The 72089-nt window shown below is 42.7% G+C and overlaps 1 protein-coding gene across 5 annotated transcripts; it reads left to right on the top strand.

Annotated features, from left to right (window-relative positions):
* Positions 1–13841: 13841 nt before the first annotated feature.
* Positions 13842–68686, top strand: LOC117877626 (lactosylceramide alpha-2,3-sialyltransferase-like). Of its 5 annotated transcripts, none has more exons than XM_034770875.1 (7): positions 13842–13945; positions 33910–34034; positions 43753–43867; positions 45610–45953; positions 50581–50767; positions 55870–56028; positions 60885–68686. In XM_034770875.1, the coding sequence occupies exons 2-7, from the start codon at positions 33991–33993 to the stop codon at positions 61146–61148; spliced, it is 1113 nt and encodes a 370-aa protein (XP_034626766.1). In that variant the 5' UTR covers positions 13842–13945; positions 33910–33990; the 3' UTR covers positions 61149–68686. The 5 variants fall into 5 exon arrangements, with proteins under 5 accessions (XP_034626766.1, XP_034626764.1, XP_034626765.1 ...); XM_034770873.1 differs by having other exon boundaries at positions 13888–13945; positions 33910–34024; XM_034770874.1 differs by lacking the exon at positions 13842–13945 and adding an exon at positions 27560–27816 and having other exon boundaries at positions 33910–34024.
* The last annotated feature ends 3403 nt before the right edge of the window (positions 68687–72089 follow it).

Below are 72089 nucleotides of genomic sequence, written 5' to 3'. Positions count from 1 at the left end.
AGGCCAATATGGTTCCATCAGGAGTTCTTTAATGACCTGCAAATAAAAAAAGGAATCCTACAAAAATTGAAAACACTGACTGCTGAGGATGAGTACAAAAGAATAGTACAAGCTTGTAGAGACAAAATCAGAAAGACTAAGGCACAAAATGAATGACACCTATCAAAGGGCATAAAATGCAATAAGAAGTTCTATAAACTACCTAAGGAGCAAGAGAAAGACAGAGGAAAGTGTAGGTCCTCTACTTAGCGAGGAAGGAGAGCTACTAATGGACAACATCAAAAAGGCTGAGGTCATGTCTACACTACAAACTTTGATTGATGCAAGTTATGATGGCATACAGCTATCAAAGTTTTTGCATTGTTTGTGCATGTGCATATTTGGCTGCATGTGTCTATGCCACATATACATATATGTCAATGAAGAGGGCAGTGCATCACAGGTAGGTTTCCCAGTGTGCCATGCAGTGCTGCCCAGCGTGATGCCTTTTGGGAATTTTTTGCAACGTCTTGTGGGACAGAAATGATTTACCCATGAATCTATGAGAGCTACGGGGTCAACTTCTCAGTATGCAACTTTCTCCATCCCATAATACCATCCATATTCCATAATTTTTGCACCTCTTCTTTAAATCCTACAAATCTGTGAGGCACTTTTTGGTGTCCACCATTTCTGACAGAAGCATGGAGCCCACAGAACTCTGCACTATGAAAGTTAGGATGCTATGATCCTCCTGTATTAGCAGACCTGCAGGAAGTACTGTAGCAATGGGTAACATGACAATTTCTTTGAGGCCAGTTTGCTGAGGAACATAGTGAAAAACAAGCCCAGGTTGTTAGTGACATTCACAGAGCAGCTGCAGATGGTTGAGACCATTCTGGGCTTAAGAAATGAGCATTGCCTGTTGGGATTGCATTGTAATGAAGGTTTGGGTTGATGAGCAGTGGCTGCAGAATTTTTGGATGTGAAAACCCACATTTTTGGATCTGTGTGCAGAGCTCACCTCAGCCTGGCAGTGGAGGGACACCAGAATGAAAGCAGCATTGACAGTGGAAAAGCAAGTGTCAATCACATTCTGGAAGCTTGCAACACTGGCTTGCTACTGGTTAGTAGAAATCATTTTGGAGTTGGAAAATCCACATTGGGGACCATTGTCATCCAAGTGTGTTGGTTTAACATTCCCAACAGTACACTCTGGACAACTGAACAATTGTGTCCTCTTCAACCTGGGGTACCTTTCACCCTTCTTTCCTGTGAGAGCACCCACTCCTGGTCTGTTCACATACAGTCGCAAGCATGCAAAATAACTCCTAGCTGAATGACGAGTCGGCGTTCTCAAACTTTATTGCACCGCAACCCCTTTCTGACAACAAAAATTACTACATGACCCCGGGATGGGGGACCAAAACCTGAACATGCCCAATCCCTGCCATCCTGGGTGCAGAGGGAGGGAGGAGGATTAAAGCCAACGCCCAAGGGCTTCAACCCCAGGCAGGGGGCCTATTACCTGAGCCACGCCACCCAGGGCTGAAGCCCTCAGGCTTCAGCTTCAGCACTGGGTGGTGTGGCTGGGGCTTGATCTTTTGCCCCAGGTGCTGAGGCTCAGGCCTTGGCCTTGGCCCTAGCCAATCTAATGCCAGCCTTGGTGACCCCATTAAAATGTGACCCATACTGACCCACAGTTTGAGAACCACTGATATGAGTGAGTCTAGCCAGCCACTGTTGAATTATGTTGCAGAGTGACACCAGCAAATTCTCAGTCCCAGACTTGCCCCCAGAAACGTGCAACGTGTACTGCCCAGCTCATTCCATCTGTGCAATACAAACTCATAGAAAGTCTGTCATTTCATTAATAGAAAATGATATGCAGAAACTCCGTTATCTCCAGTGGAGGTTCCAGATACTTTAAGCTAAACACACACTGGTTTATATAAAACAACAAACCAAGTGTATTAACTACAGAAAGGTTACTTGTAATCACCTAAAAGCTATGAGGCATAAAAGTCGCAATTGATAACAAAGAAATAAAAAGAAAAATGAAAAATATATTTTCCTGAACTTATGAGTTATACAGCGTTTGCTGTACATTTACCAGTACTGTGAGCTTTAAGTACCACTATGCATTTTGCAATATGTGTTGTGAACTAATAAAGATAACTTTATTCTCCAAATATAGAAATTAATTTAGTGTCAAAAGCAGTGCAAAAATATATGCAAAAATCAACAGGCAATCCAATACAAACTTTTTACTTATATTAATGGAATGGAACTGTAAGATTGGAAAGGCAGCAAACATTTTTGTCCATTTCAGGGCAGTGTAGTCAGTCACTAGTCCATTGTGTCTACACATACGCCAACTGTGGTTCTCACAAGTGTGTGTATGTGAAGCTGTAGTTTTCCTGGATGTCCCTTGGCGTGAAGTGGGTAGGGGTAAGGATATGGTCTGTGATGCCACACAGAATGTTGACAGAGGGTTCTTATGCCATGGAGTTCTCCAACAACTGTACAGGATAGGGAGTCTGGGATTTTGGGACCTGTAGGTCAACCAAGGTCTGCAGCATTTGGGTTTGCTACCATTATATCCTGGTGCATCTCACTGTACTTTTCATGCTGGAATTCCTGGCCCTTTCTCCTGTCCACTCTTTCCTTCTTCACGCTATCTGCCACATTGCCCCCCCCCCCCGACTCTTTGTTTGCAGTCCGATGCAGCACTGACTTGTAAGTTCTTGCTGACCATTTCCTCCCTAGTCCTTTTCTTTCTCTTCCCCATCAGGGTCAGGCACTCTGCGTGTGTGGAGGAGGCAACCCTCAAACCCCAATGGCAGCAGATGCTTATAAGAAAAGATAGAAGTATCACTGGATTTACAGCCACAATGGAAAGGAAAAGACAAGTTTCAAAACTTCCTTCCCTTATTTCCATGAATGTCTTATTAAAAGTTTTCTTATTGATACTTCAGCTTTGGAGCAGCTCTGCAGAGCACGTCTCCCCAGTCCCAGCCATGGTGAATATGGCCTGCAAGGGGTGAGGGAGGAATTTTGGTTGTGCGAAACAATGAAAATTCAGTCCATATTCCATGGGTACAAGTACAGGGCAAGGGCACTGAATATTGCCACTATTTTCCACAGGTGGTGGTGGTTTTAGTTGATATCTCACTCCTGAGGTAAACAAAGGCACAGAGAGCACAGCTGCTATTGGCATTCCAAAGTCACCTGTGTCTGTATGCTGCTAACCTGTTTACTGCAATGGTGCCAACTGAATTCACTGTGTAGTGACATGGAAAAGTGTCTTACCATGGAGGAAGAAATAAGGCAGCCATCCCTAGAAACCTTCAGTAGAGGATTGCAGAGTATCTCCAGGAAAGTTTAATCAATATCTCTCAGGAGGATACAAGGGACATCCCTACGTATACAAGCAAACTGCTCCGCATGCTCTGTCCCATCCCCCCTGCCCTAACCCAACAGGGGAAAGAAAAGCACATGCCAATTCTACCTCTGTTTGTCGTACAGCTATTTCTTCTTGTACAAGTAAAACAATGAAAAGTTGATACATTTGTCTTGTTAACTTGGGGATGGGCTGGGTTCCATCTTTACATTTAAACATAGTAAGGAAAGATGCATGCACACACCAACAACAGGTGCTGACTTGTATTTTTACCTGTGGGTGCTCCATCCCCGTTCTGCCCTGAGACTCCTTCCCCTGAGGCCCTGCCCTCGCTCTGCCTTTTCCCTCACCCGCTCCTCCCTCCTCCCTCTTCACCGCCCTCAAGTGCCTACCGCCTGCTGAACAGCTGATTGATGGCCAGCCCCAGGCCGCTGACCAGCTGCTGGACGGCAAGCCCCAAGCAGGAACCATTGTGGCTGGTAGGTGCTGAGCAAGCCCTATTTTTTTCCCATGGCTGCTTGAGCCCTGGACCCTCCACGGGGTTGGCACCTTTGTACACACTTACCTGAGGTCATTTCCCCTTCCCTGTGCTCATCTGTCCTTGCCTGGTGGGACTGGCTAGACGCTGGTGGAGTCTCGAACAGGTCATGGTGCATGAACTGATTAAAGCCCCCTACCACATCTCTTCCCTCCTCCTCCTCTTCTTCCTCCTCCTCCTCCTCATTGTTCTCACAGGGTTCTCTCTCTTGGGCTCCTCCGAGGTATCCACAGTGGTCTGCAGCAGTAGCGTAGCTAGGGCGGTTCAGAGGAAGCAGCCGCTTCCCCTCAGCCCCAACATCGCCGCCGCGGCCGCCTCCTGTGGCAGCTCAGGGCTTGGCGGCCGAGCGCTCCGCAGTTGGCGGGCAGATCCCCTCTCCCCGGCAGCTTACTGCTTCCGGGCCGAGGGAACTAAGCAATTTTTAACTTGTTCTTTTTTTATTTTATCTGCTAAACCTACCCCCTTTCCATTAGCATTCACTATGTTAGGCATTCCTTCAGACTTCTCGGTGAAGACCAAAACAAAGAAGTCATTAAGCATCTCTGCCATTTCCAAGTTTCCTGTTACTGTTTCTCCCTCTTCACTAAGCAGCGGGCCTACCCTGTCTTTGGTCTTTCTCTTGCTTCTAATGTATTGATAAAAAGTCATCGTTTCCCTTTATTCCCGTAGCTAGTTTGAGCTCATTTTGTGCATTTGCCTTTCTAATCTTGCCCCTGCATTCCTGTGTTGTTTGCCTATATTCATCCTTTGTAATCCGTCCAAGTTTCCATTTTTTATATGACTCCTTTTTATTTTTTAGATCATGCAAGATCTCGTGGTTAAGCCAAGATGGTCTTTTGCCACATTTTCTATCTTTCCTAACCAGCGGAATAGCTTGCTTTTGGGCCCTTAATAGTGTCCCTTTTGAAAAACTGCCAACTCTCCTCAGTTGTTTTTCCCCTCAGGGTACATCTACACTACAGGGGGGAGTCGATTTAAGATACGCAAATTCAGCTACGTGAATAGCGTAGCTGAATTCGACGTATCGCAGCCGACTTACCCCGCTGTGAGGACAGCGGCAAAATCGACTTCTGCGGCTTTCTGTCGGCGGCGCTTACTCCCACCTCCGCTGGTGGAGTAAGAGCGCCGATTCGGGGATTGATTGTGGGACGCGATAAATCGATCCCTGAGAGGTCGATTTCTACCCGCCGATTCAGGCGGGTAGTGTAGACCTAGCCTCAGTCTTGATTCCCATGGGACCTTACCTATCAGCTCTCTGAGCTTACCAAAATCCGCCTTCCTGAAATCCATTGTCTCTAATTTCCCATTCTCCCTTCTACCCTTCCTTAGAATTGCAAACTCTGATTTCATCATCATTTTCACCCAAGCTGCCTTCTACTTTCAAATTCTCAACGAGTTCCTCCCTATTTGTTAAAATCAAGTCTAGAACAGCTTCCCCCCAGTAGCTTTTTCAACCTTCTGAAATAAAAAGTTGTTTGCAATGCAGTCCAAGAATTTGTTGGATAGTCTGTGCCCCGTTGTGTTATTTTCCCAACGTATAGTTGGATAGTTGAAGTCCCCCATCTTGCACATCTACTTCTCCCCACAGGGCCGGGAGACCCAGTACATCCAATACTCCAGGCAGGAGTACATCTAGCGCTTGTAGCTGACATAGTCGGCTGGTCAGTTGCATACAACAAAGGAGCACAGCTAGGTGTGCTTGCCACGCTGGGCAATCAGGAAAAGGCATTTGAAAAATACAGGGAGGGTTTTTAAGGAGTGGGAGGGTGACTTCCAGTCTGTGACCCATGAGCAGTGGAGTTCACAATTGTCACCAGAGCGGTAATGGTCACAGAGAATGAGACGTTGTGGGACAGCTGCTGGAAAACTGTTACGATCGATACAGGTCCCACTGTGTTAACAATGGCACTGTGTCAACCTCATTAGGTGGCCATAGCTTCACATTGTTGTGTCAAAGACACCCACGCAATGATTTTAGTTCAAAGACTCAAGCCTGAGGCCAGTTTATTGACATACATACCAGTGCACTGGGGTGCAGTCCGAAGACTGACACCCCGAGGGCCGCTCGCAGGCGGGTTTTTATTTCATTAAACCGCAAGCAAAGTACAAACAATACATCATGAGTTAAGAAACTGGGGTTGGGGTCAGCTCCTCCCCCAAACCGTGAGTTAAGAAAGTAGGGTCGGGGTCAGCTCCTCCCCCAAACCGCGAGTTAAGAAAGTAGGGTCGGGGTCAGCTCCTCCCCCAAACCGCGAGTCAAGAAAGTAGGGTCGGGGTCAGTCCCCCCTCCCCCTTCTCCCCTGGTACCTTCCTCATTAATTTGCGAGAATTGGGTGTTTATTTGGGTAGAGGGGCGCTTGGTGGTTTTCCCCAGGGGTTGTACTTGGCACCAGTTTGGGTACATTTCTCAAGACACATGTTATTTTCCGGGGTCTTTTGGTTAAAGATTGGGGGGGGGGGGTTTCCATGGGACGCCTAAAGAGGATCTAAGATTGGCTATTTTTGCAGATAGCTGGAATCATGGAGTGGGTCACAGATCACCCAAAGGAGAAGCTGCATGAGTTAAGAAATTGCATCTAGCTAAAGTTACCTATTGCTTCACACAAGCGGTTATTATATTTCCTCAGCCATGAACATATTTAATTAGTGATGCTGCTGTTGGGGCTTTTTATTTTTATTCTTTCCCTCCTCCTTGCTCCCCCTCCCCCCCGGTCATGACCCTTGACCGAGTTTGGCAGGGAATTGTGCAGTCTAGTCTAGCTCAGGCTTTAGGCCTGCCCTACTCTGTGTAAAGGCCATCAGCATAACAGATCTCTGTTGGAGGGTTTATTTCAGGGCCCACAGATTCAAAGCTCTGGCTATCAAAAAGAAGGCCCCCCTGCTCTATTTCCCCACAACATCATTCAGGAAGCTGGTTTTACTACACTACTGTAATGGAGCGCTTATGTCGGCCGGAGACAAATTTGAGTGTAGACAAGCACAAATAGGCTGACACAAGGTGACTTACATCGACCTAATTTTGTAGTGTAGACTAGACCTGAAGTGTTTAATGCCTATTTTGCTTCAGTCTTCACCGAAAAGATAAATTGTGACCATAATTTACGCAATTAATCTTAACAACAAGGAGGAAGGTATGCAAGCCAAAATAGGGAAAGGGTAGGTTAAAGCAGATTGTAGATAAATTAGATGTATTCAAGTCAGCAGGGCCTGATGAAATTCACCCTAGGGTACTTAAAGCATTAGCTGAAGCAATCTCAGAACTGTTAACTATTATCTTTGAAAACTCATGGAGGATGGGTGGGGTCTCAGAGGACCGGAAAAGGGCAAATATAGGACCTGTCTTTAAAAAGAGGAAAAAAGACGACCTTGGGAATCATACATCAGTCAAAAACAACAAGGAGTCTGGTGGCACCTTAAAGACTAACAGATTTATTTGGGCATAAGCTTTCGTGAGTAAAAACCTCACTTCTTACCCCCTGATACTATACATCAGTCAGTCTAACTTCAATACCTGGAAAGATACTACAACAACTTATTAAACAATCAATTGGTAAGCACATAGAGGATAATAGGATGATAAGTAAGAGCCAACATGGATTTGTGAAGCACAAATCATGCCAAACCAAACTAATTTCCTTCTTTGACAGGATATCTTGATTTTAGCATGTTTTTTGACAAAAGTCCCACATGATGTTCTCATAAGCAAACTAGAGAAATGTGGTCTAGATGAAATTATCATTAGGTGGGTGCACAACTGGTTGAAAGATTATACTCAAAGAGTAGTTATCAATGGTTTATGGTCAAACTGGGGAGATGTACATACTGTGATCCCGCAGGGGTCTCTCCTGAATCCGATACTATTCAATATTTTCATTAATGATTTGGATAATGGAGTGGCAAGTATGCTTATAAAATTTGCGGATGACTCCAAGTTGGAATTGGTCTGAAATCAAGATGAAATTCAATAAAGACAAGCACAAGTATTACACGTTAGGAAGAATAACTCAAGTGCACACCTTCAAAATAGATAATAGTGAGTTAGATGGTAGTACTGCTGAAAAGGAATGGAAATCGTATATGAGTCAACAATGTGAAGCAGTTACTAAAAACTCTAATATCATTCTGGGATGTATTAACATGAGTGTCGTATGTAAGACACGGGAGGTAACTGTCTCATTTTACTTAGCACTGATGAGACCTCAGCTGGAGGATTGTGTCCAGTTTTGGGCACCACACTTTAAGAAAAATGTGGACAAACTGAACAGAGTTCAGAGGAGAACAACAAAAATGATAAAAGGTTTAGAAAACCTGATCTCTGAGGAAAGATTAAAAAACCTGGGCATGTTTAATTGAGAAAAGAAGACTGAAGGGGGACCTGATAAGTCTTTAGATATGTGAAGGGCTGTTTTATAAAGGATTGTGATCAACTGTTCTCCATGCCCACTGAAAGTAGGACGAGAAGCCATGTATATATTCATAGATCCCAAGGCCAGAAGAGACCATTATGACCATCTAGTCCAGGGGTCGGCAGCCTTTCAGAAGTGGTGTGCCAAGTCTTCATTTATTCACTTTAATTTAAGGTTTCGCGTGCCAGTAATACATTTAAACGTTTTTAAGAAGGTCTCTCTCTAGAAGTCTATATTATATAACTAAACTATTGTTGTCTGTAAAGAAACAAGGTTTTCAAAATGTTTAAGAAGCTTCATTTAAAATTAAATTAAAATGCTGATCTTACGCCACCAGACTGCTCAGCCCGCTGCCAGCTTGGGGCTCTGTTCACCTAGGCCGGCAGCAGGCTGAGCAGGGCCTGCGGCAGGGATGCTGGCTGGCAAGGGGCTGGCAGCTGGGACCCCAGACCTGGGGGGGGTCAGGGCAGAGGGATGGGAGTGTGGGGGTGCAGGGCAGAAGGCTGTGTGTGGGGAGGTTCAGGGCAGAGGGCTAGGGTGCTCGGCTTGTGGAGGTGCTCCCAGCCCCCTGCCCTGAGCGGCTCATGGCAGGGGACTGGAAGGGATATGCCTGTTCCACCCCCTTCCCCCAGGCCCCATCCCTACCTCTCCTCTGGCTCCTCTACCGAGCAGTGAGCACACTGCCACTTCTCCCCCTCCCCCTCGCAAGGGCCATCAGCTGATCAGCGCAGGGAAGGGGAGGAGGAGAGGCAGGAAAGCAGCAAGTTGTGGGAAGAAGCGGGGAAGGGGGGAAGCTTGGCTGCTGCAGGACCAAGCTTCTGCCTCCTGCCCCCCACAGGGGAGAGCGGTGGGGCTGAGTGGGACTGGGGGCTGGGACCGCAGCAGGCAGCAGCATGCCACTCAAAATCGGCTTGCGTGCCATCTTTGGCACGCATGCCATAGGTTGCCAACCCTGATCTAGTCTGACCTCCTGTAAAACACAGGACATAGAACTTCTCCAAAATAATTCCTAGAGTAAACAGTTTAATCTGCAGCAAGGGAGATTTAGGTTAGCTATTAGGAAAATCTTTCTAAGTATATCGATCGTTAAGCAATGAATAGACTTGCCAAGAAGATTGTGGAATTCCCATCACTGATGATTTTTAAGGACGGGTTAGACAAACACATGTCAGGGATGGTCTAGGCATACTTGGTCCTGCCTCAGTGCAGATGGCTGGACTATATGACCTCTTGAGGTTCCTTACAGCCCTCTATTTCTACAATTCTATTAAGGGAAATATCTTAGTAACATTTTAAAAAATGGATTAGACATTTAGATGGATAATAAGAGTATATCTACAATTACATAAGAAAAGATAAAAACCTATAAGGGATATAAACCCTCATGCTTCAGGACATAAACTAATCAGTAACTGCTTTTGGTTATAAAACAACGTTCTTTATATTCATGTTAGTGTATGATTGTACATTCCAGAGTATATTCAAGGGTTTTTACACCTTCCTCTGAAGTATCTATTGTTCCCTCAGAGACAGGATACTAGACCAAAGGGTGTGTGTGTGTGTGTGTGTGATCGATCTCATACTCTATCGCTTTTCCTGCATGCTTAGCAACCATGTCAATGGCGTTAAAACACCATTTCCTGAGACAGTAAAAAAGTGGTTCTGCCTTGTAGATAGGACCTAATAATGTTTGAACCATGCTACTAACCCGCTTCTGTCCACGCAACTTTCAGGGAATAGTTTGAAAATAGTTCAGTCCCATCTACATTAAAAGAAAGAACCATGTTTTAAATATATCTGGGAGGAAGTTTATTGTAACCAGATCCCTTGTCATGGTTATTATAGTGCATGCAGTTCCTAGTGCTGGTTACAAGCTCTATACTTGGTTAGGAGCTGCCTATGTCTGGAATTATTTTTACTGTTTGCATTAATCAGTTATGATAGAATATGATTTCTATTTATAAATCAGTGCTTAGCTACCATAGTGATAGCCACTATATATAAAAAAACTTAGCAAGATCTGGAGCAATCTAATTGGTTTTGTTGTTTAATCTGCTCTCTCCCATAGCTGATATGTGGGCTCTCTGCTCCCGTGTGTTCAGCATGACCTGCTCATGGGTCAAGTTGCTTGTTATTCATGCTCTTTCTCTATCTCCTAGTGCAATTTACTGATTTGTCCATGGGCCTAATTTTCACTCCCTTGCAACTTGCAGTCATTTGCACCTGTGCAAACTGCTACCGAATCAGAAGGGTGACATTCTACACCTACTGTGCCAATGCTGCCAACTCTTGCAGTCTTTTTACAAGTCTAATATTTGGAGTTATTCTATAAGCCACTGTCATAACTATAAAGGGAAGGGTAACAGCTGTCCTGTGTACAGTACTATAAAATCCCCCCTGGCCAGAGATTCCAAAATCCTTTTCCCTGTAAAGGGTTATGAAGCTCAGGTAACCTGGCTGACACCTGACCCAAAGGACCAATAAGGGGACAAGATACTTTCAAATCTTGGGGGCGGGGGGGGGGGGGGGGAAGGTTTTTGTTTGTGCTCTTTGTTTGGGAGTTCGTTCGCTCTTGGGACTGAGAGGGACCAGACATCAATCCACGTTCTCCATATCTTTCTAAACAAGTCTCTCCTATTTCAAACTTGTAAGTAAATAGCCAGGCAAGGCGTCTTAGTTTTACTTTGTTTTCTCAACTCGTAAATGTACCTTTTACTAGAGTGTTTATCTTTGTTTGCTGTACTTTGAACCTAAGACTAGAGGGGAGTCCTCTGAGCTCTAAGTTTGATTACCCTGTAAAGTTATTTTCCATGCTGATTTTACAGAGATGATGTTTACCTTTTTCTTTAATTAAAAGCCTTCTTTTTACGAACCTGATTGATTTTTCCTTGTTTTTAGATCCAAGGGGTTTGGATCTGTATTCACCAGGGAATTGGTGAAGGTCTCTCAAGACTACCCAGGAAAGGGAATTAGCTTTGGGATGGTGGCAGCAGACCAGAACTAAGCTGGTAGTTAAGCTTAGAAGTCTTCATGCAGGCCCCCACATCTGTACCCTAAAGTTCAAAGTGGGGATACAGCCTTGACAGCCACAGTTGCTGAATTCAGAAAACTGCTTGAGAATCGCTGCTTTCATTAAATTATTACATTTCTAGCTCTCACCGCTGCAGAGAAAAGCTTAGACTCATAGATTTTAAGGTCAGAAGGGACCATCATGATCATCTAGTCCAGGGGTTCTCAAACTGTGGGTCGGGACCCCAAGGTGGGTCGCGATCCCATTTTAATGGGGTCACCAGGGCTGGTGTTAGACTTGCTGGGCCCGGGGCTGAAGCCAAGCCAAGGGCTTCAGCCCTGGGCTGCAGGGCTCAGGCTTCAGCTTCAGCCCTGGGTGGCGGGGCTTAGACTACAGCCCCTTGGCCTGGGGCTGAGGCCCTGGGATTTGGCTTTGTCCCTGCCAGCCTCTGCATGGGGGGGGTGAGGCTTGAGCTTTGGTCCCCCACCCAGGGTGGCAGTGTGCAGGTGGGCTGAAACTTTGGTCCCGCCTCCTGGGGTCATGTAGTGATTTGTTGTTGTTAAAAGGTTGCGGTGCAATGACTTTTGAGAACCGCTGATCTAATCTGACCTCCTGCACATTGCAGACCACAGAACCTCACCCACCCACTCCTGTAATAGACCCTTAACCTCTGGCTGAGTTACTGAAGTCCTCAAATCATGATTTAAAGACTTCAAGTTACAGAGAATTTACACTGCTTTAAACCTGCAAGTGACCCAGGCCCCATGCTGCAGAGCAAGACGAAACCCCCCAAAGGTCTCTACCAATCTGATCTGAGAGAAAATTCCTTAACAACCCCAAATATTATCAGGTGGTCTGGATTTGGTCCGTGGGCCTCCTATTGACTACCCCTGAGTTAGATCCATAGCATGTGGCAAGACTCACCCAGCCAGACACCTATGAAAGGATTCTCTGTAGTAACTCAGAGCCCTACCTATCTAGCGCCTCATCATACCATCTCCTCGATAAACTTATTAAGGTCGGTCTTGAAGCCAGTTAGGTTTTTTTGCCCCCACTGCTCCCCTTAGAAAGCTGTGCCAGAACTTCACTCCTCTCATGGTTAGAAACCTTCGTCTAATTTCAAGTCTAAACTTTATATCCATTTGTTCTTGTGTCCACTTTGGCACTCAAATAACTCCTCTCCCTCGCTGGAATTTATCTGTCTGATATATTTATAGAGAGCAATCATATCTCCCTTCAGCCTTCTTTTGGTTAGGCTAAACAAGCCAAGCTCTTTGAGAATCCGCTCATAAGATAGGTTTTCCATTTCTCGGGTCATCCTAGTAGCCTTTCTCTGCACCTGTTCCAGTTTGAATTCATCTTTCTTAAACATGGGAGACCAGAATTGCACACACTATTCCAGAGGCAGTCTCACGAGTGCCTTGTATAATGGTACTAACGCTTCCCTGTCTCTTGGAAACATGAACCAAATATAAACTAAAGACTTAAAAACTGGAAAGGAAAAGAGCCAAACATGTAATATTTCTAAAAAAAACTTATGATTTTTAAGTCAAGCTCATGTCCCCGTTCCCCCCCCTCCGCCCCCCGGAACCTGCCATGATTTTTGAACACCCGAGGCTGACAATACTGTGTGCACAGACATAAATACAGTAACTGCGCTCCAGGTTCAAAGGCTATGGAGAATCAAGCTCTGCCTGTGCATCACAGTCCTCTGCAGGGAGAAGACAAGTACTGTATTACCACTAATGAATGCTGAAGACGGGTCTACTGTACACTTAAAACCTAGGGTGACCAGATGTCCCGATTTTATAGGGACAGTCCCGATTTTTGGGTCTTTTTCTTATATAGGCACCTATTACCCTCCACCCCCTGTCCCGATTTTTCATATTTGCGGTCTGGTCACCCTACTTAAAACCTGACACGGGCATAGTCATGTCAGCCAGGAGGGTTGAAAAAACTGCACCCACCATCAACCCAGCGAGACCAACAAAACCCTCGGTCTGGATGCAACAATGCCCACAGAAGAGTGCTTCTGTCTGCACCGCTAGCGTCACGGGGGGAGGTTGCGTCCACACCAGCAGAACTCCCGCTGGCGATCGCCGCCTCTACAAGGGGGCTCTGTAGTGTAGACGTATCCCGAGGGCGCTTGTCCTTCAGTGCAAAGGCTGGAGGGTGGCGCAGCTGTTTTGCGGGCGTCCCACCGCCGCAGGGACGCCGGGGGGTTCCGACTCCTTTGCCGGGAGAGGCCACTCGCCTGCCTCCGCCCCACGAGACGTGCCCCGGATGGTAGGGCCACCCCATGTCTCCGGGGAAGAGCGCCTCAGGGGTCTACTGTCCTGAGTCCCTTCCCCCCTCCCCTTTTCTCCCCCGACCCACGGCCCCCTCCCCTTCTCCGCGGCAGAGCCGGCGCGGCGCGATTGGCTGGGCCTCCCCACGTGTCGCGTGTCCGCAGCCGAGCGGCTGCCCGAGCCGGTTACCGCGGAGCCCTGCACAAGCGCGGGCGGGCGAAGCGGAGCGGAGTCGGGGCTGCCGGGCGCTGCGCTTCGCTTCGCTTCGCTTCCCCCCCATGCAGAGGAAACGCGAGGAGGCCGGCGCGGAGCCCAGCGCAGGTAGGGGCTGGGAAGGGGGCCACGGGGGCGGGGCCTGCAGGGGCTGGATGAGCTGTGGGGCAGGTCGCGGGGGGCTGTGGCGGGTTATGGGGGGCGGGGCTGTGTGTTGAGGGTGTTGGGGGTCTGTGGGGTGTATTGGTTGCCCGGGGGGGGGGTTCTGGGGAGAGTTTTTGCAGGGGGCTGGGCTGGTGTTTTTAGGGTACGTGGGGGGGCCTGTAGGTGGTTATGTGGGGGCTGGGTATTGGTTGCCTTGGGGTTATGGGGTGGTTTTGTGGGGGATATTTTGGGGTGTGAAGGGCGTTATGGGGGTTGGTGGGGGTATTTGGGGGGTTCTGTGAGCGGTTACAGGAGTGTGGGCTGGGAGTATTAGTTGCCCGTAGGAGGCTGTGGGCACGTTGGTTCTGGGGTGGTGGGAGGTCTGTAGGGGATGTTATGGGGTCTGTAGGCGGTTATTGGGCAGGTGTGGGTGCGAGGGCGGTGTTCAGAAACTTTGTAAGGAAATGTTATGGGCAGAATTCAATTAGGGATGGATTTTTCAGTACTCTGGCAAGTCTGAAAATATCTTGTTTTGGGGTGAACTGACAAATTTTTTATAATTTTTTGGGGGCATATACAAAAAATCAGGAAACATTTCTAGTTGGGTCGAATGAAACACTTTCTTCAAGCCAACTCGTATTTTTTTTGTTTTGATTTCAGGCATTTTTTTTTAAGGGATGTCTGTACTCACAAAACCAGGGAAGGGGAGATTGCAGTGGTGGCTGGTGGTGCTCCCCTTATTACTTGGGATGTGGGAGACCCAAGTTCTATTCTGCCCTCTCTGAATTTGGGTTGGTTACATTGCAGAGAGTGCCCTAACCACTGGGCTGGATGTTCTGGTGTGGGTCTCTCTCCTGTTGAAACTGTTTCATTCTGTTTAAATAAACAGTCCTCAAATCAGGGATTGAACTTGGATCTCCCATCTCCTGTGAGTGCCCTACACCCCTGGCATTCTCATTCTCTTTCCCTGGTCCAATTGTTCATTGTTATTCATACTATCAATTCATAGTTATTCATAATGACAGTGGGCCAGGGAAAGGGAATGAGTCTATGGCTCCACAGGGGTTAGGGCATTCACTCAGTATGTGGGAGACCCAATCACTGCTCCAATGACTGATTAATTATCTAGATTGAGACCCCCCCCCACCAGACTATCCAGCCCAGTGGGTAGGGTACTCTCCTACAGTCCCAGGCGAGTACACTAAACTTTATAAAGGGGGCACCCCCACCCCTTCTTTCAGCTGTTTGTTACTCCAACCTGAAAAAAATGATGTTTTGGTAATGTCAAAGCAGTTTTGACCAAAAAAAAAAAAAAAAAAAAATTTGGTGAATTTGACACAAATTCAGTAATAGTTTTGGGTCAGCTGAAATTCTCTTCCCCCCCCCCCCCCCGTTACATAGTTTGTTGGGAAGGTTTTGGTGCTGTGAGGTGGTTGGAGAGTTTGTACGGGATGTTACCGGGTTTGTATGGGGTTATGGAGGTGTTGTGTGGGGTCTGTTGGGTTAGGGAAGGACTAGAGAGGGTTATTGAAGAAGTTTTGATGTTGGTGGCTAATAATTAAGGTTTGGAGATTTTGGAAATGGGGTAGTGTTGGGGTACTTGGTAAGACGGGGAGAAGAGGAGTGTTCTTAGAAGGGATGGGTTGCAGGGTATTTGGTTTTGGACAGGGCAGTTTGTGAGAAGTGGTTTATTTGGTTCAGAGGAAGGGAAAATCCTGTTTATGGGGTAAATTTACCTCTTTAAATGGATCAAGTTCTCAGCTGTACCATCCCTGGTACCTGCTATATTCAATCACACAAGCTGGAACTAGCTGTGGGGTCTTCTAAACCCCATTTTTGCTATTGTAAGTGACCAAGCTGCATAGCTGGAACACACCCAGTTGAATGGGTGATGGTGCAGTAGGGGGCTGCCATAGGTGCTGGCCACAAAACCCCAAAGTACCAGTATTGGGGGCATATCCTACTGAATAGGAGCTTCTCATTTAAATTGTGGAAGCTGCAGCAAACTTGATTTGGGGTTGTTGCCAACCAGGAGTGAGTGGGTGGAACACGTAGATTATATAATTGTCTGTGCTGCATGCTTTGCCTTAAAATAAATAAAATCCTATCCTGTTGCATCATTTCTCTCTTTGTCGTGTGGTCTGATGCTCTAAATTGGGTTTCAGAGTAGCAGCCGTGTTAGTCTGTATCCGCAAAAAGAACAGGAGTACTTGTGGCACCTTAGAGACTAACAAATTTATTAGAGCATAAGCTTTCGTGGGCTACTGCCCACTTCTTCGGATGCATATAGAGTGGAACATATATTGAGGAGATATATATACACACATACAGAAAGCATGAACAGGTGGGAGTTGTCTTACCAACTCAGAGTTGAGAAGAGAATTTTTTTTGGCTTACGTTGTTTTGGGTTTCCCCTGAAACATATATATTTACATTTGAGTGTGTGGTTTGTGTGTATTTTTGCTGCTGTAATTTGAAGCAGTAAAGAGGCAAGGCGGAAAGAAATAGCTTCCTCTGCTATTAAAACACATTTCCCTGACTCTGGCCTTGACCCTCTTTAGTAGTCAGAGCCAGCCTTACAAAGCCTTGTGACATGAGCAACCACCCAGGGTGCTGTAGTCAGGGGAGTGCTGTCTGAGTGCTGCAAGATGGCGGGCCTGGGCTTCTGGAGCAGGGTGAGTGTGGGTGAACCTGGGGCTGGAGCCCCTAGGCAGGGGGGTGGAAAATGCTGCCCTGAGCTGCCAGCCTGGTGGGGAGACACAGGCAGCAGGGCTCGCCCCTGCAGAGCCACTGGGCCAGCCCCTGGGTCCTCCCTTCCTGTGGGTATGGGTGGTGTCTGCGCACCCACTCTCCTCCTGCTAGGTCTTCAGGTGCATGGCCAGGGGAGCCCCGGACTCCTCCCTCTTCAGCCTGGCCGGGCTCCGGGGCCAGGAGCTGGCCCTTGTGCTCTGAGCCCCATGGTGCTGTACTCAAACTCAAAGAAAGGGCTCCAAAATACAAGTTTGCCCTGGGGCTCCATTTTCTTCCCTAAGGCTGGCCTTGTTAAGGAAGATGGTAATTCTGCTTATCTTCTCCATTTTGCCATTCTAACTTACAATTGTAAAATGCTACTTTGAACCTTTAAAATTGTGAGAATAGGGGAGAAATGTTTAAGAATTTCTTTTGGAAAAACAACCTTTTCCTTCCTGGATGATTATTTCTGTTTTTTCAACTCAGAAGTTGTAAGGGTGATCAAAATGTGTGTGTGCTTCTTTATTCTGCCATGTTTAAAGAGATATTGTAAAGGTTAGAAATGTATTTGTGTGTTGCAAATGGAAATTTAGGTTAATAAAAATGAACAGTTAAAACATCTAATTTGATTGACTATTCATTTGGGTTTTTTATTTATATTTTTCTCTGGACAGTGAACATGGACTAATTGGCTTCAATTTCAGGCTCTTACATGCTGAGACTTAGTGTTTGGGTTGCAGATACTACAAGGAAATATTTATGTTTAAAATACTCTTTGTTGGACTTAAAAAGAGAGATAATGGAAATGTTTCTCATGGTCTTAGCTTTTGTAAAAACTTATTTTATGTACTTAAATTTTGAGCTAAATTCTGATAATGATACTCTAAACTTAGACTAGCCCTGGGCTTAGGTCTCCAATTATATGTGGTGTCTATGGCATAGTTGAATAAATTTGGTTTACAAATAACATTGTGGGTTGTGGGTGTTGTTGTGGATAGTTTAACTCAAGCACAGCGTTCACACCAACTTAATATGCTGTAAGACTCTTTATAATAATTTATAATAATAATTTAAGTAAAATCTGGTGGTAAAATATTTATCTGAGGTCTAAGGAAGGTTGTCTCTCCCATGGGATTTAGAAGAATTGAGTGTGGGCATTGGTGGTGGTTGTAAGTTGGAAGTGAAAGCAAGTTTGTCGTGGCTTTTACGCTAGAAATAACAGATGCGACAGGCAACAGGTGTCAGGAGAATGGTTGTTTAGCTGAAAGTGTAGTTGAGGATACATGTTCAGTACTGTTTCAGCAATCAGAAATGGTACTGAACCTCTTCTATAACTTTGTGAAGCTCTTATTTTGTGTAATGTGGTAGAGATGATAAAGAAAAGCATTCCCTTTCTTAGGTGTCATCGATGCATGTTTTATTAAACAAATAAGGTGAGTGTCCCAACAGGTGATTCATGTGTACAGGTGTCTGTAACAGGTGTCCTATGGTCTTGACTACACAGAAATAGTTTTTTGGTATAACCTAAGGTGTGATGATAATAATGAATACACTCATAACTTTACAAAATAGAACATATTATTTTTCTTCTTTTTTAACTTTATGCAAAAAGCCCTGCAGATTCAACACCTCCTGTTGCTTAAACTTCTACACCAGAATTTAATTATCCCTAATCATGATCAAAGGTGGCATTTCCATTTTCTAAACATTTTTGACATCTTTTCTGCAAATTATTTTTATTTTTTATTGATTTGATTTTTCCAAATACACCAACATACTATTTTCTTTTATAAAATGATTCTTTCTTGCCTCTGAAAAAGAAAGTGGACCAGTGCATTTGGAAAAAGGAAGACTTTACACTTAGTGTTCTCTTTCCTGTATTATTGACTTAGGCTCTATGTTGTTATATTCATATGTTTCTTTTAATAAAGTCTGATAGTGGCATATAGAAAACTTACTGGGAAATGGAGATGCTCACACACCAAAAAGAAAGGGTAGTAGGTAAGAAATGGAGGAGGAAAAAAAGAATTGTGTCTTCACCTCTCTGAGTAACTTCCAGGGTTGGGATTGCAGCCCAGCTGCTGCCCTTGAACTGCATTGCTTCCCCTCCAACTTTTGTACTGACTTCTGACTACTTGGTGTCTTTGAACTTTTCAAGACTTATAGCCACGTATAATGAAAATAGGCTTGGCACAATTTGATTTTTTTTTTTTTGTAATATTGATGGATAATATAGCAATGTTTTTATTTTTAAGCATTTTTTATTTTTATCCATTTAAATGTTCACAGTTGTGCAAAATTATGGGTTTTAAGCATTTTCTTCAATTTTTATCAAATTAAATTTTCACAGTTGCGGAGAATTATGAGGGGTGTCAGACAATAGTTATTTAATGACTAGATGTTGAGATTTAGAAAGTTAAAGCTTTATAACTTAAATCAAAAATTGTCAACATCACATGTCAAAATATACAAAGTAACCATCTTTAAATCAAACTCTAGTTCTCCAGCAGCATTTTTCTTTCTTTGCCTATATGTAAATCTGGACAATCATCTATGGAAATATTTTTAATTGGTTTGTGTGCGTACAGTGAAAGCAACATTTACCAAATATTGGAAATAATTTCGCTAATAAGTTTATTAAGGTTTACCATGACTCAGTTTCCACACAAGCATTCATTTATTTGTCCAAAGGTCAGTTGGTGTTGGTTACATCCAAAATACAAATACAAGCACATATGCACGTGTATACCACATTCTAGCAACAATACAGTTATAAACATTGGCAGCTACTCTCAACAGGAACAGGCCTAGGAGATACTTTTCCATCATGGCATGACTCCAAAGGGTTAAGGAAAAGCTCTGTCAAAGAAACCCCTAGAAAAACTTGCTGCTTATATACTATAATAAACAAGTGATGTCACTGCTCGTTATTGGACCTTTGCCAAAGCCAGATGAGGGAGTTTTAAGACTGAACACTGCACCTGATATCCAGTTAACCATGTTTTTTTTGTTTCCATTACCTCAGCTTAACCTTAAATAAGATAATGCTGGTATTTCAAGGATCACTACAAGTTTAACACAAACAACTCTTCTTTCTCATGATTTCATTATATGTGGTCACATGCTTTGGGTTTATCGCCTATGCTAATATTCAAACTCAATTTAAAACCAGTTCACCCAGTTCTAAAAGTTTCCAATAAAAATCTAATCCTTCCAAGCCTAATGTTAAAGAACAAAGAGATACCTGGAACACACACTTAAACAAAAATAGATCTGCAACTAGATTTCAAAAGGACAAACTTAAAAAAATTAAGGGAATTAGTTAGGGAAGTAGACTGGACTGCAACTATCTGAAGCGTGCATCCCAAGCAAGGGGGAAAAAAAATCTTAGGGAAGCGTTGCAGGCCAAACTGGATGAGCAAGCATCTCAAAAGAGGTTATTAAGAGAGAGCCTATAAGGAATGGAAGATGGGAAGGATCAGCAAGGAAAGCTACCTTTTGGAAATCAGAAAGAGTAGAGAAACATGAGAACTGCCAAAAGCCAAGCAGAGTTGGACCTTGCAAAGAAAATTAAAACAAATAGTTAAAGGTTCTATAGCCATTTATATAAAAAGAAAACAAGGAAAGAAGTGGGACCGCTAAGCACTGAGGATAGGGTGGAGATTAAGGATAATCTAGGCATGACCCAACACCTAAATGAATACCTTACCTTAATTTTTAATAAAGCTAGTGTAGGACTTAGGGGTAGTGGCAGGGTGGCTATTGGAATGAAGATATGGAAGTAGAAATTACCACATCTGAGGTGGAAGTCAAACTCAAACATCTTAATGGGACTAAATGGGGGGCCCCAGATAATCTCCATCCAAGAATATTAGAGCAACTGGCCCATGAAATTGCAAGCCCAATAGCAAGGATTTTTAAAGAATCTGTAAACTTGGCGGACATACCCTATGATGAGAGAATTGCTAATATAGTTCCTATTTTTTAGAAAGGGGAAAAAAGTGATCCAGGAAACTACAGGCCTGCAAATAATTTGTTCCAAGACCTCAATTGTATGCAAGGCAAGGTCTTGGAGCAAATTTTGAAAGAGAAAGTAGTTAAGGACATAGAGGTATACGGGAATTTGGATAAAATACAGCATAGTTTTTCAATAGGTAGAGTGTGCCAGATGAACCTGATCTGCTTCTTTGAGAAGATAACTGATTTTTTTAGACAAAGGAAATAGATGTACCTGGATTTCAGTAAGGCATTTTATACAGTTCCACATGGGAAATTATTAGTTAAATTGGAGAAGATGGGGATTTATATGAGAATTGAAAGGTGGGTAAGGGACTGGCTTGTTTAGCCTAACCAAAAGAAGGCTGAAGGGAGATATGATTGCTCTTGATAAATACATCAAAGGGATAAATACCAGTGAGGGAGAGGAGTTATTTAAGTTGGGTGCCAAAGTGGACACAAGAACAAATGGATATAAACTGGCCATCAACAAGTTTAGGCTTGAAATAGACAAAGGTTTCTAAGCATCAGAGGAGTGAAGTTCTGGAACAGTCTTCCAAGGGGAGCAGTGGGGCAAAAAACCTAACTGGCTTCAAGACTGAGTTGGATAAGTTTATGGAGGTGATGGTATGATGAGACTGCCTACAATGGCATGTAACTGATCTACGACTGCTAGCAGCAAATATCTCCGATGGCCAGTGATAGGACACTAGATAGGTAGGGCTCTGAGTTACTACAGAGAATTCTTTTCTAGGTGTCTGGCTGGTGGATCTTGCCTACATGTTCAGGTCTAACTGATCTCCATATTTTGGGGTGGGTAAGGAATTTCCTCCCCAGGTCATATTGTCAGAAACCCTGTTTTTTTTTTTTTTTTTTTTTGCCTTCCTCTTCAGCATAGAGCCTGGGACACTCGCAGATTTAAATGTCTTTAAATCATGATTTGAGGACTTCAGTGACTCAGCCAGAGGTTGGGGTCTATTACAGGAGTGGGTGGGTGAGGTTCTGTGGTCTGCAGTGTGCAAGAAGTCGGACTAGATGAACACGATGGTCCCATCTGGCCTTAAAGTCTAAGAATCTGAGTTTAACTACACTGTGTACAGGCCAGGTTGTAGATCGGGGAGAGCAAACTACTGCCCATGGGCCAGATCCAGACTTTCAATCCGGATCGCGGGATTGCCAGCTCTGTGGTGAAACAGGGCTAAGGCAGGCTCCCTGCCTGCCCTGGCCCGGCACCGCTCCCAGAAGAGACTGGCACCACGTTCCTGCAGTCCCTGGTGGGGAGAGGGAGGGCAGAGGGCTCTGTGCGCTGCCCTTGCCTGCAGGCACTGCCCCCTGCAGCTCCCATTGGCCGGGAACGGGGAACCGCGGCCAATGGGAGCTTCGGGGGTGGTACCCACTGGTGAGGGCAGTGTGTGGAGGTGCCGCCTTACCCACCCCACCCTAAGGAGCCACTGCCGGACATGCTGGCCACTTCTGGGAGCAGGGCAATCAGGGAGCCTGCCTTAGCCCCGCTGCGTGCCGTTGCCACCCTGGAGCCGCTTGAGGTAAGTGGCGGTGGGCCGGAGCCCGTACCCCAACCCCTTGCCCTGAGCTCTCTGCCGCACCCTGTACTCCCTCCTGCAACTCAACCCCCTGCCCCAGCCCTACATTCATGGCCATGCATACAATTTCCCCACCCAGATGTGGCCCTCGGGCCAAAAAGTTTGCCCACCCCTGTTGTAGATGCAGGTAGGGGTATCTAATTACGGAAGCTAAATCACCAAGAACGTGATAAAACATGCATAAAATAACAGCTGAATAATATGAACAATCCAAGAGTCACATGGTGTTTAAAATTTTATTAGAGAATGTTTAAAAATAGATGATACAGAGAGTTTGAAACGTCAGTTATTAGTCATCGGGGGTAACATACAGAGTATAGGGGGATGTTAGTATTTTGATAATGGATAGCACATAGCACATTGTTAGGACTGAGATCCCCACTTTGAACTTTAGGGTACAAATGTAGGGGCCTGCGTGAAAAACTTTTAAGCTTAATTACCAGCTTAGCTCTGGTTTGGCTGCCACCATTTTTAATGGATTCCCTCNCCTTCCCCCCCCAAGATTTGAAAGTATTTTGTCCCCTTATTGGTCCTTTAGGTCAGATGCCAGCCAGGTTACCTGAGCTTCTTAACCCTTTACAGGGAAAAGGATTTTGGAGTTTCTGGCCAGGAGGGATTTATAGTACTGTACACAGGACAGCTATTACCCTTCCCTTTATAGTTATGACACACATACAGTCTGCAATATCCCCAATGGGGGGGGGTATACGGTGGGTGAAAACAAGGTACAGTCAACAAGCAGTGGGGGTACATCACTCATACAGGAGTTACAGGCAATCTTGGGTATAAATAAGCGGGCAGGGTAATGAGGATAGGATGACCCTCATATGGTGGAATTCAGTTCGGTTCGGTGGGTTCAGGGCTCAGGGGATAAGGTCCAACAGAGGAAGTCTGCAGAGTTGAATGCAAAAAAAAACTCTGGAGCAAGAAATTCCACAGCCTTTCCAAAATTTCCTGAACACTTCTGTTGTTTTAGAATCATAGAAGATTAGGGTTGGAAGAGACCTCAGGAGGTCATCTAGTCCAATCTCCTGCTCAAAGCAGGACCACATCAACTAATTCATTCCATTAATTCATTTGTTAAGCCATGCCTTAAAAACCTCTAAGGATGGAGATTCCACCACCTCCCTAGGAAACCCATTCCAGTGCTTCACCATCCTCCTAGTGAAATAGTGTTTCCTAATATCCAACTAGACCTTCCCCACTGCAACTTGAGACCATTGCTTCTTGTTCCATCATCTGCCACCACTGAGAACAGCTGAGCTCCATCCTCTTTGGGAACCCCCATTCAGCTTAAGCTTTGTATGATGAGTTCATTGTGTGACCTTTGAGGAATTGAACAGTCTCACATCTTATTTTTTCGGCATTACTGCCAGTGTTATGTTAGTGTAGTGTAGTTTTATAACTTAAGTCTTCCCGTGTGTTAGGTTAACTCATTTTCAGAATGGCTAACCTCAGTGATGAAGGCGCATGTTAAATAGCAGAGAGTACTTCAAATAGATACTTTGTGTTTTTGTTGTTGTTGTTTTTTTTTAATTATAACAGTCGAACAGATGGATAGGAGAGTTTGAATGGTTGATTCTGAGCATAGTAGGTTTTGGTGGGCCCTCTTTTATCCCCATGCTATTCATATTACACAGTCAGAGCTGCCACAATTACTCTCTGTAGAGTTTGCAGTTCAGCAGGGAGCCTCAGAGTGTTAACAACTTTGGACATTTGTCTAAGGGTACGTCTTCACTACCCGCCATATCGGCGGGTAGCAATCGATTTATCTGGGATCGATATATTGCATCTCGTTAAGACGCGATATATCGATCCCCGAACGTGCTCACTGTCGACTCCGGAACTCCACCCGAGCGAGCGGCGGTAGCGCAGTCGACGGGGGAGCCGTGGCCATCGATCCCGCGCCATGTGGACCCCAGGTAATTCGATCTAAGATACTTCGACTTCAGTTATGCAAATGACTTCAGCTACGCTATTCGCGTAGCTGAAGTTGCGTATCATAGCTCATTCCCCCCCCTCCCCAGTGTAGACCAGCCCTAACTTTCAAAATCTGTCCTTTGTAACTCATGTGAAGGCAGTGCAATAGTTCGTCACTATGAGAAGTGGAGAGAGATCACCTTGTATAATTAAAGATTCATTACCATGCTGTTCTGTTGCTAGACAAGAATGGTTACCTGTTTGTACTAGCAAAATTAGTATCTGTGTTACAATTACTACCACCATGGCTGTGTCTACAGAAAATTAAAAAAAAAATCAGAACCATAATTTTTCACTGGTAGTAGTAAGAGTGGACATTGTAGTGTAAAGAGGGTGCAGGCATTTTTATTACTGTGTCCTCTAACCAACGAGGGCCAGTGTCCTGCCCACAGCTTCCACTGTTGCTATCATTGGTGATGACTATGCAACTGATTTATTTATTTTTGTGGGGGTCAGTATAAACATGGTGTTAAGAATTCTGTGTATGTGTCCGCTGATCGTTACCGTCCATGCCATGATGAGGGAAAACATTGAAGCTGCTTCTAAACTGCTCCTCTCCTGCAAGCTCAAATGGAGATTTAGCCTTGTCTAACCTAGGCTCACTTCTTTAAAAACTCCCATCACTGGTTCAGCTTCACTGGTGGTAACAACAGTGCACTACTTGTAGAAGAGACTCCAGGAGGCTGCTGGCATTCTAAGCACTGCCAGGTAGACAGGCTCTGAACAGTGTTAGATGTCATAGTGCTTTGAATGCCCCGAGCTGCCTGGAGGCTTATTTATACTAACACTCTCACCTTGCTACTGCTAGTATAGTTAAGAACATAAAAATGGCATACTGCATCAGAACAAAGGTCCATCTAGTCCAATATCCTGTCTTCTGACAGTGGCCAGTGCTAAATGCCTCAGAGTGAACAGAACAGGGCAATTTATTGAGTGATCCGTTCCCTGTTGTCCGTTCCCAGCTTCTAGCAGTCAGAGGTTTAGGGATACCCAGACCAGGGAGTTGTGTCCTTCACCATCTTGGCCAATAGCTATTGATGTACCTATCCTCCAGGAACTTATCTAATTCTCTTTTGAGTCCAGTTATATACTCTTGGCCTTCACAACATCCCTGGCAACGCATTCCACAGGTTGATTGTGCGTTGTGTGAAGAAGTACTTCCTTATGTTTCTAAACCTGCTGTCTATTAATTTCTTTGGGTGTCCCTTGATTCTTGTGTTATGTGAAGGGGGAGAACACTTTTTTACCCACTTTCTCTACTTTAGTCCACTCTTTTTTCACTTTCTCCACTCCCTAATTTTATAGACCTCTGTCATATCCTCCCCTCAAACTTTTCCAAGATGAACATTGCAGACTTTTTAGTCTCTCTTCCTATGGAAGCTGTTTCATACCCCTAATCATTTTTGTTGCCCTTCTCTGTACTTTTTCCAATTCTATTATATATTTTTTGAGATGGGGCAGCCAGAACTGCACACAGTATTCAAGATGAAGGCATACCATGGATTTCTGTAGGATCATTATATTTTGTCTTATTATCTATCCCTTTCCTAACTGTTGAACTGGTAGTGGCAATGAAGGAAAAATTAAGAAACAGAGGGTAGTTAAATCAAAAAGGAATCCTATGAAAAGTAGAAACATGGTCATATTGCTGAGGAGAAGTACAAAAGAATAGCACAAGCATGTATGGACAGAATCAAAAAGACTAAGGCACAAAATGAGGTACAATTATCAGAGGGTATAAAGCAATAAGAAGATTCCATAAATACATTAGGAGCAAGAGAAAGACAAAGGAAAGTGTTGGTCTTCTACTTAGTGGGGAAGGATAGTTAATAATGGATAACATCAAGGAGACTGATGTGTTTAATGGCTGTTTTACTTCAGTCTTCACTAAACAGGTTAATGATGACCAGATACTTAACACCATTAATATTAACAACAAGGGGGAAGTAACACAAAGTAAAATAGGGAAAGAACAGGTTAAAGAATATTTAGATTAAATTGGATGTATTCAAGTTGGCAGGGCCCATTAAAATTCATCATAGGGTACTTAAGGAACTATCTGAAGCAATCTTGGAACCATCAGCAATTATCTTTGAAAACCTCATGAAAGATGAGTGAGGTCGCAGAAGACTGGAAAAGGGCAAACATAGTACCTAACTTTAAAAAGGGGAACAAAGACCTAGGGAATTATAGACCAGTCAGCCCAACTTCAATATCTGGAAAGATTCTAGAACAAATTATTAAACAGTTAATTTGTAAGCACCTAGAAGTTAATAGGGTTCAAAGAAATAGCCAGTGTGGTTTTTTCAAAAACAAAACATGCCAAACCAACCCAATTTCCTTCTTTGATAGGGTTACTGGCCTAATGGATAGTAGTGATGATATAATCTTGATTTTACTAAGGCTTTTTATACAGTCCCACAAACTGGGGAAATGTGGTTTAGCTGAAATTTATATAAAGTGGGTGTGACCTGAACAGAATCCCATTGCAAGAGATTCACTGGTATCTGATAGTGATTTTCAACTGGCCTGACCCCATTCATTGTGTCCCAATTCACTAATGTTCTAACTATATCTGATGTGTGTTGTGAATTATACCTATAGGTCACACGTAGTTCGAGTCTAGGCTGAGGCACATAAACAAATCCATGACTGCAGAGTATCCAAAGATAACAGATTTATTACGCCCGAGCTTGGTGCCCCCCTGCTAATCAGGAAGGGACCCAAAATGGAGGGTACACAAAGATTATATACCTTTAAGCAAGGCATGCTGCCCTCGTGCATCGTAAGCCTTAGCCAATAAACAAGCCTTTTTCTTATCTACCACCTATCCCAGCTAGGCCCTTGCCCGTGCTGCCTAGGGTTGCAACTACTTAGGCATGCGGTTAGCTTTTTTCCCTGTTGCCCTTATCTCTGTGTCCAGGTTTCCCCCTTTCTCCCCCCTTGTCTCCTGGTACGCGATGTGCTTGCTTCTAGCTAAGGGCGGGCCCAAACCAAAATGGAGTTACATAAGCAAACTTTCCTTAACAAGTGTCATGTAAGGTATCTCTGGAAAACTAATAACCCACTGATCATTAATATTCTTGCATGGTGTATGTACAGTATATGCCCAAGGGGCCATACAAATATGAAGGCAATGTGGAACTAAAATGTGTTTATGAGCTACATCTGGGGAATGGATAAACAGGTGGTTTCAGAGCCAATTAGCAATCGTGTGTCAAGTGGTCATTCATTTGCATTAGCGAGAGCACGAAATGATCAATTTGTATTTTAGAAAGCACCAGTGAGGAAAGAAGCCAGCATGGAACTTCCTTCGCCACGAGACTCCGTGTCTCCTTTCTCATAGCTTGAATGCACTTTATTTTGGGGGATAACCTTCTGAAGAATCCATTTCAGAGGTTCACTGGACTATAAAAGAGAGGGGCAACAAACCCCAAGTTCTCTCTCTGCTAAGACAAAGAGCACTTTGGACTTTGACAGAGATTCAGATCGGAGAGGTGGTCAGCCATCTTGCTGTAAGGTAGTATGGTAAGAATCTTACCTGGTACAAAGACTAGTTAGATTAAGTATTAATTTCTAGAAAGCGTTTTTCATTTTTATTTGCATGTAACTCTGTCCTTGAACTCACTTAAAATCCTATTACCACTTGTAAATAAACTTGCTGTACTTTTAATCTAAACCAACTGTTGCTGTGTTTGAATTGAAGTGCTTAGCTAACTCCAGGTAAAGTGATAAGCTGTGCATTTTGTCTCTTTAGAGGAGCAAACAAACCTTCTTCTTCTGAATGATCCAGGAAAGGGCTGGACATTACAGAGCACGTGGTTTGGGGAAAATTTGGAACTGGGAGGTGTTGGGGTCATCTTGCCAGGTGTAACCAAGGCTGTTGGAGGATAGAGTGTGGCTGTGGTGAAACAAGCAGGCTGTTGAAGTCAGAGCTTCTGGGGCTGCTTATCACACAGACACTCAGTACAAGCTTGTATGCTGGCTGGGAGAGTCCATACAAGGGAGCTACAGCAGCAGAGTATTTTAAGGCATCCAGAATTACAGGGAAGTTGATGACACAACCCCTCAGTAGTTTGTATTACATTGCAGAATGTGACAGTGGGTGTATAAGTGGTTGAAAGACTGTATTCAGAGTAGTTATCAGTGGTTCACAATATGGGAATACTTATCTAGTGGGGTTCCTCACGGGTCGATCCTTGGTCTGGTACTAGTCAGTATTTTCATTAATGACTTGGACAATGGAGTGGAGAGTATGCTTATAAAATTTGCAAATGACACCAAGCTGGGAGAGGTTGCAAGCATTTTGGAGGCCAGGATTAGAATTCAAAACAATCTTGACAAATTGGAGAATTAGCCTGAAATCATCAAGATGAAATTCAATTAAGATAAGTGCAAAGTACTTTAGAAAGGAAAAATCAAATATACAGCTACAAAATGTGGAATAACTGGCTAGGTGGTAGTACTGCTGAAAAGGATCTGTGGATTACAAATTGAATGAGTCTGTGATGCATTTGTGAAAAAGGCTAATATCCTGGAATATATTAACAGGAATGTCATATGAGAGACACAGGAGATAATTGTCCTGCTCTACTTGACACTGGTGAGGCTTCAGCTGGAGTATTGTGTTCAGTTCTAGGTGCCACACTTTAGAAAAAATGTGGACAAATTGGAGGAAGTCAAGAGGAGAATAACAAAAATGAGAAAAAGTTTAGAAAATCCGACCTATGAGGAAAGGTTAAAAACACTGGCTATGTTCAGTCTTGAGAAAAGAAGATTGAAGGGAGGACCTGATAACATTATTCAGATACATCAAGTGATAGTATAAAGATCAATTTTTCTCCATATCCATTGAAAGTAGGACAAGAAGTAATGGACTTAAACTGCAGCAAGGGAAATTTAAGTTAGATATTAGGAAAAACTTCCAAACTACAAGGCTAATTAAGCTCTGGAAAAGGCTTCCAAGGGAAGTTGTGGAATCTTCATCTTCGGAGGTTTAGTAGGTGGGACAAACACTTGTTGTCAAGGATGGTCTAGATATACTTGGTCTGGCCCCTCAGCAAAGGGGGTTGGACTTGATGATTTCTCAGGGTCTCTTCCAGCCCTACATTTCTATGATTTCCTAGCTTCTGGGAAGGCCCACCTCCTTCAAACTCTATCTGCAGAGTCTTTCCCTGTGTTAGCCTGTCTCCCTAACAGCTTCTGACAATTGGCCTCTCTTCTCCTGAGAAGCTTTTATTAACTGTTTAGTGTTCTCTTGATCCCCAGGCTGACATACATACAAGGCTTGTAACTTGTTGGAGACACAATTTTCCCAATTGTCTTGTGTGTTTGTGCCTGGATGGTCTTATGTGGGAAGCCATTGTGTTGCCTTCCCTGTTTGTTCTTCCCACAGCCTCTAGATCAGTGCATTCATACAGGAAAGTCTTAACCCAGTATACAATAACTTCCCCTCATTGTGTTAGAGCAACAGGTCAACTATTTACCTATAAGCCCAGCTGTTATATCAGGAGCAACGACTGTTTCTGCAAAACACCCGCTGCAGCCCTCTGTGCAGCAAGATTATGTGATAACACAAGGTGGCCAAACCACCAGCCTAGGTGAGACAGACAGGCACTGGTGTTTTAGTCTAACATATGCCTCAGAGTGGAGTGCAGGGGGGGGGAAGGGGGGTGCTGTGAAAAGAAGTGATGAGTTCAAGTAAATGTTAAACCGCATCCTGTTATGTATCCATTCCCTTGCCTCTCAATCTGCATACAAGGCCTTTTGAAATGTTCCTTCCGCATACACGTATAAGGTATGCATGCTACGTTGTTTGTTGCTAGGTATAAAAAGGCTGCTCCGCACTTGTAAGGGGCTCTCTCTCTGGCATTAGCCGAGGAGAGCGCCCACTCAGCTGACTGGTCAATAAAAACTTAAAGCCATCTTCTAGACTCCCGTGCCTCCTTGGGGTAATTGGGCAGCTCCAGGGGGAAACGAGCCCATTTGGCTAACAATCGACAAGGTCACATACAATGTTGTTAAAATTGTTACTCCTCTGTGTTCTTAGATTGTTTCATGGCATTTCCACGTCTGTCACAAAATTGAGGTTAAATCCCATCATCCATCTCAAAGAGGTTATAATTCCTGAAGTTGAGTCTAGAATTGTTTCCTCCACTCTATTACAAATTTCTGTTAGGCCCTGCTTGGTCTAGAAAATTCTGGCATTGCAGCCACTGGTTGTTTAAACTTAAATGTAACTTTTTCCACCATATCATGGAGGGTTAGATGATACGATTGTAAAAATGCTGCTGAACGGTTAACATTGTTTCATAATTATCAGTTCGCCTGTTGTTCAGTGCTATTCTGCTGCATAATTCAGGTGTAATGTAGAAAACTTTTTGGCTGGGGAGAAAAAAAAGGAACTTGTGAAATTCAGGCCTGGCTGTAACATTATGGAACAAAACAAATGCATTACTGAGAAAGAGAACTGTATTTAATACAATTTAGATCTTAACTAATATAATTGACTTGCCAGTTCTCAACTAGAATGGTGAAATTTGGTACTATCCTAATTTATCATATGATGCTAAATAGGAGGAGAAATCCCAAATCCAAATACTGACCTTTCCATCAGAAAAAAACGGACACATTTTGTTTTAATCACTGAAGTGCCTTTTTGAGATTGTATCAGATTTCAAGACTGTTTTTCTATATGGATCATTGTTTGTAAACTTTGCAGTGATGGTCTAAGGGCAGCTTACAGGAACACCTTATAAAAGGTCTAGAGAACATGACTGGTGAGGGAAGATTTGAAAAAAAATTGGGTTTGTTTAGTCTGGAAAAGAGAAGACAGAGAGGGGACGTAACAGTTTTCATGTACATAAAAGGTTGTTAAAAGGAGGAGGGAGAAAAATTCTTCTTCTTAACCTCTGAGGATAGGACAAGAAGCAATGGGCTTAAATTGCAGCCAGGGAGGTTTAGGTTGGACATTAGGAAAAATTTCCTAACTGTCAGGATGTATCTGTCAGGGTGGTTAAGCACTGGAATAAATTGCCTAGTGAAGTTGTGGAATCTCCATCATTGGAGATTTTTAAGAGCAGGTTAGACAAACACCTGTCAGGGATGGTCTAGAGATAATACTTAGTCCTGCCATGAGTGCAGGGGACTGGACTAGATGACCTCTTCAGGTCCCTTCCAGTTCTATGATTCTATGAAAATTGTCACATAACTGAAAGAAAGGTTGGAATAATTTCTTTACTTCTGATGGCATTACCCACTCAACAGTTATTGCTAATTTATTCCTGTCACAGATTTAACTCTGTGGTCTTTGGTTTATTGAAAATACATCTGAAAAGCAAATGGCATAAAGAACAGTGCTCAAAATGGCAGGTATTCTTACAAAGCACATGAGGAAAGAGCTCTAAATCTGTTTACCTCCTCTCAGAGCCATTTCAAACTGCACAAATAAAACACTGTTGTACAGTCAGTATAGTCAGGCAAAGTAAAAACGTTTCTAGCTGAGGGTACTTCAATTTGCTGAGTACTCTTGTGTTTTCACTGAGTTATGTGAGAATATTTTTTGTTTAAATGTGAAATAGATCCAAGAGCCATGTGTGAAGGTATTTTGTTAGGAAGGATGGTCCAGTGGTTAGGACACTAGTCTATAACCTGGGAGGCCTAGGTTCAATTCTCTGCTCTGCCACAGATTTTCTGTGTGATCTTGGGAAAGTCATTTACCTTCTCTGTGTCTCAGTTCTCCATCTCTAAAATGGGGATAATAGCACTCCCCCCCACCCCCCAGCTCACTGGGGTAGTGTGAAGATTAATATATTAAATAATGTGAAGTGCTCTGAAGTCTGTTGATGAAAAATGATATATAAGAGCTGGGCATAATTATTATCATTTGTTATCATGGGCGGCAAGTATAATAGACCAGGGAAGACTCTGCCTTTCCTGGCTGCAGCCACTGCTGTGGGATGCCGGGCTGGGACCGGCCGGGGCGTCTGCACTAGGGCGACTCTGGGGCGGCCCAGCCCCGGGCCCGCTGGGGCTGCTCGGGTTGAATGCCAGCTTGGGCTGCCCCAGGGTTTTTGTGGGGGCGGGGGTGGGGTAGAGGTGGGTGGCTTGGGGTTCTGGCAGCCCAGGGTTTCTCTCTTCCTTTTCAGAGCCTGATGATAGTAAATACATTTCTTAATGTAAAACATCAATGCCAGAATCAGAAACGGCACAGGATTCTGTAACAGAATATTCATCCATGGAAAATCAGTTTGTAAAAACCCACAAATTAAGAAAGATTATCTTGAAGACAGTTTTTAAATATTTTCAGTCTCTTAATGCTCAAATTGGCTAAACAAGGGAGACTGAGCACTTCACCAGCATACAGATGTGTTGCAAAATGATACCTGCAGTATGTAAATGCAGTTAAACAGCATAGCGTTTTTCACATCCAAGCGAAATTGCAGCAGAATCTTTAAGAAATAACGTAGAATGGGGAACATTACACTTGTATAGGAGGCACAATTTATCTTTAAGAAACAGAAAACCGTAATCCACTCCAGAGGATGAAGTCAATTTTTATTAATAGTTTTTGAGGTCAGAAAGCACCATTATGACTATCTAGGCTGACTTTCTGCATCAATCCTGTAATTTCTGGTTGAACTAGAGTGTTCCTTTAGAAAGGCATCCATTCTTGATTTTAAAGACTTCAAGTGACAGAGTTGCTCCGATGGTCTATTATCTTTATTGTTAAAAATTTGCACCTTGTTTCTAGTCTGAATTTGTCTGGCCTCCGCCTCCAGTTTTTGGATCTTATTATGCCCTTTTCTGCTAGATTTATGGAGCCCTTACCTATCAAAAATATTCTCCCCATATAGGTACCTATAGACTGTGATCAAGTTACCTGTTAACCTGCTCTTGGATAAACTAAAATATTTATCTGTATTTTAGATAACCCTGCTTTCTTATAAATCCATTGAAACCTACTCTTCGGTTTACCCTCTGTTAGACATTCTTTTTGGAACTAGGTCATTTAATACATCACACCTGCCCTCTCTCTACAGGGGCTCCCTGCTTGAAATATTTTATTACTTTCTTGTATGTTGTCATAGATGTACGTGATGCTGAATAGAATTTAGAGATACAATCATTGCCTTGGGTAGTTTGTAGTCAGAGACGTGATGTAATGCTGGAATAGATGACATAGGGCTTGTATGTTATATATAATGTGTATATAGTACATGTAAACTATAGTCAGTTATTGTGTTTTGTGATAGCTTTATATATCTTCTGTATAATGTAATTTATATAGTTCAAAATGTTGTATCTCCTATGATTTAAACTCGCATGAAATCTATGCTTTGTAAATAGTAAAACTTGTATATATTTAGAATTGCTTCCTAGCAGTACAGTTGAGAGTTGATTGGGATGAATTCATTCATTCATTGCAACCCATTGGGATGAAGTAATTTTTAACAATAGAGAAATTAAAACTGCAGTTCACTATTGACAACAGGGTAAACAAAACCAGGATCTATTCCAGGAAACTTTCCACTTTAATTGCTCATAGTAATTGGATGCCTTCAGAAGCTTTTTGAATGCATAGCAACAAGATTCTTATTTAAAGTGTATTTTTCTTTACAGCAATGCTGAGTGATGAAGATAATTGTATGAAGTTGAAAAGTGATCACGTGCCCTCTGTGCAATGGTATAAGCTGGTCATACATGAAGATGAAAAGACCAAGCTGTTTTTTAAAAGGTACTCTCAAGTAAGTGTGTCTCTGTCATGATAAATTAGATTTAAATTGCTGTTTAATCAAACATGCTGCATGGCGTAGGCACTGAAGATACCTCAGTGATGTGTGGTATAAAAGCCTAGGGAATGGAATTGTCACATCTGCCAAAGGGAGTTAGGTACCCAATCACATTGGGATCCAATGGAAGTTGGGTGCCTGTCATTTTTTTTCAAGATGCCAGCCTCTGTCTCTCTTTATATATAATATACACAACCCATTTCCCCCCACCCCGTCCCCAACCTCCCAATAAGAATTTAGCAGCAAATCCTGGAATGTCAGTTTTATTTTGTGCCCAATAAATCATCATGCCAAGACACTTCCATAGTGTGGTACTTGATGAAAATAAAGTACAGTGGAAACGCGTTGTGGATTACTGAATGTTCATTTACTTGCTAAACACAATTGTGTTTTTTAAAAATATTGCACAAAAGATGTTTGTTCCTTGTAGTTAGTTTTAATTTGATAATACTTCACAGCTAGTAGTATATTAATATAAATGCTAAATTATATAAAAATAAATATATATTTGTATTAAGACATATCATTACAGTGTGGGCCATTAAATCTTTGTGAAGTATGGAGAACCTGCCGGTTTACTAGAGTGTGGATTAGCAAACTTTGCTTTTCACATAGAACTTCAGAGCCTAACTTTAGTCACTCATTTGTGAAAATCTTGGCTTTACTATATATTAACTTCTGACATGCAGCAACCAAATATACAGTCATTAGTTTATTAAAAATTATCTATGCTACGCTAAGTGACTGACCATTAATATTTATTTGTGTATAAAAATCCATAAATTGTTATGGTTGGCTTTTGTTCCATAGGAATAAATGAACAACTAAACCTCAAAAATAAATAGCCAAATTTCCTAATAACAAGAAATTATTCAAATTAACTACCAAGTAGAATAAGAACGATATGCATTTGTAATGGTCAATTTAAAAATATTTTTATTTTTTAGCATATGAGTGTTTCTAAGATATCAGTGACCAAATAGCATTTTGCTAACTATTTTTGGTTTTGTTTTTTAACATGACAAATCAGGCTATTGACATTGCAGTGTTACTGTTATACAATAGTCTTTGTCAGAAAGTAGTTAATTAACATTATTTATTCTGTTCTGGGTTAAAAAAAAAAATCAGTTATTCGGAAAATGCCATTTTTATAGCTGAGTATTGGCAAGGACTCCATCAGTCTAAAACACCTTGGCTGTGCCTTCTCAGAAGCAATAGCAGATGAATTGAAACTTTTTTGCAGCAGTGATGATATAACATCAATTTTTTGTCTCTGCAGAACTTGTGTGGTGGGTTGTAAAATGCTGTGCGATTTTTGATTGACCTACATATTTCTAATTAAAAAAGAAAAAAAATCTAACGTAACACACTGGGTTTGCCTATTAGCAAAACTGACTAAATGTGTGATCTTGTTACTGTAGCCTTTGTTTTTCTCATCCCTTCTTCTCTATTGTGTATTACTGTGTCTTGGCAGAATCTTGATTGTAAGCACTTTAATGAAGGGGCATTGCTTGTTGCTTTGTGTGTCTGTATGTATGTATGTATGTATTTATTTATTTATTTTAATTGTAAACCATCTAGCACACTCCTGGATTCTGTAGCTTTAAAATAAAAGGCAAATATAACACATACACTTAGGGTACTTTTGAATAAGCTGAGTTTCCAAAAAAAGGATGCTGTTAAGTAGCATAAAAGTGCTGGATGGTGCATCCACCTTTGAGGCTTAGTCCTCCATTAGCTCAATTTCATGTGAATTAACGCTTAAGTCAAGGTTGTTCTTTGAGTGATGGTCCCTATCTGGATTCCAAACGCAGGTGCGCATGGGTGCCGTGCGCTGGAGCTGGAACTGTTTGCAGTAGTGTCTGTTGACCCACATGTGCATCGTGCGTCAACTGCATGGTACGTCTGAGGCTGTAAGAGGCTGTGCGGGTCGACGCCACTCCAGCTCCCTCTTACCGCCACATGGCCAGAGTCGGAACCCCTCTTTCTCGCTAAGAGAACTGCTCTTGTTTCTGCTGTATATAGTTGTCATCCCTGAGTTTTTAGTAGTTAGCTAGTTTTTCCTTGGACTTCTTCCCTTCAGGGGTTTCTTTCTCCCTGGCCTGGGAACGATGCCCCAACAAGCCGGCTTCAAGAACTGTGACTTGCGCCCTTGTTTCTTTTTCAGTGAGAGACGAGCACATTCGTTGCCTTTATGCCTTGTACTGTTTCTTGTTGCCCGGACTCAAGCAGCTCGTGAACTTTACCTCCGCAAATATCTGATGGAGGAGGCAATGCGCCCACGTGCATAACTGGACACGGCTCCACCAGATCTGCTGGAACAGTGCCCGACACTGGTGGTGAGCGCTTCACTGGGCCCCTTCCGTGTGGCACTGCCGCACCCACCGAAATCCCACTGGGTGCACAAGAAGCATGGGCATAAGAGCGGCTCCCCAGCGGGGACCGCTTTTAAACGCAGTGTTACCTCCCCGAGCCATGTTAGGTTGGGCGAGAAGTTGTGTGCAGTTGTGGATGCTCCTGCTCCTAAGAAGGCTTATATGGAGCACCGCTCCAAATACTGTTGTACGCCACTGGCCCTGTCTTCTGCTCCGGCACCTGGGCCTCCTCCTTTGCCCTCGGTGCCGTCAACACAGCCAGGACCTTCTGGCCTGTCCCACCCAGTCCTGCGCACTCTGGCATGCTTATCACCCCTGATGCCATCAGATGAGCTCATGCTGCCTTTCGTTGGCTCTCCCCTGCGCTCTGGACCCTTGCCTGTTCCGAGACTCTCCTCTCCAGTGGACGAGCCCCTCCTGCTCCATCCTTCGTCGCCGGCTATGGTGACAGACGAGCTCCTTCTAGTTGTTGACCATCCTCTCGGACCTAGTCTTGCGCCACCAATTCCGCCTTCACTGATGGCCCCTCCTCTACTGGACCCCTCTTCGGAATCAGAGTGGTCCTTTGTCCCGGACACAGCCTTCTCTTCTGCCTGGTCCTAGAGCCTTGACTTTCGGCCCCGGTCATACCCACCGACTTGTGGGCCCTTGGCTGACCCATGGTTCCGCTACCCATGGGTACCGCTGATGCCTGGCAATCCCTATGCTTGGCCCTACTGGCCCTCTTGAGACCCCTACCAGGATCGTGGGATGTACTGCCTGCATCACTGCTTATCGGTCACCCATACCGCCATCTTCCACGAGGAACCTCTGGATGCTCCTGCTCCGTCAGCACCAGCCGCGCCATTGACACCTTCAGTCCTCACAGGTGCCTCTTCGTCCCCGGACGATGCCCGCATTCCACCCACCTTCTCCGTGCCTAGCGACCATACCCAATACCAGAGCTTGCTCCGCTGCATGGCTGCTGCATTTAATTTTACAGTGAAAGATGTTCGTGATTCCCAGGACCACTTCCTGGACATTCTCCAGCCTCTGGGGCCTTTCCATACCGCCTTGCCCATCCATGACACCATCTTGCAGCCAGCTCAGGCTGTTGGGCGCATGCCAGCCTCCTATGTCAAAGCGGAAGAACGCTGCTCCTTTGTGCCGTCTAATGGTACAGACTATCTCTTTACCCACCCAACTTCCTGGTAGTCCAAACGGCCATGGAGCGCACCCATCAGCAACACTTTAAATCCACCTGTCCTGACTGCTTTACCAAAAAGCTGGACTTGCTGGGCCGCAAGGTATATTAGTCCGTGGGCCTACAATTCCGCATTGCCAGCTACCAGGCTGTCCTTGCAAAGTATGATTTCCTGTCCTATTCCAAGCTGGCTGACTTTCAGGACTTCCTTCCTCCAGAAAAGCAGCAGGAATTTCAGCATCCGTTGGATGAGGAAAAACTGGTGACCAACATATCTCTCCAAACGGCTGTTGATGCCACTGACACTGCGTCACGCTCCTTGGCATCTGGAGTGGTGCTCCGTCGCTACTCTTGGCTCCAGTCTAGCGGTTTCCCTACGAAGGTCAGACAACTCTTGAGGACCTTCCCTTTGACAATCATAAGCTATTTAGTGACAAGATGGACGAGTCCCTCTGCTCCCTCCAGGACTCTCATGCCACCCTCCAGTCTCTGGCATTTCTATTCTGGCTCCGATCCGCCTTCTGCCCTCATCCTTTTGCCACTTACCAGCCGTACCCTCAATGGCCATCTGACCTGCATCACCCTTGCTCCCAGCGACCTCGATGTTCTTCCTCTGTTGCTTTCATCACCATCCATCTAAGCAACCCTTTTGACTCTTTCCTCAAGAACCGTGAACCCTCCTCCATCCCTCTGGCTACACCATGGATCGGGGTTGTCTTGCCCTCTTTGCTCACAACTGGGGTGGGATCACCTCTGACCATTGGGTGCTGGACATCATCCACCAAGGCCTCCTTATTGAATTCCTCTCCTTCCCTCCTCCTCATCCGCTCAGTGGCCACCCTCTGGACCCTTCCCAGGACCATCTCCTCTGTGAGGCAGCAACCACCCTCCTCTAAAAGAACACCATAGAACCCGTGCTGCGGCGCTACTGTGGCCGTGGTTTTTATTCCCCGTTTCCTCATCCCAAAGAAAAGGGGGTGGTCTTCATCCCATTTTGGATCTCTGCTCCCTGAACAAGTTTATTCACAAGTTTCGCTTCAGGATGGTCACCCTCCCCCTTATTATTACTCCCACTAGGAGTGAGACTCCTCAACCCCACTCTCCAGTCCATCTTTCGTTGGTGGAGCACACTGCACTGGGACCTCTGTGACGTTGGAGAACTAGAAGCCTTCCCCTCTTCTGCTCCCGTTGAGCCCTGGGCCCAGGCTCACAGGGCGATGCTGTGACGGGTTAGATCACAGAACCCCCACTTGGGAGCTCCCACCTGATGCTTAGGACTTCAGTGCCCTGCCCGGTTTGAGCCAGACTCTCTAGCCTACTGCAAACCCAGACCCAGGTCTGAATCACGTCCCCTAAGAGCTGTAGGCTTAGCTGAAAGCAGCTAACAGAAGTGTTCTTGTCTTTAACACTCAGATGCCCAACTCCCAATGGGGTCTAAACCCAAATAAATCCATTTTACCCTGTATAAAGCTTATACAAGGTAAACTTATAAATTGTTTGCCCTCTATAACACTGATAGAGAGAGATGCACAGCTGTTTGTCCCCTAGCTATTAATACATACTCTGGGTTAATTAATAAGTAAAAAATGATTTTATTAAATACAGAAAGTAGGATTTAAGTGGTTCCAAGTAGTAACAGACAGAACAAAGTAAGTCACCAAGCAAAATTAAATAAAACACGCAAATCTATGTCTAATCAAACTGAATACAGATAATCTCACCCTCAGAGATGCTTCAGTATGTTTTTTCCTCAGACTGGACACCTTCCAGGCCTGGGCACAATTCTGGTACAGCTCTTGTTCCAGCTCAGGTGGTAGCTAGGGGATTTCTCATGATGGCTCCCCTCTTTGTTCTGTTTCACCCATTTATATATCTTTTAAATAAGGTGGGAATCCTTTGTCCCTCTGGGTTCCCAACCCCCCCCCCAACCCCCCCCCCCCCCCCCCCAATGAAAAAGCACAAGGTTAAAGATGGATTTCAGTTTAGGTGACTTGATCACATGACACTGTAAGACCTTCATGTCACCCAAGCCTTCATTTCTCCCAGCCTGACTCACAGGAAGGCTTGCCTGCAAACAGAGCAATCCACAGTCAATTGTCCTGGTTGATGGGAGCCATCAAAATTTCAAACCACCATTAATGGCCCACACTTTGCATAATTACAATAGGCCCTCAGAGTTATATTTCATATTTCTAATTTCAGATACAAGAATGATACATTTATACAAATAGAATGACCACACTCAATAGATTATAAGCTTTGTAATAATACCTTACAAGAGACCTTTTCATGAAGCATATTTTAGTTGCATTATATTTACTTATTAGCATATTTTTATAAAATCATATAGAGTGCAACGTCACAGACCACCCTTCTCATTCCCTGGACCTCGGATCTCCACTATGCCTTCCCACCCATTCCCCTCTTTCCCCAAGTCCTGCGCAAAGTGCGGAAGGACTGAGTGACGGTTATCCTCGTAGCTCTCTCCCGACTTCACCAGTATTGATACACCAATCTGTGCTTGCCCTCCGATTCCTCTTCTGACCCTCCCGGGTCTCCTAATGCAGGTGCGTGGCTGGCTGCAGCACTCCAACCCGAGCCCTCTGCACCTCACGGCCTGGTATTTGGATGGGCCTCGCATGTAGACCGGACTTGTTCCGACTCCATCCAAGACATCCTCACTCATAACAGGTACCAATCCAGTTGAATCTGCTATCAAGCTAAGTGGCACCGCTTTACTGCATGGGCACAGTGCCATCACTTCTCTCCAGACTCTGTCTCCTTTCCTGTCCTTCTGGACTACCTCCATCTCTGCCAATCAGGCCTTGCTCGCTCCTCCATCTGCATTCACCTGGAAGCACTCAGTGCCTTTCTTCCTCCTGTGGATGGCTTCTCCGTCTTCACCCATCTGACGACCTCCCGCTTCCTCTGCGGCCTGCTCAATGCTTTTCCCCCCACTACGAAGGCCTATCCCCTCTTCGGTTCAGAATCTGGTTCTCTCTGTGCTCACGAAGCCACCCTTCGAACCCCTCACCACTTGCTCCCCCTCCATCTTTCCATGAAGATGATCTTCTTGGTGGCTATCACCTCCGCATGACATGTCAGCAAACTGGCCGCCATGATGGTGGATCTGCCATTTACCATCTTCCATAAAGACAGGGTCTCCTTACGTCTTTGCCTTGAGTTCCTGCCCACGGTGACTTCCTCCTTTCACTTCAACCAGAGTACAACCAGAGTACACACCTTCCGGTCTTCTGCCCTAAGCCACACGCCTCCCCCATGGAGCATGTATTCCACTCCCTGGATGTCTGCCGAGCATTAGCTTTTTATCTCCACCACACACGTGACTTCCGAGTGGTCCCCGTCGGGCAGCTACTTGGTCCTCTGTCCACACCTTTTCCTCTCACTATGCCATTGCCCCCTCGACGGTGACAGATGCAGCAGCTGGTCATGCTCTCCTACTGACTTGGTCTTCTCGAGAGCCCTTGTGCCCGCTTCCATACTGACCACTGCTCGCTACTCTCCCGCGTTTGGAATCCTGACATAGGGACCATCACTTGAAGAAGAAGAGAAGGTTATTTACTGTAACTGGAGGTTCTTCGAGATGTGCGGTCCCTATTTGGATTCCAATTCCGCTCTTCTTCTCCTATGCTCCGGGCTCCATTTGCTTCCTGGGAGGGGTGTCGGCTGGCACAGCCTCTTAAAGCCTCAAATGTGCCATGCAGTTGATGCATCTGCGGGTCAACAGATACTACTATGAACAGTTCCGGCTCCAGCGCATGGCGCGCATGCTCACCCATGTTTGGAATCCAGGTAGGGACCACCTGTCTCAAAGAACCTCCAGTTACAGTAAATAACTTTGTCTCATACTTAATCCCATCCTTTGTGAGGTTAAAAGCCAGACAATTACATGCCTTCATATGTTGGCAGCACAAAAGACATCTGCTCTTTATAGTTTATTTTAATCCCTTTCGGAACAAGGGAATAAATGTTAATAAACATTGTCTATTAGCATTCTTAGGGAGTAGTTCCCATTACAGGAACTAGCACTGTGGACAGGGGAGCATAAAGTAGTAACTGTTTAATAGTAACAATTTATAATTACTCTCTCCTATGTCACAAATTAAAGGTACTGCTTTGACTGGTGTCTGTGGGGAAGGGATGGTAGTGGAACAAGAGGACAGAAACTATCATTTAAAATACTTTCAAGTGTATTATAACTAGGGCCCTACCAAATTCGTGGCCATGAAAAACGTGTCACAGACGGTGAAATCTGGTCTCCCCCGTGAAATCTGGTCGTTAGAATGCTTTTACCCTATACTGTACAGATTTCCACAGTGAAGACCAGCATTTCTCAAATTGAGGGGCCTGACCCAAAAGGGAGTTGCAAGGGGGGGTCACAAGGTTATTTTGGGGGGGGGGGGTCACAGTATTACCACCCTTACTTCTCGCTGCCTTCAGATCTGGTCAGCTGGAGAGCGGTGGCTGTTAGCCAGGCACCCAGCTCTGAAGGTGGCACCCTGCCAGCAGCAGCACAAAAGTAAGGGGGACAGTACCATACCAGGCCACCCTTACTTCTGCGCTGCTGCCTTCAGAGGTGCTGCCTGGGTGGCTGGATAGTGGCAGCTTCTGCCTGAGGGCCAGGCAGCAGCACAGAAGTAAGGGTGGCAATACCATACCATGCCATCCTTACTTCTGCGCTGCTGCTGGCGGTGGCTCTGCCTTCAACACTGGGCTCCCAGCCAGCAGCTGCCACTCTCCAGCTGCCCAACTCTGAAGTAGTGCCACTGCCAGCAGCAGCGCAGACGTAAGGTTAACAGTACCTCAATGCCCCCCCTGCAATAACCTTGCAACCCCCCCCACAACTCCTTTATTGATCAGGAGCCCTAAAATCAGGGGCGGTTCCAGGCATCAGCGCACCAAGCACGTGCCTGGGGCGGCAAGCAGCGGGGGGCGGCCTGCCGGTCGCTGTGAGGGAGGCAGACAGGCAGCCTTCGGCGGTGTGCCTGCGGGAGGTCCGCCAGTCCCGCGGCTTCAATGGCACTTTGGCGGCAGGTACGCCAAAGGCGCGGGACCAGCAGATCACCCACAGAAACGCCGCCGAATCCGCGTGCCGCCGACTGCCCACAGGGATGCTGCCAAAGGCCGCCTGACTGCCGTGCTTGGGGCGGCAAAAAACATAGAGCCGCCCCTGCCTATTAATTACAAATTAATAGCTGAAATAATGAAATTTACGATTTTTTTTTTAAATCTTATGACTGAATTTGGTAGGGCCCGAACTATAACACTCCATCTAAGGTAACAGCGCTCAGCTGACTGGTAGCTCTTATTACTTATGTTATTCAGATAGTAGTTCCCAGTAATAATACTCAACAGTCACATAGCCCTTTACCATGCTCAAACCACTGAGGAAAACCTGGATTAAAATGATTCTAGGAATGCTGGCTTTTTAATATAGGGCGGAAAGTTAGGTGTTTGGGTGTCTTTTTAAATTTGGGATTATAAATCCTGCATTCTGGCCTTCTAAGTAACCCAAAATAGATTTGGCGGCATCTAAGTGGTGGTTTGGGATTTTAGGCTCTGAAGTTTTCAAATTGTGTTTTCAGCACCAAAAACATTTAAGTATTTTTGATACTGAAAACCCAGTTTGCAACTGCACTCTTTACATGAGTAATGTTTGTTTTGGCCATTTTTAAAAGTGAAGTAAAACTATTATTTTTAAAGAAATCAAAAAGCACTTTAGTGTAGTCCCAAAATGTACAGAGAGCAGCCTGTTGATGTAGTCAAATTTGATGCAGGACACATCAAGGTCATTTAGTTTAAAGTAATCAGTGCAGAACCACACTATAAAGCGAAAGCATCCTTGAGCACCAGTCTCCATACTACACTATTGATCCACTTTAGTGCAAAAAGCTTTGATGGGTTGAGGAAGAGTGTGGTTTACAGCATTAGGACTGTGCAGTATCTCACTGTGGGTTGCACTTAAACGTGCTTCTTTACATTTTTGAACTCGCTCACATTTTATCAGCTTCACAAAGGAGTAGTTCAGAAATAACTCCACTGTGGACAGTGGCCTACTGCCCTAAAAGTAATCAATGGCTCTTGTTCGTTTTAGACGTGTTACACTGTTTGCTGTCGTGGTGTGCTTCCTTTATATCCTCAAGTTAAGTTTTGGCCCTGAAGAATGTGACACGAAGAAAATGCACTATGTGGACCCTGAACGTGTAAAGGTTTGCTATTCTTTATCTGTATCTAGCAAATGTTACTGATGTATTGTGTAGAGTTGGAAAGTTCACTGTAGGACCTGAAGTGATGGAGTTGTAGGCTGAAGTCCTGCAATGAAGGCAGATGAATTTACCTTTCTGTATGCTCCATTACCTGCACTGAGAGGCTGAGGTTTTCAATTCTTATGCTTGTGTAGGCAGTGAGACTTACACAGAGAAAATTATAGAGTTTTTTAGGAATAAAATTGAAGGAGGAAGAAAACAATGGTTTAACATTTGTCATCACAGATATGATACATAGTTCGAAAAAGTTTGACTGCATTAACACAGTGGAAGGTTGCAAGAAAAAAAAAAAAGGACTTAGATATGTACATAGAATTCTGTGGCCTGATTATTTTGCCAGGTGCATGCAAGGAATGCTTTTGACTGTGCTGGAAGTTGCACAATGGGAAGATTAGTCAGACTTAAAAAACAGTTTCTGTAGTGCCACAGTGGAGATTGAGAAGGCTTGAGAGTTGTTCTAAAAACTGAAACATTATGCTTGCTATTACACTGTAACACAAAGGTGCTGATTCTCACCCTGTGTTGGGAAAGAAGGAAGAATTTGATATTCTAAATATCTGCTTAGAATTCTAAAACACCAGGGCCTGTTTAAACATTTTTTGGTACCTGTAGGGTCTATTCTGCACATCTGTGGAGTTCTTGTAATTGCAATTAAAAAAAATCCTTCCCTTTTCCCATTCTCTTTTGTTCCCCTTTTTCAGTAATCTTAACATCAGGCTTGCATTTTTGACTCTCCCACATATATCACACAAACATATCTCTTTGTTTTCTACTTGCCTCTGTTCCTCCCACCTTTCCATTTTGTTCTTGTTTTTATGATAAATCCTCTAATTTGTTGAGGGGTGGTAAAATGGCGTCTTTGCCTTTGAACTGTACTAAAGCTTCCTCCTTGTACCAGACCGCAATTTGTAGGTTCTACTCTCTAAAAATGTGCAGGAGGATCTTGTTTCAGAGAGACAGATCATCATTTATTTGGCAGGGGAAGATTCAGATGAAAGTTAGTACTGTAGGTTTTTATATTGGTACTTCATCTTCATTTTAAGGAGAACTTGAGACCCTCCACTTCTGGGTGAACATTTTAAGCATGGTTATAGTGGGATTTTTTTAAATGACCGTAAACATCTAGATTAAAATCAGTTTGCAAGTCAAAATGCTGCAAGCCCTGTCTTGGATGTGACAGAGTTTTTCTTTCCAGTTTACGTGTCTCTGGTAGTACAGTTTCTGCAATCAAAATTTAGCTGACAAATTTGTACTGATGGATGACCATCTTCCTTTCCCATAGCTGTATTGTCCATGAACAAAAATAACCAGTTATTGCTTGAAAATGTGCAGGAAGCAGACGAACTTTATAAAAAGGTACCATTTTACATAGTAATTTTTCTGACAGCACCTGCACTCTAACTTACTCCTAAAGAAATCTTCCACCTGAAGGATGTAAAAGTTATACTCTGAAATCTGCACTCACGATAACACCACAAACAGGTAGCTTCTTGTTTTAACTGACTAGTTTTAAATTTCCCACAGTTGGTGGTTCAGCTTGGTTTATCTTTCTAAAACCTACACCTGCTAATTTATGGATGTCTGTTGGCCTCCTGGGAGGTTGCTTCAGACAAGATATGCTATATTTGTAATACTGAAATGTACTAGCTTGTGTGACTTAAATTTCATATACCGTCTTGTTTCAGAGAGCACAAAAATATGCCAAACTCATACAGCAAGGAGAATGTCGACCTTCTTTTGTGAAGAAGGAGATGGACAGATTATTTGCTGAGAAGTACAGCGCGAACATATTTCCCTTTGTAACGGAAGATATATTCAGGCATGAAGATGTGTTTAAATACAAACCTCCGTTTGGATTTCACAAGAACTCTCATAAACTTCAGAACCTCTTAAAACTCTTACCTGAGCATGACTTGCCAGAGAACTTGAAATCAAAACACTGTAAGCGTTGTGTTGTTGTAGGAAGTGGTGGAATACTTCATGGATTGGAGCTAGGCCATGTGCTGAATGAGTTTGATATTGTTATAAGGTGCATATTTCTCTTCTGTCTAACGTTACAAAGTAATTTAACATTTGTGTTATTTGCAAACAGCCTCTCTTTTTGGGAGGGGAAAGGGAAGTCTCAAACTCCATTTATTACTTCGTTTATGAAACTGAAAGTAGTTTATTAATATTACTTGTCTTTACAATATTCAAAATATGGTGAATCAGATACACTTACTCAAATTCAGACTGCAGGGACCAGGAATCTGTCATCATTTCAGTGTGCTCTAGACCAGTGGTTCTCAACCTTTTTTGGACCAGGACCCATTTGTAAACATTGATGGCCAGTCCCACTCCAGTAAATAGAAAGTAGAAAACACACGTATTTTGCCTCCAAAATACTTATCACGCACTCTGTGTAGCAGTAACAACAACAATAATAACGAGAATAGTAATAATAAGTGAAAGCAGCCCAATATCGAGAAAGCTAAAGGCAGAAATCAACATTAACAGGAACACATTAATGGTATAATAAATCCTAGGTTCCACTTAATGAGAAACCTGCGCTTGCTTCTCTTTGACATGTTTATCAAAGTTGGGTGTAATTTTAGTCAGCACAATCTGAAGGTTGTGTTCAACATCCGGTCTACTCCTGCTTTTATTCTTCAGTTGAGTCAAGGCAGAGAATCCAGTTCCGCACAACTGTGTTGTACTGAAAGGCAAAATGATACTAATTGCATGGCAAACAAGAGCAGGACAAATTTCCAGCAGCAGCACTGTGCCAAAACTGGGGAATGCTCATTTCAGTGTATTTTCTCTCTAGACTGCGAATGCAAGATCACTCGACCAGCTGAGATTCTTCCTCCTTAGGTAGAGTTGTGTTTTTCAACACAACTCCAAATGGATCCCGTATCCATTCTTTGCCCTTAAGTTGTTCGTCTGGAAAGTAATTGCAGAATCTTGTGTGCCATTTAGTTAAATGAGTACTGATAGTTTTCTTCAGTGCTTCCTGGCTAGTGAAATCTTTCAGATTTTTTTGTTTCTGGATATGTGTTACAAAACATGTCTATCCTATCATTTGAAACGTGTTCGTTCCACAGAGAGAGGGTTGGTTTTTTTTTTAATGCAGCAATTTTGTCAGTTAGCTCAAAGCAGTTGTGCCCTCTGCCCTACAAAGACACATTTAAATCATTCAGGTGATCGAATATATCTGTCAGATATGCAGCACCAACAACCCATTTGTTGTTACTGAAGTGCTCTGCCAGGTGAGACTTTTTTTCTTCAAGAAAAGCTGCCAACTCATTTTTAAGTTTATATACATGAGACAACACTTTGCCATGGGACAGCCAGCAAACCTCAGCATGGTAAAGCAGATGTACATGTGTACTGCCCATTTTCTGACAGAAGACGTGAAAGCATCATGAATTCTTGGCATTTTGTTTGATGTAATTCACTATTTTTACAGCATTTTTTAAGAGTTTTGTGAAGCTCAGGTGCCTTGTCTTTAGCTGCTAATGCCTCCCTGTGCAGGAAACAGTAGTTCCACGTTGCATTGGGTGCTTTCAAAAGGATTCTTAGAGCAACTATTGAATATTTCCGTCATCAGTTGCAACACCAACACACTTCGACCAGCTTAATCCTGCTGACTCCCAGTAATTATCCAGTGTAACAAATATATCAGCAATAGTAGTAGAAATAGGCAAATCTGCAAGAACAGTACTTGTTTAGTGTAAACCACTTTTCCATGCATGCCTCACATAAACCAGCAAGATAGCATGGTTTGATACATCTATAGATTCATCTAATTGTAAAGCAAAACAGTCGCTTACTGAAAGACGATCAGTTGTTTGCAGTTTGGTGTATTCTGAGCTATATCACAGATTCTTCTCCATATTTTATTGTTGGAGAGAGAGAGATTGCTGTTAATTTTTTTTGCCACTGACTCGCCCAACAATTTAGTGCATATGTCGATAGCAGAAGGTAAAATTAACTCCTCAGCGACAGTGTGAGCTTTTTTGCAATGCGGTGTGCAACAAGGTCAGAGGCATGCAGTGTTTGCTCACGGAGAGTAAATACATGTTCATTTTTTTTTGACATTTCCATTTGGCTTTTTCGTTTAAAAAAAATCAAGAGGCTTGTCTTTATAGCTAGACTGCTTTGTCTCCAAATGTCTACATAAATGTGATGGTTTTAGGCTTTAATTTGTTAACAGTTCACCGCAGATGACACACTCTGGCCTGTGTTCACCATTTCGGTCCACGGTAAATGAAAACCCAAACTTTAAGTAAGCAGGGTCGTACCTACAATTACTTTTCTTCTCAGGTTGTGATGAATTCCTATCATTGTTGGTACTTGCAGTTGCAACAGGACAGTTTAAAAATGTATCCATTTCACTAACTAAAGACTCACTTTGTGATTAAAACACATACTCTTCACTTGAAACTCTACTAAGCACTTTTCCCATAACTCTTCCCACCTTGCATTCGATTGGCTAATCGGTAAGGCTAGGTCATGGAGGTCACTGGTTCCGTGATTTTTATGTGACCTTCATGACTTCAGCCCTTGATGGCGGGGCTCAAGGCTTGGGTGGCTGTGAACCTTTTGTACATTTGTGCGACCCACTTTTAGGTAGCAACCTGTGGGTTGAGAAACACTACTCTAGACACCAGATACCACACAATATGGATAATGAAAATAGTGAGTTAGAAATTACTGCAGTCACAGACAAAGCACAACGTACGCATGAAGTTGGTACTACATAAATTCCTAAAGTAAATAGATGTCTGATTATTCTAATGTAGGCTCTTGAAATTACCTGTGCCATCTTCTGGTTATCATGGGGAGTTGATCAGTTATCTTGCTTTTCGAGTATTAAGTGTTCCAGGTGAAAGGGTAAGTGGATCTGTTAGTGTTAGAAAGTATTCTGTTTCAGAGTTGTGATACATAGCTTTATTTTCAATGCACCTGTCTCGTTGCACACTCTGGAAGACACATAGTATAACAGAAGCATAATAAACAGTCAATAAAAATGAAATAAACCACTGTCGTCTTTAAATGAAAAACAATTCTGAGGTTCCAATTAAAAGAGAAAAGGTTTGGGAGTGATGAGATGGGCAAAGAATAATATGGGCTCGCTAGAGGGCATATTAAATACTCATTGGAATTAAAAGATGACAAGTGGAATGTAAAATATAGACTGCTCATTTTAGTGACAAAAGTAAGTCTTGACTGCTTTTTACCCTTGTTAGCCCTGCAGAGATACTACTTTTCTTGTCACCAATAGATTTGCAAGACACTTAAAATTATGGACTGACTAGAGACACTGGATTTATGGCTTATTACAGCCATCTATAACCCACTAATAGCCCTCTTCCCAGCTGCTTCTCCTGCCTTTTCCTCCCTCTGACTGGAAAGGTGTTAACGGGCCACTTTGCCTTGAATAGTCCCTTGAAATATGTGTTAACTTCTTATGCTAAACTATCTGTTCCATCTTGCATTTAGCAGTGACACTCGGATGTTAAAGCTTTGTCTACACTGCACTTTCATTGGTAAAACTGGTCGTTCACGGGTGTGAAAAAACCAAACACCCGAGAATTACAAAAGTGTTACGGACAAAAAGTGCCAGTGTGGACAGTGCTACCGCCTCTCGTTGGGAGCAGATTTATTTTGTCGGCGGGAGAGCTCTCTCTCGCTGACAAAGAGTGGCTACACTGCGCACCTTTTAGTGGCATGGCTGTAGTGGCCCAGCTGTGTTGCTAAAAGGCACATTTTGTAGACATAGCCTTAGTCTACACTACAGAGTTAGGTCAACACATGGCAGCTTAAGTCAATGTAACTATAGAAATGTCTACACTTCAGTTTTGCTCCTGTCACTGTAACTGCCCTGCTACGCTGACTTAACTCCACCTCCAGAATGGCGTAGAGTCAAGGTCGATGTAGTTAGATTGAAGCAATGTCAGTGTAGACACTGTTTTGTGTATGTTGACTGTTCCTGGCTTTCAGGAGCCATCCCACAATGCCTCACACTGACAGTACAATCGATACAAGCACGCCCCGTGAGGAGGCACACTGCTGACACAAGGAGCAAAGTATAGATATACACAAGCAGTGTAATTAGTGCGGCAGCTGTATGCTGACATACGTTAGGTCAATTTAATTTTGTAGTGTACACATGGCCTGAGTTAATTTCCCAGACTTACAGAAGAGCTCTGTTTAAACTTGAAAACTTGTCTCTCTCACCAACAGCTGGTATAATAAAAGATAATACCTCATCCACCTTGTCGCCTAAATTCCAGTCAGTTAGAATTGTGCAAACCCATATAGGACATTGGGATTCCTGAGATGTCATTGATTGGGTAATTTTGACTTGAAGAGCCTTTTATTACTGGTGTTGATATGCAGGAAGCTTGCTGTTTGCCCCTCAGAGCCCTAGTTGAGTTATAGGGCAACAAGAAACATGAACACTGCAATAGTATTTGTACAGTTGCTTTTCAGAACGAGGCCACCCATTGAGGTTTGTTCTTGTTACCAGGGGAGTAATTTATTGATGTATTCAAATAAAATTTGGTGAGCCAACTAAAACTTGTTACTTAGGTATTTAAAGTCACTTGTATGGTATTTTAATGACATCAGATACCATGTTTACATATTGGGTTTTGTTTCCCTTTTTTTAGATTGAATGATGCACCAGTTCAGGGCTACACAGATCATGTTGGTAACAAAACTACCATAAGGATGACCTATCCAGAGGGAGCCCCACTTTCTGAAAATGAATATAACCCTCAGAGCTTGTTTGTTGTTGTCTTATTTAAAAGTGTTGATTTCAATTGGCTTCAAGCAATGGTAAAAAATGAAGCATTGGTAGGTATAAACAGTTGACTTATTGCCTGCATATCTTGGTTTTCTGATGCACAGAAAACTGACTTTCCAGTCCTGTTGCTATTTTACTGTATTGGATTCTTCACAAGCAGTCAGGGTGGGTTGTTTTAAATCAGCAAGCAGGAAACTTTGATTTAAATATTCAGTTTTAATCCTGTTTTGCATTTGTACTTTTGAATGACCTTTCTAAAGAAAGGTTGATTCTCATTGGTTGGTATAACCCTGGTACTGCTTTTCGCTAACCAGGAGGGTACACAATATTTAATAGCACAGAGAGTACACTTATAAAGTTTGCGGATGATACCAAACTGGGAGGATACCAAGCTTTGGAGGATAGGATTAAAATTCAAAATGATCTGGACAAACTGGAGAAATGGTCTGAAGTAAATAGGATGAAATTCAATAAGGACAAATGCAAAGTACTCCACTTAAGAAGGAACAATCAGTTGCACGCATACAAAATGGAAAATGACTGCCTAGGATGGAGTATTGCAGAAAGAAATTGGGGGGTCATAGCAGGCGTGTTGTACGAGAAGTAATTCTTCCGCTCTGCTCCACGCTGAGTAGGCCTCAATTGGAGTATTGTGTCCAGTCCTGTGCACCACATTTCAGGAAGGATGTGGACAAATTGGAGAAAGTCTAGAGGAGAGCAACAAAACTGATTAAAGGTTTAGAAAACATGACCTGTGAGGGAAGATTGAAGAAATGGGGTTTGTGTAGTCTGGAAAAGAGAAGGGGGGGGGGAGATATGATAACAGTTTTCAAGTACATAAAATGTTGTTATAAGGAGGCGGATGAAGATTTGTTCTCCTTAACCTCTGAGGATAGGACAAGAAGCAATAGGCTTAAATTGCAGCAAGGGAAGTTTAGGTTGGACCTTTGGGAAAACTTCCAAACTGTCGGTGGTTAAGCACTGGAATAAATTGCCCAGGGATGTTGTGGAATCTCCAACATGGGAGATTTTTAAGAGTAGGTTGGACAAACACTTGTCAGGGATGGTCTAGAACAGGGATTGGCAACCTTTGGCATGCGGCTCGCCAGGGTAAGCACTGGGCTGGTTTGTTTACCTGCTGCGTCGGCAGGTTTGGCTGATCGTGGCTCCCACTGGCCGCAATTCGCCGCTCCAGGCCAATGGGGGCTGCGGGAAGTGGCGCGGGCGGAGGGATGTGCTGGCCGCCGCTTCCTGCCACCCCCATTGGCCTGGAGTGGCGAACCGCGGCCAGTGGGAGCCACGATCAGCCGAACCTGTGGATGCGGCAGGTAAACAAACCGGCCTGGCCCGCCAGGGGCTTACCCTGGCTGGCCGTGGGCCAAAGATTGCTGATTCCTGGTCTAGACAATACTTAGTCCTGCTATGAATGCAGAGGACTGGACTAGATGACTTCTCGAGGTCCCTTCCAGTCCTATGTTTCTATGACTTGCTTAGGGTTACCATATTGAAACATTTAAAAAAGAGGACACTCCACGGGGCCCCGGTCTGGCCCTGCCCCAACCCCGCCCCTTCTCCAACCCCTTCCCCAAAGTCCCTGCCCCAACTCTGCCCCTTCCTCTGAGCACCCCGCATTCCCCCTCCTCCCTCCCGCTCTGCTCTTGGTTGGGGGTTGCTAAGTGCTTCCCTGCTCCCCACTCGCCCTGCAGTTCCTGCACCCCCCCACCCTTGCAGCCTCTGTGACCCTGCTCCCCACTCGCCCTGCAGTCCCTGCACTCCCCCACCTGCCCTGCACCCCCTGCCCCTGCAGCCTCTATGCCCCTGCCTGCCCTGCTCCTCCTCGCCCTGCAGCCTCTATGCCCCCGCCTGCCCTGATCCTCCTCGCCCTGCAGCCTCTATTCCCCCACTCACCAGGCAGAGGGAGAGCTGCGGGCTCCACGTGGACTCAAACACTGTTCTGTGCTGCTCTGCGGGGAAGGAGGGGAGTGGGGAGGGGGAGGGACTCTGGCTGCTAGAGGCATCAGTGGCTGCGAGTGGCTTTCAATCAGGTCCCACCATCCAATCAGCCGAGCCGTACTCTGCATGAGGGGAAGGGGGAAATCCCGGACATTTCTACTTGATTAGAAATCCCCCCCGGACGGCCATTTAACGCTGAAAAAGCCGGACATGTCCGGGGAAACCCGGACGGATGGTAACCCTAGACTTGCATGCGTTTAAGCAGTTACATAGCTTAACATAGATTAAGTCCGATTCTTAATTTTTATGTTTTTGTTAGAAAATGCTGAATGACACATTTATGTACTAGATTGATTAATTTTTTTAGCAGTGACTTTTCTAGCTGCATTATATAGGAGATAGTATGGCTTAGTGGCTAGAGAACTGAACTGGGACTCAGGAGATGTGGGTTTAATTCCTGGCTCTTCCACTGGCCTGTGTGACCCTGGATAGGTCACTTCTCCATGTCCCTTAATTTTCTCAATTATAAAATAGGGATAGTAATACTGTGACCTCTTTTGTAAAGTGTTTTGAGATATAAAAGATGAGAAGCTCTATATAAGGACTAAGTGGTTGTCATATTATTATTGGTATTATTTGCATGGAAATTGGAATTTAATTAAAAATGCACAAAAAATAGCATTTTTAAATTGTTTTTGTTAAAACTGCCTTAAATATGCTAGATACATAAGAAAAAAAAGTATATCAAATTTTTTTGCATTTAAAACCAATTGATTTATTAAACTACGAAAGCATTATCTGTAGTTAATTGAACTGATTTCTTTCTGGTTGTCATGTCCATCAAGATTTTATAACTGGTAGATCTCGTCCTGTCCCCTCGTGTTTATTGATAGATTAAAAGAGGAAAACAAGTTTTCTGCTTTTTAAGCTTCCAGCTGGTTTCACAACTTTGAATGAATTAATCATTGTACTGAACTAATTGAATAAACTGAAATGAAGAAAATATTTTCTTTGCACCTGCAGTAGGGGCTAGATCTGTCAAAAGCTGGTTCTAGGTTCAACAGACCCTGGTTCTAGGTTCATAGCCAATGAGTTCAATTAGTTCAGTGGTTTAACTTTTCTGGCAGCAAACATATACTGTTTGAATATTATTTTGATATTTAAATTATTGTAATATATTTTAATACATTTAGGCCTTAACATAGCATCATTTCAAATTTAATTTGAAATATATCTTCTAAAAAAATTGAATTAAAATAAATCAAATTTTTGTGCTTTTTTATCCACCTTGCAAGCAATCTATTTGTTGCAGTACTTCTAGTTATTGTTCATGTTAGTACATCCATGTAGTACTGTATGCTCACACTGATGCCTTTCATCCAAGTGTCTTGATCCTTTACATGCACTAAACATCAAAATACCTTATGTGCTCAGTAAAGTATAGTTCATTTTGTATTTGGGTTAAGTGACTTGGTTAAGGTTTTAGAGGCAGGAACAGAAAACAAGTGTTCTGACTGCCAGTCCCCTTCCTTAACCGCTAAACCACATCATGCTCGTGTAGGGGTGTTTGTGTTATATGTAATAGATATAATTAAATAAAAATGTCACTAGTTGGTATTAGCTGGCCTTGGTTACTGCCTTTCAATTTCTGTATGAAGATTCATTCGTTGCTTAATGTATATTTAAAGAAATAGATCTATGTGCAAGAGACACCTGAAGTATTGTATTTTATTGATTAGAGTTATTATGCAAACATGAAATGCCATAAATTATTCAATAGTGATATATTTAATAGAAAATCTGTCACAATATTTAGCAGTTTGTGCACATAATATTATATTATAGATAAAGCAAAGGAAGGTTAAACTCTATGGTTTTGCAACCTGAACTAGTTTATGTAAGGCTTTTAGACTTGCAGAATTGACCACGACTACCTATGACTTTGCGCATGCATTTAGGTAGAATATACTGTTTTATTACAGTGCTTGGCATTATATGTTCTGCTTTACATATAATATATATAAAAATGCTTTATATATAATACAAGGGACACTAATGAAGAAATTATCCTTAAATTATCCTTTGAATTTAAATATTGGTGATATCACACTGAGTGATTATTGATTTTTAGAGTTAACAGGCAAACATATTACATTTGTGGAACTTTGAGGAACTATCACTGAGTGATCTATTGGGCCCAAGCAATGTGTAGTTTTATAGAACACAAGCACACCTTTCAGAAAAAATTGCACAATTTCACATAGCAGCATTATGTTAACAACTATCGAATGCACCCTCTGATCTGAACTGGATATTTGACTGACATGTGGTGGCTCTAATGTCGTTTTGTGGGCTTAAAACTGCATACAGTATATTCTAATAACAAAAAGTCCCTGTATTTTTGTAATATCAGAAGAGAAGTCCTATTACAGCAATAGATATAACAAATATTTTTCATAGGGATTTTTTGGGAAAGAATGTGCCCAATGTACAGAAAAGGCACCCTCTTCTTGCATCACTTTTCTTATTTGCTCACTATGACACAATTTATGGAGAGAAACATAAAATGAGCCTGATTCTGATCTTTCACCAGTTTAGCACCGGTGCACATCCATTGACTTCTTTAACATTCTGGCATGAGATCAGAATCGGGCACGCTGAGTCTCATTGCTCTTCTCTCCTTCTATCCTACAACACTTGTCTTTAAATGTACACTGTCAGCTAGAAATACAGTTAATTTGAAAATGTGAGTAAAATAGTTTTAGATCCTACACTTGTTTGCGAGTTACTCAGCCAACTGTTGTGGAATTTTGATCATGTTCTTCCTCTCTTTTCAAATGCTTTCTCTATCATATTGCTGTGAGAAAGCCCAAATAGAGGCAAGAGGGGTGGGTGGATGGGTGAGTGACTGTCCACGGAAGTGCAGTCACATGTTCAAAGTAAATGAACTAAACAGATAAAGAATTGCGTTTTCTCTTTCTCTCAACTTAAGTATTATTTGTTTAAAAGAATTCAGGCATTTGGGAATTCTACATCAACGTCCTAGTAAATCTTTGCCATAAATAATTTCTGATGAGATGTGGACAATCTTATGTTTTAGTAGTATCGAGTTACATGCTAGGCCCCAGTATCAATTTGCCATGTCAAAGTATTTGTTTCCCTGTGTTTAATTGATTTTTTTTTTTTTTTTTCTCTTTAGCCACTATGGGTGCGACTATTTTTTTGGAAGCAGGTGGCTGAGAAAATTCCTGTAACACCAAAACAGTTTCGTATTTTAAATCCGATCATCATTAAAGAGACAGCCTTGGATATACTACAGTACCCTGAGCCTCGATCTAAATTTTGGGGCTGGGATAAGGTAAGATACCTTTTTTGGAAGGTGCTGGATAGATACATTTAACTCCTTCGAAATCTAATACGACAAGATCAAATAAAAAAGAGTTTGGACTTTTCATTCAGTGTAGTCTCTTTGTGCAATTTCTCAGTCATTGTAAAACACCAAAGTCTTCTCTTCTCAAACACTATTTGTATTTTCTTTAACATTCCCTATTAAATATTTGTAAAATAGTGGGGTTTCAGCGTTCTCGTTAATCATAGAAAAAGTACAAAATCTAGGGCCATTTTAGTTTTTAATTTAGGGGTTAGGCTTGTTTATGTTCACGTAAGGTGACCTGCATGTGATTTTTTTTTTTTTTAAATACCCCAAAGTTTTAAAAAGAAAGTACTTCTGTGAAAGCATTAAGGATGCAGGTCTTCTCAATACCATATACATGTGGTAGGCCATGCACTGCATTTAAGCATTAAGAATTTAAGGCTTTTTGAATCATTTGTGTGAGGAGGATTTTGCCTAAGAATATGTCTACACTGTAAGAATAGGTGAGTTCTTCACTTGGGTAGCTCACTTGGGTTAAAATAGCAGTTATTAAGCAATCAATTTGTAAGCACCTGAAGGATAGTAGGGTAATACGTAATAAGCATGGATTTATCAAGAATACATCATGCCAAACCCCAACCTAATATCCTTCCTTGGCAGGATAACTGGCTTTGTGGATATGGGGGAAGCTGTAGATGTGATATATCTTGATTTTAGCAAGGCTTTTGACACATCACATTCTCATAAGCAAACAAAGAAAATGTGGGCTAGATGAAATTATAAACTGGGTGCACAGCTGATTGAAAGACTACTCAGAGTAGCTATCAATGGTCAGCTGTAAAGCTGGAGTGGGAACTATAGAACATAAGAACGGTCATACTGGGTCAGACCAAAGGTCTATCTAGCCCAGAATCCTGTCTTCCGACAGTGGCCAATGCCAGGTGCCCGCGAGGGAATGAACAGAACAGGTAATCATCAAGTCATCCGTTCCCTGTTGCTCATTCCCAGCTTCTGGCAAACAGAAGCTGGGGATACTATCCCTGCCCATCCTGGCTAATAGCCATTCATGGATCCTATCCTCCATGAATTTATCTAGTTCTTTTTTGAATCCTGTTACAGTCTTGGTCTTCACAACATACTCTGGCAAAAAGTTCCACAGGTTGACTGTGTGTTGTGTGAAGAAATACTTTTGTTTGTTTTAACCCTGCTGCCTGTTAATTTCATTTGGTAACCCCCAGTTCTTGTGTTATGAGGAGTAAATAACACTTCCTTATTTACTTTCTCCACACCAGTCATGATTTTATAGACCTCAATCATATCCCCCCTTAGTTGTCTCTTTTCCAAGCTGAAAAGTCCCAGTCTTATTATTCTCTCCTCATACGGAAGCCATTCCATACCCGTGATAATTTTTGTTGCCCATTTCTGTAACTTTTCCAGTTTCAGTATATCTTTTTGAAATGAGGGGACCACATCTGTACACAGTATTCAAAATGTGAGCATACCATGGATTTATATAGCGGCAATATGATATTTTCTGTCTTATCTATCCCTTTCCTAATAATGCCCAACATTCTGTTTGCTTTTTTGATTGCCACTGCACATTGAGTGGATGTTTTCAGAGAACTATCCACAATGACTCCAAGATTTCTTTCTTGAGTGGTAACAGCTAATTTAGACATCATTTTATATGTATAGTTGGGATTATGTTTTCCAATGTGCATTAGTTTACATTTATTAACATTGAATTTCATCTGCTATTTTGTTGCCCAGTCACCCAGTTTTGAGAGATCCTTTTGTAGCTCTTCACAGTCTGCCTGGGACTTAACTATCTTGAGTAGTTTTGTATCATATGCAAATTTTGCCACCTCCTGTTTACCCCTTTTTCCAGACCATTTATGAATAAGTTTAATAGGACTGGGCCTATCCAGATCCCTGGGGGACACCACTATTTACTGCTCTCCATTCTGAAAACTGACCATTTATTCCTACCCTTCGTTTCTTATCTTTTAACCAGTTACCAGTCCATGAGAGGACCTTCCCTCTTATCCCATGATAGCTTACTTTGCTTAAGAGCCTTTGGTGAGGGACCTTGTCAAAGGCTTTCTGAAAATCTAAGTACACTATGTCCTGGAAAAAGTCACCCACGCATTGATTTTAGTTCACAGACTCAAGCCTGAGGCCAGTTTATTGCAATACATACCAACGCGTTGGGGTAGCAGTCCGAAAACTACCACCCCTAGCACAGCACGCAAGCTGCTTTTATTCTTTTAAACTGCAAGCATAGTATAAATAATACGTCATTTGCGAGTAATAAGAGTTGGGGTCTGTCCCCTTTCCTGGCACCTTCCTTATTATTTTACGAGAATTGGGTGCCTATTGGGTGGAGAGCTTCTTGGTGGTTTCCGCCATGGATGGTACTTGGCACCAGTTGGAGTGTTTTTCTCGGCAAGGTACATATTATTTTCCAGGGTTTTACGGTTAGGGGCATAGGGATTCATTACAGGACACCCCAAGAAGATATATGATTGGCTAGTTTGGCAGTTAGCTGGAATTACAGGGTGCTCACAGGAGAAGTTGCATTTAGTCAGTTTGCATTTAGCTATTGCTTCACACAAGCGGTTATTATATTTCATCAGCCATGAACATATTTCATTAGTGTTGCTGCTGAGGCTTTTTATTCTTTCCCTCCTTGCCTCCCCCCCCCCCCCCGGTCATGACCCTTGACCGAGTTTGGCAGGAGGCTGTGTCACTTAGCCTAGTTCCGGCTTGTGGCCTGCAGGGCGGGCCTATATGACGAGTCTTCGCCGATGTTCTGATCGGTGCAAGGGAGGCCAGCCAGGCCTATTCCCCACAACTATAATCCACTGGATCCCCCTTGTCCACATGCTTGTTGACCCCCTTCAAAGAATTCTAGTAGATTGGTGAGGCATGATTTCCCTTTCCAAAGCCATGTTGACTCTTCCCAACAAATTATGTTTATCTATGTGTCTGACAGTTTTGTTCTTTACTATGGTTTCAACCAGTTTGCCCGATATTGAAGTCAGGCTTACTGTCCTGTAATTGCCAGGATCACCTCTGGAGTCCTTTTTAAAAATTGACATCACATTAGCTATCCTCCAGTCATTTGGTACAGAAGCTGATTGAAATGATAGGTTACAGATTACAGTTAGTAGTTCTGCAATTTCACATTTGAGTTCCTTCAGAACTCTTGGGTGAATACCATCTGGTCCTGATGACTTATTACTGTTTAGTTTATCAATTTGTTCTAAAACCTCCTCTAATGACACCTCAGTCTGAGTGAGACAGTTCCTCAGATTTGTCACATAAAGAGTGGCTCAGGTTTGGGAATCTCCCTCACATCCTCACCCGTGAAGACCAATGCAAAGAATTCATTTAGTTTCTCTGCAATGGCCTTATCGTCCTTGAGTGCTCCTTTAGCATCTCAATTGCCCAGTGGTCCCACTGGTTGTTTAGCAGGCATCCTGTTTCTGATGTACTTAATTTTTTTTTTTTTTTTTTTTGCTATTACTTTTTGAGTCATTGGCTAGCTGTTCAAATTCTTTTTTGGCCTTCCTAATTATATTTTTTCACTTCATTTGCCAGAGTTTATGCTTCTTTCTGTTTTCCTCACTAGGATTTAACTTCCACTTTTTAAAGGATGCCTTTTTGCCTCTCACTGCTTCTTTTACTTTGTTGTTTAGCCTCAGTGGCACTTTTTTTGTTCTCTTACTATGTTTTGTAATTTGGAGTATACATTTAAGTTGTGATTCATGCTTCATCCATTAACTTCTGTTTTCTTTCATTGTTGATGCAAGGCCTATTTTCGATATTTTCACTGATAACTTGGATAATGGAGCGGAGAATGTGCGTCTAAAATTTGTGGATGACACCAAGGTGGGAGGGGTTGCTAGCACTTTAGAGGACAGCATTAGAATTCAGAAAGACTTTGACAAATTGGAAAAGTGGTCTAAAATCAATAAGATTAAATTCAATAAAGACAAGTGCAAATTACTACTCCTAGGATGAAAATAAATAAATAAATCAAATGCACAACTACAAAATGGGGAATAACTGGGTAGGTGGTAGAACTGCATAAAAAGATATGAGGATTATAGTAGTTCTTAAATTGAGTACGACTCAACAGTCTGATGCAAATGTGGTGATGCAGTGCTAAAAAGGCTAATATCGTTCTGTGATGCCTTATGGATCTTAGTATGTCAGGCACAGGAGGTAATTGTCCCACTCTATTTAGCATTGGTGAGTACTCAACTTGAGTACTAGGCTCAGTTCTGGTCACTGCACTATAAGAAAGAGATGGACAAATTGGTGAGAGTCCAGAATGGATCAACAAAAATGATACAAAGTTTGGAAAACCTGATCTATGAGGAAGGTTTAGAAAAAAAAAAGGGGGGGGGGGGGGGGGGCTTGTTTAGTCTTGAGAAAAGAAGTCTTTAAGCATGTTGTAAAGAGCTGTTATAGAGGACTGTTTTTAAAGAGGACAGTGATCAGTTGTTTTCCATGTCCATACAAAAAGTGGTTGACTTAAGATGCAGCAAGGAAGATTTAGGTTAGATGTAGGGAAAAATTTTCTAATTATAAGGATAAATAAGTACTGGAAGAGGCTTCCAAGGGAGGTTTTGGTATCCCTGTCATTGGAGGTTTTTAAGAAGAGGTTAGACAAACACGGCAGGGATGGTCTAGCTATACTTGGTCTTGCCTCAGCGCAGGGTGATGGTCTACATGACCTTTAGAGGTCCCTTCCACCCCTACATTTCTATGACTCTGTGAAAACTGATAAAGGAGAGAGATGTTGTATTGTAAATGTTTATTTTTCTTTTTAGAATGTTCCCACAATTGGGGTCACTGCAGTTGTTCTGGCCACACATTTATGTGATGAAGTGAGTTTAGCAGGATTTGGATATGACCTCCGCCAACCCAACACACCTTTGCACTACTATGACAATCTCTGCATGGCTGCAATGGAAGGACAAACTATGCATAATGTGACAACTGAAACAAAATTCCTACAAAAACTGATCAAAGATGGGATTGTGAAAGATCTCAGTGGAGGAATACAGTGTGAATTCTGCAAAAAAACAAGCTAATGACTGGAACTGAGAGCACAGACTGGATTAGAGGTTCCTGCAGCCTTGCTAGCAATGGCCCTTTCAGTGCTCTCATCCCACAAAGACTTTGAAGAATCTCTCTTCTTTGTATTTCTGTTGCTTTTTAATGTCAAGTTGAATTTATTGTATTTTTTTTATTTATTTTGAGTCCAGGTTTTTACCTTGCACACTTTTTGTGGGTAATTATCAATACAGTTTTGAGTTTAGAGAGATTCATTTAAAATATGTCATGTTTTAAGCTATCTGAAGGAAAACAGAAAATTTAAGGGTTTTATATGTGAAGGGCACTCACGGACCTAGGTGTGTGTTTCCTAATCTGGGGAGAGAAGAATTGTTCCCACTGAAGTGGTGTTGCCGTTGTGGGTCCATTTGTCAGTACATGATTCCTCTGTGCATACAAAGAAAAGCAAAGGTGTGTGTTCGTAAGAGAACTTGCTTTGTTGCTTGTAGGTTCACTATTCTTTGGTAGATCATCCACTTGTATAACCTTCCACAGATATTTAGGCTACTCCCTTTCTGTGCTGATACCTATTTTTTGGGGGGTGAGGGGGCAGGGAGCAGGAAAGGGCAAAACTGATGCAGCAGTGGAGCTGAACAGTAAGTTCATTAATGCCACATCTAATCATGCCTGGTATTTAAATCATTGACCGGTGTGAATGCTTTAGGATTAGAATGCTGGCCACTTAAACACTTGACACATTTGGGCCTGACCATGTTATAACCAGATTTAGCCTACAGTAGATATCTAACCTGAAGCCAAACTCTTCTGTTTCCCATTTCTGGCTCCCAAAAACCTGGTCATAATGTGGTTGGGTCACAAAAAAGTTTAAGCATCACTGTTACAGGAACAGCATCAGCATGAATTCCAGTCCTCTTTAGGGAGGGAGTTAAAAAGTAGTGTTTGGGGCTACACCTGCCCTTTTGCTATTTTATAAAAATGTTTTAGTCCTTGCTGCTGAGTGAAAGACCCACAAACGAAAAGGAAACTTACTCTGTAGTAGTCGGAGTGAAACTGACTACAGACAAAATAAAAGAACGGAAAGATTTTATTTAATCTCCTTCATGGTACAGTAGGTATTAACTTGCAACAGTACTATGTAAAATAAAAATTCACATTCAAATATAGTTTAAGTTGATAGTGGCCCTTTTATGTTGTGAATATGGTGTATGCTTCTTAATTGGAAGGGAGAGAGTGGAATTTTGCTTTGCAGACCACCTAATAAACTGGCAATTCTGTGTGCACAAATAACTTATGAAGAAGAAATTGCCTTTGAGGAAGTAGTATGATCTACTAGCACTGTACAATGTCTTCTAAGTGCAGATTGCTTTTAAAAATTCCTGTATAAATGTACTTTCTAATGACCAGAAATCAATGCAATTGAAAGAAAGCGGGATTGCAGATTTGTGAACAAGTCTGAACTGTGTCATTTTATTGTGCAAATAACACAGTTGTGGTTATTGGATTGCTTGATTTTGAGTGCTGTCTGTTACTCAGAGCGAGTGAAAAATGCTTTATTTGAATGTGAAATCTTACCAGAAAGTTAATAGAAGTGAACAGGTGAAATATAATTATATGAATTACAGGAATCACTTTGACTTTCCAGGTGACAAATCTTCCTATTAGTTCCTTATCATATGGTAAGATACACTAGGCATATTTTTAAAATTAGCATCAGGTTAAATTGCATCAAGAAAATAGGACGTGGAATGGAATATAGTATTCATACTTGCCATGAAGAGTAGGTCTAATGGATGATTGTGTATGAACGCAGAAGTTGCACTGGCTATGGTTGTGGAGAGACAATAAAACAATGCCAGTTTACAAAGTGTAACATTGAAGATAGTGGCTGTGAGCCTGATCTTTCCTAAGTACCCACACATCCCCTAAAGTGAATGATTAGAAATCACGCTCTGTGTGTTCAGGGCTCCATTTGTGCAACAGCAATAATTATTAACATAACTTCCTCTTCGTAACTTGGAACAAACTAGTTTTTCTTAACAGCAATAAATTTCTAGTCCATGTTTTTGTATGCTTTTAAGTATAGATCAAACTGTTTACTTGATAAATTACTGATATGTAAAGAGTTTTTACAGATAGTTTCGTTTAATATAACATGTTGATTATTATCCCCTTATAGTTAAGATAAAGCAAGCGACCTTAACTCCATTCAATATTACTGAAATATGAAAGGGTTTGGGAAAGTTCAAAATGTGCATATGGACAGTAGTACATTGAAGTCTTTCAAAACGCTGTTACACAAACGTTTTGTTATACATCAACTGTTAGTTCACCAGGACTTCACACTGTTATGACTTAAGAATATGAAAATGTGAACTTAATAGAATGAAAGTATTATTAAAGCAATCAGTAACGTCCTTTGAAGTTTTCCATTTATCATCAGCTCTACAAGATGCTTTAATGTGGGCTTAAACTGTAGTTCAACCAGCTTTGTCAGTTGTGATAAAACTTTTTTCTCTGTAGTAGTAAATATTATGTGGAATACCCCTATGTGGACTTGACCATTCCTGAAACAACAATGGATTTCAGGCTGTGAAAAGCAATAAACAAATGGAACCACTTTCTATTTATGTAGTTTCACAGGTCACAACATATTCTGTCTCTTTCAGTAAGAATTATATATAGCTAGAGATTTCACTGGTCCAATAGTTGACATTAGATCCCACACCATCTAGAAAGAGGAGACCTTATGGAATAGTGCCTCATTTCCTCTCACTTACGCCAGTTTAATTTCATGACAGTTAGTCTTGGATCTCCTTGGTGTACATGGGAATTGGTCCCCTATTCACAGCCAATGTGCTCTCCAGCTTCTTGAGGCTAATGTAGATGAGAATATATTTGTCTTAATTACAGCATTGTCCTTAGTGTTTACATTAAAAGTACTTGTACTGAGATTTAAAGATTTTGTGAGTGAAGATAAAGAAACCTTACATTAGAATTTGCCTTTTATAATAGCATTATAGGTGGGAGGAGGCACAGATGCATATTCAGTATCAGTGCAGTTTGTATGCTTTTTTCATAGTTACTGGATAGGTTTTTATTTTGGTGTCTAGAACTTTGTTCATTTTTCAACTTTGAATGGTGGTAGGTTGTTAACTTGCAGCATCTGTCACCTGAAAAAGGCAAAAAATGATATACGAGATGATCTGTTCAATCTTAAAGTATTTAAACCTGTAATCTACTCTAAACTACTTTTTTAAAGAGGGCACTAGCTTGCCCATTTAAAAATATATTTTATTAAAAAAATCTTTAAAGTAATTCTGAGTTTAGTTCATATTTGGGGGGTTATTTAGAAGATAGCACAAGAGACACACCTAGGAACAGCTCAATTATTTTGGCTTAAAAGAGGTTTCCCATTCCAATTTGCTTTCACAGATTTTCACAATTTTGTGTATGCAGAGTATGGATTTCATTGCTGTGTGTGTACAGGAATCCTGCATGTAACTGGAGGCAAGCCAATGTCCACTTGGGATTTTTGTATGGTAGTGCTACTTACGATTAGTTTGTACAGTGCTATGAACATGTAAAATGCTGATGTATGTAAAATACAGGCAAATGGAGACGTGTAAATACAGAGTGAGAATATTCTACAAAGCAGTATTAGTCTCCATGAAAGATCTGTAACCCAATGGTATTCAAATAGGATTGTGACCCAGTCTTGAGGTACTTGGAGATGTTTATAGAGACTGAATGTAGACCAACCTCTTCTGCCAGTGGGTGCCGGGTGGTAACTTGGACTTTAGTGTGGCAGCCTGGTCTTGAATAAGAGGTAACAGAGGAGACCAACTGACATAGAAATGAGAGACCTGCACAGAAAAGAAGCATGAGGTGGCTTTTGTCACCAGGTCTTGTGTCCTTCAGCAAGGTGGGGCAGGGAGGTTCCTTGAAACCTATTCTTCTTTCAGAGGCGACAACAGAGACTACACAGAGGTGGTCAGGTAGCATTCTTTCTCTCTCCCACCAGCAGGAGGGGTTCTTGCATGCATCTCCGGTTCAATAAGCAGTGGGATCTCTTCCTTAAGGTTGACTTTCCAGAACCTTTCCCTTTTGCCAGAGTGTGACTGTCTTGGAGAGCATAAGCCTTGTTTTCTATGTAACTAAGGCTGTATCTGTATGATGAAGTTTGGTTGGTACAAGTAACATCTGTGAACAGCCACCAGAGTTTGTATGTTGCTCGGAAGTGTGCATGCTTGGCTGTTGGCTTTGGTGCGGTGCATACTTACTGGGAATGCTTGTGTCGGTGTAAAGTTAGGTGCAACACAAGTCGATAGCCCAGTGTGCCCCGTGCCACTGTCTGGCACAATACCTTTTGTGATATTTTTTGAGTGCTTTGTGGAATAGCTGTGATTTGTCTCAGGATTTCTTAGAGATAGGGGTCAAGGTCACACCATGCCACTTCCTTCATCCCATCATACTTTCCACATCTCATAATTTTCGCATTGTTTTTTGAAAACTCCCTCCGTTCCATGCGGTGCTTTGCCATCATTTCTCTGTCAGAACCCTGGACCCTCTTGAGCTCAACACAATTCTTACATGCTAACTGAATGCTGACGTGTATATAGTGAGGGGGGGAAATGCCAGGTTGCTGCTGACATTGATGGAGCAGCACCACACTTAGCCACACAAGCCAAAGAAAGGAAATTTGAACACTCAAAGAAAAGAATAATAGAATATCAGGGTTGGAAGGGACCTCAGGAGGTCATCTAGTCTAACCCCCTCAAAGCAGGACCAATCCCCAGACAGATTTTTGCCCCAGATCCCTAAATGGCCCCCTCAAGGATTGAACTCACAACCCTGGGTTTAGCAGGCCAATGCTCAAACCACTGAGCTATCCCTGGTGACTCTACCTTTGTTTTATTACCTCTGGCTGAGCACAGGACACTGTTCTGATGTGGGTTGTGTAACTGGATTGCCATACAACCCTTTCTAGAACTTGTTCCCTAACCTGTTATTTTCTAACACTATACCAGTAAAGCAAAGAAGAGTCAATGCCTTTGCCTTAATTTGGAGGTGGGCCAGGTGCCATTTTTAAATGGGAAACAAAGGTGGCTTGGTGGCGGGGAGGGAGGTGAGGTTTGAGGGAAAGGAAAAGCAAAAAACACATTTCAAGGAATAATGCATGTACGCACTTACCCAAGCTCCTTCACCCTTCACGAGCAGGCTCATCTGCGCTTTTTTAGAAGGGGAGCAATTTTAGCCTATTTCTTCACTGCATTATACTCCAGAAGGAGGATCAAATTCAGCCCTCTTCTAATTTCCTGGACTGTAATGGAGATAAACCTGTGGTGTAACAGGTCTGTAGCGTTGAATCATTGTTCCAAAGCCCATGGCTGTTACGTTTCTTGCAGGCATGCTAAAAGGACATAGGACTGGAAGAGCCCTGAAAGGGTCATCAAGTCCAGTGCCTTGTTACCACAAGTAACCCCATTTTATAATTGTGTTCCAGACTTCCACTCCTGATGGTTAAAAACCTAAATCCAGCCTAAATTTAATAATTGTTACTTTATATCCATTGTGCCAACATTGCCATTTAGCTTAAATAGCTTTTCTCCCATGCTGCTGTTTACCTCCGATCTATTTACTGAGCGTACTCATATCCCCTGTTAGCCTATGTATTTTGCTAGGCTAAACAAGCCAAGTTCTTTTAGTCTCCACTCATTGCTATGTCCTCCATTATCTTGATCTTCCTAGTAGCACTTTCTTCACCTGTTCCAGTTTGAATTCATCATTCTTCAACATAGGTGACCAGCATTGTAAATAGTATTCCAGATGAGGTCTTACCAGTGCTTTGTACAAATGTCAAAGGGGAGAGAATCAAGTGGTCAGAAAACAAACTTGAAGAAACTCTGGAGAGCTCACACTCTGTGTAACTGGGAAGAGCATGGTTTTTCTCCCAGCTGAGATCCAGTCTGAGTGGAGGATGTGCTTCACAACTGCAGGATTTATTGGGAATCAAAAGTGAGTGCCAAATACAACCTACTGCCTGCACTGAGTACTGCTGTTAGGAATGTTGTAATGTGGGCAGGGCTAATACCAATATCGCCATATAATGTAACTTGCCACTGTTATTTAAGTAGAGCTGGGGGCAAGAGAGGAAGTGGGCTACAGATCGGCATTGCAAAAACTGGATCAACAAATTCTTTCCTCGCTTGCATAATAGGCTTGTGGCTACTACCTGCTGCTTTGGCCACTGTGCCCTGAAAAGTTCTGTGGACGAACTGTTTGTACTTGTGCATTGCACTAGGAGACTCAAAGTGAGGAAAATGCAGTGCCAAGACTGACATTGTACGGATTCATAGAATTCAAGGCCAGAAGGGACTATTTCATAATCTAGACTGATCTCCTGCATGTCATAGGCCATTAAATTCAACCAGTTACCCCTGTAATTGAACCCAGTAACTTGTCTGACTAAAGGATATCTTCCAGAAAGGCATCCAGTCTTGATGTGCAGACAGCAAGAGAAGGAGAATCTACCACTTTCCTTGGCAATTTGTTCCAATTGCCAATCACAGTAGTTTAGAAATTTGTGCTTAATTTCTATTTGGATTTGTCTGGTTTCAGTTTCCAGCCATTGGTTCTTGTTATGCCTTTGTCTGGTAAATTAAAGAGCACTTCAGCACCTGGTATTTTCTCTGTGTGAAGTACCTATATGCTGTAATCAAGTCACCTCTGTCTTTTTGATAAACTAAAGAGATTGAGCTTTTTAAGTCTCTCACTGTAAGACATTTTCTCCAGCCCTTGAATCATTTTTGTGGCTCTTTTCTGCACTGTTTCCAATGTTTCAGTATTCTTGTTAAAATCGATCTCACTGATACCATATAAAATCCCCTCCCTATTCCCGCTCACTACTTCCCTGTTTATACATTGTATATATTATAGCATTGCACTGGGAGCGCATGTTCAGTTGCTTCTCCACTCCTATATCCTTTTCAGAGTCGTGGCTTTCAAGGCTGCAGTTCCCTGTTCTGTAGATATGTCCTGAGTTCCTTGTTCCTAGACGTTTCATTTGCATTTGGCTGTATTAAAAGTAACTTTTTTGAATGGACCAAGCTTACTATGTGATCAAGTTTGCTATGCATGACGGCCCTGTTCTCCTCATTTACTATTCCAGAAATCTTGATCATCCACAAATACTATCAGCGGTGATTTTATATTTACTTCCAGATCATTGGTGAAAATGTTTAATAGTGTCAGGCCTAGTATCAATGCCTTCAGAATTCCATTAGAAACGTCGTCCTTCCATGATGATTCCCTGTTAACTACTTTATGAGATCTGTCAGTGAGCCAGCTCTTAATCCATTTAATATGTGCTCTGTAGTTATTGTTTAGTGCCACTTTTTAAATCAGAATGTGGCATGGTACGAAGTCCAATGCCTGACATAAATCGAAGTATGTTATCTCTGTGCAGGTACCTTAATCAAATTTGTAATCTCATCCGAGTGAAATCAGGTTTGTTTGACAAGGTCTGTTTTCAATAAAACCTTGAATTGGCACTAACTATATTTCTATGCTTTCATTTTTTTTAGCAGTTGAAGCACGTGTGTGTGGGTGCGTAATTTTATCTTACGGGTTGGGACTGTCTTTTGTTTGCTCATATCGAATGTTTTCAGGTCATGTGAAGGCCAAAAGTATAACAGGGTTCAAAAAAGATTTAGATAAGTTCCTGAAGGATAGGTCCAATGATGGCTATTAGCCAAGATGGTCAGGGCTACAATCCCATGCTCTGGGTGTCTGTAAACTTCTGACTGCCAGAAGCTAGGACTGAACAAGAAGGGATGAATCCCTTGATAATTGCCCTGTTCTGCTCATTCCCTTTGAAGCATCAGGCACTGGCCACTGTTGGAAGACAAAAACAACGAGGAGTCCTTGTGGCACTTTAGAGACTAACAAATTTATTTGGGCATAAGCTTTCGTGGGCTAAAACCCACTTCATCAGATACCTGGAGTGGAACATACAGTAGGGAGGTGTAAATACACAGCATATGAAAAGATGGGAGTTGCCTTACCAAGTGGGGGGTCAGTGCTAACGAACCAATTCCATTAAGGTGGAAGTGGGCTATTCTCAACAGTTGACAAGAAGGGATGGGTTTACAGAAATTACAGAAACTGGGTTTAATAATAAAACAAATTTTATTAACTACAAAGGGTGCATTTTAAGTGAATATAAGAGATAGACAAAACAAAGCAGATTACTAAGCAAATGAAACCAAACACGCAAAATAAGCTAGTTTCACTGAAGAAATTGGTTGCAAATAGTAATTTCTCACCCTAGATATTGTTGCAGGCAGATGACAAAGTCTTGAAAGGCAGCTGCACTAGTGTCCAGCTTGAGACCTCAGGTGGTATTACTCACAAGCTAGACGCCCTTCCAGCTTCGGCTCAACCCTTCTCCCCCCAGTTCAGTTCTTGCTTTCTGGTCTTTTTCAGTGTTTCTTAGGGTGGGGAAGCAGAGGAGAACCGCGATGATGTCACTCCCCTGCCTTATATAGCTCTTGTGTAAGGCGAGAACCCTTTGTCTCCTCATGGAAAACCACTGGCATTCCAAAAGGGGAGGAAGGGTATCCAGTACCAGGTGACTCGGACCCCGGTCTCTGCAGGGCTGTGGCAGTCATTGCTCGTAGGCTGTCTCCAGCGTCCACAGGAAGACCAAGCTCTTTCACAGTCCATTGTCTCTGCTAATGGCCCATTAGCCCTGTCTGGCTTTTCCATTGTTGTACCTGAAGGGCTGGTTGGGGTTGACACTCAAAGTAACATATTTGAAATACAGACACACAGTTAATATTCCTAACTTCAGATATAGAAATGATACAGGCCTACAAGTTGACTAATCACATTCAGTAAATCATAACCTTTCCAATTATACCTTACAAGCCCCATCTTGCGTAAAGTACATCTCAGTTATGTCATATTCATGTCATAAGCATATTCTCATAAAGAATATGGAGTGAAACATCACAGTAATATTTACATTGCAACAGTTTTCTTGTTCAATAAAGGCTCAGTATTTGGCGAGATTAGAGCACCCTCAGTCTGCCGGCTGGCTTGCTAGTACCATATAGTATTTGGAAAAGCTAGTCCACCTGGGTTTAATAGGTCTATACAAAGTATCTGCACTTGCACTCCATCTTTTCATATTCCATATAAATTCTAATAACATTCTCTGTATTCCTGCTAGAGTTTTATGTGGGATAATTAGAGGAATATTTTGAAACAAAAAAAAATGTCCTTGGTAAAATATTAATATGATTGTGGCTGTTCTTCCGTACCAAGAAACTGCATACTTCCCTCAGCACTCCAAATCTTGTTTCGTTTGCTGAAGTAGTGGTTTAATATTTAAATCATACAACTTCTCTAGGTTGTTTTGAGACCTGAATTGGCTGCCCAGTAGTAACTAAATGTTTTCTGTAAGTATAACTTCTCAGAGTCTGGCAAATGTATAGCTATTATTTTAGTTTTGGCATAATTTATTTTAAAGCCAGATGTAATTTGTGAAGTAATGGGTTTCTTTAGATACTAATATCAGGGAAATATTCAGATTAGCTAAAAATATTACATAATCTACACATAAAGCTATTTTTAATGAATTCCTGCAAATTTTATTCCTGGGATAGATTAATTATTCCTTATCCTCTGTGAAGAAAGACTCCATGGCCAGTGTGAAAAGTAAAGGAGACAATGGACATTCCTGCCTAATTCTCTTATGTAATTCAAACAGGGCAGATTTAACCCCATTGATTATATCAGCATCAAATCAGGTGTGCCAAAGAGCAGTTTTGCACTTAAGAAACGGGGGCCAATGTCGATAGAGGATAGAATTTAGCATCAGAAGTTCCATGCTATTCTACCCAAAGCTTTTTCTGTGTTGTGACAAGAGAAATGGATCTTTTTATCTTGCACTATGAATGCTAGCTGCTATCGATGGTATGCCACAGTTCCCAATACAAGAAGAACTCAATAGACCTCCAAGTTGTATCGAGACAGAGGCCACTATCAAACAGTTGTCACAAGGAAAGGCACCTGGTTTAGATGGACTGCCACCAGACGTCTATAAGCATGGTGTTTATCACATGTCTCGAATACTCATGTGGCTCTTCAATGCTATTTGGGAGTAGGAAACTATGCCTCAAGGATGCCTCAATTGTCCATGACCGACAACCATCATGGGATCTCGCCTCATTCCATTGCAGGGAAGATTTTAGCATGTGTCTTATTCAATACATTCCCCACCATCACCAATAAAATTTTCTCCGAGTATCATTGCAGCTTCCGCGCAGGATGCGGCTCAGCGGCTATGATTTTTGCTGCTCGCCAAATACAAGATAGGTCACAGTTTTGTTCCTGGCACTTCTGTATGGTGTTTGTAGACCTGACAAAGGCCTGCGGCATTGTTCGTCAAGAGGGGGGTCTCTGGTGGCTCTTGCACAAAGTTGGGTGCTCACACAAATTCTTCACCATCGTGCACTTATTCCATGTCAGCATGCTGGCTAAAGTGCTGGAAAATGGTGCTTCATCAGAGCCTTTCTTTGTCTCCAATGGTCATGAAGACATGCTGTCTGCTTGCACCTACATTATTTACCATTCTTTTTGGTGCTATGCTGCTAGATCCTTTTGAAGACTGTGACCGGAGTATTTACAAGCAATGCAACATAGACGGCAGCATCTTCAATCTCCAGTGCCTGTGTGTGTCACTAAAGTGATTGACTCTCTTCTCTGAGAGTTCCTCTTTGCTGATTGTGCAATGGTAGCACATACTCTCGAAGACATGCAGCCTCTCATCGACTGCTTTTCCAGATCAGCAAAGTGATTTGGGTTCTCTATCAGCCTCAAGATTGAGGTGCTTTACCAGCCTGCTCCAGGAAAAATGTACTCTGCCACCGAAATTGCAGCCAATGAGATGCTGC

This window comes from Trachemys scripta, chromosome 5 (genome assembly GCF_013100865.1).
Source record: "Trachemys scripta elegans isolate TJP31775 chromosome 5, CAS_Tse_1.0, whole genome shotgun sequence".
Lineage (NCBI taxonomy): Eukaryota > Metazoa > Chordata > Testudines > Emydidae > Trachemys > Trachemys scripta.
Note: the sequence above shows the minus strand (reverse complement) of the source record. Positions and strands in the feature narration are given on the sequence as shown.

Bases quoted from the DNA above. Each gene is read 5' to 3' on its own strand.
- LOC117877626 (XM_034770873.1), top strand. From the start codon at position 13,903: ATGCAGAGGAAACGCGAGGAGGCCGGCGCGGAGCCCAGCGCAG. The intron at 43,868-45,609 runs GTTTGCTATTCT...GTCTTGTTTCAG, and splicing joins TGGACCCTGAACGTGTAAAG to AGAGCACAAAAATATGCCAA. The intron at 45,954-50,580 runs GTGCATATTTCT...CCCTTTTTTTAG, and splicing joins GAGTTTGATATTGTTATAAG to ATTGAATGATGCACCAGTTC.